The sequence below is a fragment of the Muntiacus reevesi genome, chromosome 18 (genome assembly GCF_963930625.1).
Source record: "Muntiacus reevesi chromosome 18, mMunRee1.1, whole genome shotgun sequence".
NCBI lineage: Eukaryota > Metazoa > Chordata > Mammalia > Artiodactyla > Cervidae > Muntiacus > Muntiacus reevesi.
Window position 1 is genome coordinate 42317277 of NC_089266.1, and position 70025 is coordinate 42387301.

At 51.0% G+C, this 70025-nt stretch overlaps 2 protein-coding genes across 5 annotated transcripts in view; one reads left to right on the forward strand and one right to left on the reverse strand.

Annotated features, from left to right (window-relative positions):
- The first annotated feature begins 17583 nt into the window (after window positions 1-17583).
- NOS2 (nitric oxide synthase 2) lies at window positions 17584-58314 on the forward strand. The gene is made up of 27 exons (XM_065909382.1): window positions 17584-17711; window positions 19230-19402; window positions 28133-28217; window positions 28987-29109; window positions 30588-30736; window positions 34345-34507; window positions 35475-35566; window positions 36516-36657; window positions 36748-36887; window positions 37446-37620; window positions 37714-37815; window positions 42199-42393; window positions 43438-43520; window positions 44285-44429; window positions 45265-45369; window positions 46532-46581; window positions 46935-47109; window positions 47891-48023; window positions 49163-49241; window positions 50262-50443; window positions 52031-52194; window positions 53364-53571; window positions 54419-54506; window positions 54962-55083; window positions 55406-55554; window positions 56713-56907; window positions 57725-58314. Exons 2-27 carry the CDS (start codon window positions 19293-19295, stop codon window positions 57842-57844), a joined length of 3474 nt encoding a protein of 1157 aa, XP_065765454.1. The 5' UTR covers window positions 17584-17711; window positions 19230-19292; the 3' UTR covers window positions 57845-58314.
- A 1448-nt stretch (window positions 58315-59762) lies between these two features.
- Window positions 59763-70025, reverse strand: part of LGALS9 (galectin 9) — a 17473-nt gene continuing 7210 nt past the window's right edge. The window contains exons 3-11 of one of the 4 annotated variants that reach the window (XM_065909983.1): window positions 69022-69223; window positions 68052-68162; window positions 66720-66815; window positions 64849-64884; window positions 64137-64187; window positions 63426-63467; window positions 62872-62960; window positions 62611-62773; window positions 59763-60443 (exon numbers count right to left, since the gene is read on the reverse strand). In XM_065909983.1, the coding sequence (XP_065766055.1) occupies window positions 60297-60443; window positions 62611-62773; window positions 62872-62960; window positions 63426-63467; window positions 64137-64187; window positions 64849-64884; window positions 66720-66815; window positions 68052-68162; window positions 69022-69223 (937 nt within the window). In that variant the 3' untranslated portion in view covers window positions 59763-60296. The remainder of the gene's footprint in view (window positions 60444-62610; window positions 62774-62871; window positions 62961-63425; window positions 63468-64136; window positions 64188-64848; window positions 64885-66719; window positions 66816-68051; window positions 68163-69021; window positions 69224-70025) is intronic. The other 3 variants (XM_065909981.1, XM_065909982.1, XM_065909984.1) reach the window with 3 other exon arrangements.

The window sequence follows — 70025 nt, forward strand, 5'->3', positions numbered from 1 at the left end:
TTGACCTCCATCCCCAGAGATTAATTTTGCCTGCTTCTGAACATTATCTAAATAGAATCATATGGGGTGCAGTTGTGTTTGTCTTCTTTCACTGAACATTTTGTCTGTGAGAATCACTCAGGCTTTTGCATGTAGCAGGGAGTTGGTCTTTGTGAAAAAGACATGCTGTGTACCAGTGGTCAGCAAACTGTTTCTGTGAAGGGTAAGATAATAAACATTTTCAACTACACAGACCATATAAGTCTCTGCTACATGTATTCAACTCCACCATTTGGGTTGGTATGTTGTGTTATTGCCTTGTGGATTCTGTGTTTCCTTGGTGACTAGTGATGTTGAGCACCTTTTAAAATGCTGTTTTTGACCATGTAATATTCTCTTTTATGAAGTAAACATTTTCTGCTATTCCTAATAATTGAATCATTTGTCTTTTTCCTGTTGATTTTTAGAAGCTTGTTATATATTTAGGATGTGCATGCGTGTGTGCTAAGTTGCTTCAGTCATGTCTGACTCTGCGATCTTATCAACGATGGCCCGCCAGGCTCCTCTGTCCATGGGATGCTCCAGGCAAGAATACTGGAGTGGGTTGCCATGCCCTCCTCTAGGGGATCTTCCCAACCCAGGGACTGAACCTGCATCTCTTATGTCTCCTGCATTGGTAGATGAATTCTTTATCACTAGTGCCACCTGGGAAGCCCATATTCGGGACACAAAAATATATAAAATATGTTGTTACTTGTAAGTATGGCAAATATCTTTTAGTTTATGGCTAACTTTTTGCCTTCTTAATCATATCTTTTTTATGAACAGAAGTTTTTAATTTCAATGAGGTCTAATTTATTAACTTTCCTTTTACAGTTAGAACTTTTTGCGTTCTGCTTAAGAAATCTTTGCCTACCCCTTGGTCAAGAAGATTTCATCTTATGTTTTCTTCTAGAAGCTTTATTGTTTTACTTTTTCATGTCTAGGCCTGCAATTCATTTTGAATTAAATTTTGTGTTTAATGTGATGTAGGGCTCAAAATTCTCTATATTCATTCCCTATGGAAACCCAACTCTTCCAGTTCAAGTTAGTGAGAAGTCTATACTTTCCACCCAGGGTAGGAGGGGTGCACTTAATCTTAGCTCTAGTCTTTAAAAGGGATCTGGACCCATAGAATGTTCAAATCTGAGAGAGTCTCTGAACTAGTAAGAGGGTCTCTGAACCATGCCTCAGAAGAAAGAGATGAAGGGGCAGAGAGTCTAGATCCTCTGGGCGAGAATAACATGGAGCCATCAACTCTAAGATGGACAGGACACATAAGGGGAAAAGTTTGGTTCTTTCCATTTCTAAAATTCTGTCTCCATAATGCTTAGAAGGATGTTGCACCAGGCCAGGTTTTTTAGGTGTTGCTGGCAAAACAAGATTTCCAAGAAATTACCCTTGGAGGAAAGAGCCCAGCTTTGCCTTTTAAAATGTTTTCATTACTCTTCACATTGCCCAGACTAAATGTTTACTTCCAGAGAAGGACAGGCTTTAAATAGTGAAAGACTAAACCAGCACTGGCAGTAGCAGTAACCAAGGAAAGTCCTGAGTATTCTGAGGCCCCAAACTGTTTATTTCTGTAAGTGAAAGAGAAAGAGTGTCCGGGCTCAAGTTCTGCACACATCAGACTGAGGACTAATGTTTTCCAGACAGATGACTACTGTCCAGAGTGTTCCTGGCTTGCGCCCCAGGGCCTTCCCCCGGCTACGTGAGTGCCAGCAGCCACCCTGCCATCTACGAGGGACAAGAAAGCTGCTATTGTGGGCTTCACTCTGACACTCCGAGGAAGGAGCTGACGGGCACTTGTTATTTCTCACCATTTCCAAAGTGTATGGGGTTTGGACTTGGCCGGTGGGCACAGAGCCAGGGAGCAGACCCGGGAGTGAGGGCTATGATCCTTGAGTTGATGCTGGAAGAGTAGGTCTTCCCTGACTCGTTGTTTATACCTGAGAGTCTGCAGGTGCAGGCGCAACAGGGGATAAGTCGCGTTTGGATCGGCGGGCTCCGCTAACTCGGAAATGTTCTTCTTCTTTTTTTTTAAACTTAAAATTTTCTTCTTTATTGGCAAAAGCCCTTGCCTGGCCCAAAGTTTCTTTAGTTTGGAGAAAGGGCTTATACTTTTCACCTCCTGGTTGGTATAGACTATGTACACTTTAAGATCTGAGCAGTGTTTATGAAACATTCCTATTGCTCTAAGTCAGAGCTACACAAAAGGCATATGACTGGCAGGCCATCCTGGATTGGTTTCAGGAGAGACTGCAGGCTGGACCAGGAAGAACCAACATGAGATGGTCAGAGACTTACTGAGACACTGGGAAGTGTCAGGATCATTCTTGAGACTCACTTTCCTTGGAAGGAGACAGTTAATAAATTGTTAACAAATAATTTATTCTCTGCCAGATGAATCAATGCATTCATCCAAAATGTTTATCGAGGCAGGCATGATGTAGGCACTGGGTATACATATATACATCAATGAACAGAAGAGACAAAAATTCTTGCTCTCACGGGGACTTCATTCTAGTGGGGAGAAACAGACAACGAACAAACAAATTAGTAAATTATATAGGATGTGAAGTTAAGTCCTGGGGAGATGGATAGAGCAGGGAAGAGGGGATCAGGAAGGTCAGGGTTGGGGAAGGGATGTACTTTTAAACAGGTAGCAAAGTTGGCTTCAATGAAAAGGGACATATGAACAAAGAATTGAAGGTGGGGAGGAAGGGAGTCATGGGGTTATCTGGAGGAAAATCTGTTCATGCAAGGCTTTGACTCACCCTCAGATGAGATAAATTCTAAATCCAAAGCTCTCCCCACCCCCACCCCCTTCCTTTCTCCTTCCCTCCCTTTCACATGCACTAATTGAGTGCCTCCTGTATTCTAGATTCTCGCACCCTCTACAGCTCTCCTCTCACTGAGAAACAAAGGACAGATGAGCTCAGTTGCTAAGAGTTCCCCAGGCCTCTTCAAACAGAACTTGGACATCTTCAGAAATGCCCCCAGTATGGCAGGATGGGGCTTCCCTGGTAGCTCAGATGGTACCTGAGTCTGAGTCTGCCTGCAATGCCGGGGATCTGGGTTCAATCCCTGGGTTGGGAAGATCCCCTGGAGAAGGGAATGGCAACCCACTCCAGTATTCTGGCCTGGAGAATTCCGTGAACAGACCATGGGGTCACAAAGAGTTGGACATGACTGAGCGACTTTCACCCACCCACTCACTCACTCATGGCAGGACAGATGGGAATTTAGTGATGGATTCTCTCTTTAATATTGGAACCTCATAGATGCCCCCAGAATGAAATTAAATTGGTAATATGTTCACTCCAGCAATTTTTATTTCATTCCAACTAGCCCTTATCTTCTGAGGCCTTTGATGGGCATTTTAATTAAATCATGAAGAGCCCTTTGTCTTCTGAGAAGAAGGATGGAAGCATCCCCCATCCCACCACCTCCCTCCTGCCCTGACCTCTGAGGAATGTGCCTTGTTCCCAGATGGGTGTTGGGATGGCAGGACCCAGCGGTGGATATGGTCTCCACCCGATCCCCACTCCCAGGTTCAGAGCAGAGATAGTAATTTGTGGATGGAGCAGTTGCCAGACCCTGGGTACTTGATAAACACTGGTGAAACAACCTGCTCCCAAATCCTGTTGTAAACAGCTGTGACCCTCTTCAACTAGACCCTGCAGCTTTACGGCTTCCCTGATCTGACTGATAAGAGGTTTTCGCTGCTATGCTGTGAATGTCCTTGCCTGGGGTGGGTCATTTCTTCATTCATGCATGCATTTCTTGTTTCCATTTTGCAATCATTCATTCATTTCTACCTTCCTGCTCCACAGGCATTTCAACATCGAGTTCCTGAGCTTCCCCTACCCCTAGATCAGCTCCTCCTCCATCTTCCTGGCTCAGTAAGTGGCATCTCTGCTCCTCAGTTCCAACAGCTTTCTGGGAGTCACCCTGAGCCCTGCGCCCCCTCATCCTCCATGGCCACCCCCTGTTGTTTCCATACCCAAAGCTTTCAGTCCTGTCTCTGCCACTTACTATCTGTGTGGCCTTGGGGAAGCTGGCTTAACCTCTCTGTGCCTTTCCCCACCATCACATGGAGATAATGTCACTACCTCAGGGGGCTGTTTGGAGAGGACAGGAGTTCATATATATAAAGAACAGCATCTGGCACATAGGAAGCACTAGATACATGTTCACCACAGAGATGATGCTATTGTTTGTGTTTTTATCCTTTAACCAGAGGGTAGTTCGTAATATTGTCATGTTTGTCATGTTGGGCATTTTATTTGAATGCATGAAATCTTACATTAAAATATAACAAAAGAAAAAGGTTTATCTTCTAAAAATTTATTTTATTTCTTTCTTTATGAGTGCTTTGGGTCTTCGCTGCTGCCCGGGCTTTCTCTAGTTTCAATGAGTGGGGGCCACCCTTCTTTGAGGTGTGCTGGCTTCTCATTGCAGTGGTTTCTCTTGTCATGGAGCCTGGGCTCCAGGGCACGCATCGTGATGTAGGCTCAGTAGTTATGGCTTATGGGCTCTAATGCAGGGGTTAGTAGCTGTGGCCCACAGGCTTAGCTGCCCCATGGCATGTGGGATCTTCCCAGATCGGAGTTCAGATTGGTGTCCTGCACTGATACGCAGATTCTTAACCGCTGAATCACCAAACTTTAGGGAAGCCCGAAAAAAAAAGTAATCTTAACTGAAGAAATGAGGAAGTAAAAGAATAATGATATGGAAAAGTGTTCACAGATATTATTGTTGAGCAAAAGCAAAAGACATGTTATAAAATAGTATGATGACATAGCCTCATTTTTGTAAAAAAAAATGTATGTGTACGTGTGTGTATGAAAAGAAGAACCAGCCCAAATGTTAATGAGTGTAACTCCCCTCTCAGTGGTAGGATCATGCAAGGTTTGACTGTGTTTTTGTTGCTCTTTGTTTTCCTATGAGAAACTCATTTTTAAAAGTTAGTCAAAATAAAAGCAAGCAATTGCCATGTCCTTTGGTAGTTCCCTCACCGACAGGACAAGTTGTCCACCCTCCTTGGTGTAGCATCCTGGAGACATGGGATCTGATCCTTCTACGATTCAGTCACTCCCTCCACCCTTTACCCCACATGCTCCTCTCCAGGGTCGGGAAGATCCCCTAGAGAAGGGAATGGCTACCCTCTCCAATATCCTTGCCTGGAGAATCCCATGGACAGAGCAGCCTGGTGGGCTACAGTCCACGGGGTCACAAAGAGTCAAACATGACTAAGTGACTATTTCTTTTTCACAGACAAAACAATCCAAGCCAATCCAAGCTGCAGTCACAAGGCTGCTCCTCTCTCAGTGCAATTTCTCCATCTCTCTCCACCTAGTACAGGCTGCAGTTTTCTCTGTTGGTCAAACTGAGAGCATACATTTCCCCCACATGCACCTTTACTTTCTTGATCAGGGTCCATCAGATCACCTGGACCAGAAGCCACCATGAGGCTCGTGGCCCCATGTTACACGGAACCAGGGAACCGGCTAACCGGGAGCCATTCAGACGAGCCAAGAATTTCCCCCAACTGGGTCAGGTCTAAAGGCGCTCCATGGCCTTTCTGCGTGAGTGACACCCTCTGCCCGGCGTTTCCTGTAAACCTCTGCCCAGGTTTCCCGTAGAACAGACACAGCGTTCTGACACGTGCTAGAGCCTCTGGAAGGTGGCTAGAGTGGGAAGCCATGGCCGCCACCACCCTCAGTCACTCCAGCAAATTCTCTGAATCTCTCTTGACCTTTAAACTGCCCCAACAAACAAATTACTTAGGCGGCATAGAAACTACCCAACAGAGAACTCACCTTATATTGGTCCAGAACAGTAAATATGGGTCATTGCTGTGACCACGCCCCACTCCTGAGCTGGGACAGGTACAGCTACTTTTTCCCGCTGAGCCTCAAATTACAGAACCTTGAACTCATTCCTGCTGAGAGATGCCAAATTGTTACTATTTATCTGATAAGTTGGGCACAACAGATAAAAGCCATATGCCGATCTTGGCATCTGATTGCCCTTCCATGAGGTTGGCCTGTAGACTCCCAGTTGAGTTTGAATCAGCACCGCTCAGGTGCTCCCCACCCCAACCCCCATCCCCCCAGCACCCCCAACCAATGCCCTTCAAGGGCCTACATGGAAGACTCAGGGATCTGAAAATCCAGAGAGCTTGAGGACACAAATGACTGGGAGGAAGTGCCCTTTGGAGGCCTGTGATAATCCTCCCAGGATTGTCTGCATTGCTCACCTATTCCACAACTGCCGGCCGCCCCCACCGCTGTTTCCTGCTGTCTGTAAACCTCTGGTCTTACCCCCACCCTTTCTATTGCCCTCCTCTTCTCAAACTCTTGTCCAGTGAAGTGACATTTATGCATGAATGGGGCAGACTTCTGAGAAAACAGTCTGGAAAAAGGCACCACCCACTCTGTGCTGTGCCCTTTGTGGACAATTTATGTGTATCACTTCATCCTACAGTTATTCCACACGCTGAGCTTTATTTTCATTTCCCAGAAGAGGAAACCAAGGCCCAGGGGGATTACAGAGCTAGCCCCACCCAGAAACAGGTCCCGTTCAGAGCCTGCCGATGGGTCTAGGGTAGTCCAGGCCACCAGCATGCTGTAAGCCACCCAGGACTGAGGCAGCTTTGGGGTGTCTGGAGCCACAGGTGGGGGCAGGCTGCAGATTGCTGCATCTCCACCTAGTGCAGGCCCCCAGCGAGCGGGCGGAGCAGGTTCTCCCACCAAAATCAGATCGCGGAGCTCAGGGACTGACACCTACTTTTACATGTCCATCCATCCATCCATTGGCCAGCCACTCATTCATTCCTCGGAAGTCCATTGACTACTGCACACCCACTAGGAAGTGACTGTATAATGAAAAAAACAGACAATAATTGACAGGCAAGGGTTGAATAGAGAAATAGGAACCCTTATACACTACTGGTGGGAACGTAAAATGGAGCAGCCTCTTTGGAAAATATTAGGGCAGTTCCCCCAAAAGTTAAACAATAAGAAAAAGTTAAACGTGAAGTTATCTTGTGACCCAGCGATTCCAAGAGAACTGAAAATATTTTTTCATACGAAACTGTGCTCACATGTTCATAGCAGCATTATTCATAATATCTAAACAGTGAAGTCAAGTTAAATGCCCATCAACTGATGAATGGATAAGCAAAATATGCTATGTCCATACAATGGAATATTATTCGGTCATAAAAAAGAATCAAGTACGGATACATGCTACAATGTGAAAAAACCCTGAAAACATTATGCTAAGTGAAAGTAATGTTCAAAATTCTCCAAGCTAGTCTTCAACAGTATGTGAAACAAGAATTTCCAGATGTTCAAGTGGATTTAGAAAAGGCAGAGGGACCAGAGATCAAATTGCCAACATCCATTGGATCATAGAAAAAGCAAGAAAATTCCAGGGAAACATCTATTTCTCTTTCACTGACTATGCAAAAGCCTTTGACTGTGTGGATCACAACAAACTGTGGAAAATTCTTCAAGAGATGGGAATACCAGACCACCTTACTTGCCTCCTGAGAAATCTGTTTGCAGGTCAAGATGCAACACTTAGAACCAGACATGGAACAACAGACTGGTTCCAAATTGGGAAAGGAGTATGTCAAGGCTGTATATTATCACCTTGCTTATTTAACTTATATGCAGGGTACATTATTCGAAATGCTGAATTGGATGAAGCACAAGCAGGAATCAAGATTGCAGAGAGAAATATCAATAACTTCAGATATGCAGATGACACCATCCTTATAGCAGAAAGCAAAGAGGAGCTAAAGAGCTTCTTGATGAAAGTGAAAGAAGAAAGTGAAAAAACTGGCTTAAAACTCAACATTCAAAAAATTAAAATCATGGCATCTGGTCCCATCACTTCATGGCAAATAGATGGGGAAACAATGGAAACAGTGACAGATTTTGTTTTCCTGGGCTCCAAAATCACTGCAGATGGTGACTGCAGCCATGAAATTAAAAGACACTTGCTCCTTGGAAGAAAAACTAGGACAGACATAGACAGCATATTAAAAAGCAGAGACATTACTTTATCAACAAAGGTCTGTATAGTCAAAGCTATGGTTTTTCCAGTAGTCATGTATGGATATGAGAGTTAGACCATAAACAAAGCCGAGTGCCGAAGAATTGATGCTTTTGAACTGTGGTGCTGGAGAAGACTCTTGAGAGTCCCTTGGACTGCAAGAAGATCCAGCCAGTCAATGGAAATCAGTCCTAGATATTGATTGGAAGGACTAATGTTGAAACTGAAGCTCAAATACTTTGGCCACCTGATGCGAAGAACTGACTCATTGGAAAAGACCCTGATACTGGGAAAGATTGAAGGCAGGAGGAGAAGGGGACAACAGAGGATGAGATGGTTGGATGGCATCACTGACTCGATGTACATGAGTTTGAGCAAGCTCCAGGAGTTGGTGATGGACAGGGAAGTCTGGTGTGCTGCAGTCCATGGGGTCGCAAAGAGTTGGACATGACTGAGTGAATGAACTGAAGTGAAAGAAGCCAGACACAAAGGTCACATATTCCATATATAAAAAATATCCAGAATAGGCAAGTCCATAGAGACAAAGGGCAGACTAGCAATTGCCTCGGGCTGGGAGGGAGGAGGAAAGGGGGAGTGATGCAAATGGGTATGGAGTTTCTTTTGGGGGTGATGGAAATGTTCTGGAATTAGGTTCTGCTGATGGTTACACAGCCTTGTGAATATAAGGCCCACTGAACTGTACACTTTTAAAGGGTGGGTTTTATGATGTGTGAATTATGTCTCAATTAGAAATTTTCTTGACACATCTACTATGTGTCAGGCACAGTGCTGGTGCCGCAGAGATGTGTGAGATGTTGTCTTGGCCTTCAGGAGCTTGCAGCTCATAGAGGAGACAAATGAGTGAGTTCACAACTGAAAGAGTGGGATTAGTGTTGAGGTGGAGGGGAACCCAGGGAAGCCTGGGGATGAAAGGTCAGGGGAGCTCTTTAGAGATGACAGCATTATGAAGTGGAGCAGAGTCTGCGAAGGGTGGTGATGGGGAGCTGCCGGGAAGGATATTCCAAGCAGAGAGAATAACTTATGGAAAGGTGTGGCTGGCTGGGGAGCTCCCAGGAGAAGGGGAGAACCTTGAAATAGGGACCAGGACAAATCCAAGTGTCAGATGCCAAAGGCCAAAGTTCCCTCCTACAGTAACATGAGAGGAACATTCTCTGGGCAGGAGGAAATAAAGCATCAACTCTGGGATTCCCCAGTCGTCTAGTGGCTAAGAATCCATGCTCCCAATGCAGGGGACCCAGGTTTGACCCTTGGTCCGGGAACTAGTTCCTATGTGCTGCAATTAGAGATACTGAATGCCACAATGAAGACCCACCTAGTGAAGCCCAATAAAAAATAAATCAATATTTTAAAAAACCAAAGGCTCAGCCTCCTCTGAGAGAACCTCTCCAGGTTCTGATTTACATATACAGCGAGCAAACTGCCCGTGCCCCCTGCCCCACCCTTGTTCCTGTAGGGAAAATACAAAGAAGGGTAAACAAGAAAGCAACTAGCACCCTTATTTCTACCACTTTTAATATTTTTGCTCATGTCTTTTTATGCCTTTATTTTACTTGGTGGGAGTGATTCTGCACTATGATCTGATGATTTTACTGATACCATAAACATTATTCCTTGTCATAAAATATTCTTAAAATACTTCATTTCTTCATGTAACGGTCCACCGTAACCCTGACCCCTAAAGCTGGACCAGGGTGCCTTTCTTGAATGATGACCATTTAGGTTGTTTCTGAGCCTTATGTTCAGTGATGCCCTGAACATCTCTGTGGCCTGTGTCTGGAGTCACTGGCGCTGGTTATTACTGTGCTCTGTTTTCTTGGAGGGCACTCCAGTCAGCACGGGCACTCTCCCAAGAGCACCAGAGACGAGATGTGCTTGAGTTGGGGAGACTCAGAAAAACCCAGATATCAGAGCTGGGAAGGCTCTAGAGAACCTTAACAGAGACCCAGCAGGCTCATGGGGCCCAACAAAAGATGCACAGCTGTTTAGGGAAGGATCCAAGATGATTCGTTCACCCAAGCTGGTGAGAAGGTGTTTAGAACTTCTCTTTGAATCAGCATCCAACATCCTCAGAGGCTGAAGTGGGGGAGAAAGTGTCTTCCGTTGACCTCACCCTAACCCATTTGTAGCAGTGCAGCTGCTGCTCTGCCCGCATCATTCATAGCAGTGCATCCTGGCCACTCCAGCTGCCAGCCTTGGCATCTCTGTGCCTGCGGGCTTTTCCAAGGCCAAGGAAGGCTACCCTGCCCATAGCAGGCCTTGGGGAGTTAATGCCCCTACCCTGCTCCTGGAAGCGATTCTCTAGAATTGTCGGGCAGTCAGCAGTCTCGTACCTTGGGTGAGGTCTGAGTTTTACCTTGGTTTCTCTGTGGGGTTGAACTCCAGCTGCTTGTTCCGGTAACTAGCTTAGCATTGCACACTTGATGGCTACCTGCCCTTCCTTGTTCCCCTACTGATGTCCTCTGCACAGAACCAAGGTACTAATTGCACCTTAATCCTTGACCTTTGAAGTACCACACCTCAGGACTTGCCCTGATGCCACGCCAAGTATTAATCTTCAACCCGAGAAGCAGCGAGGAAGGGCAGAAAAGGGACGATGTTCTGGGAAGCATCAACAAGAAATTGAGCCCTTAAAGAAAATTCCTGGCTGGTCCGCCCCCAAGAGTTGGTCAGGTCATCGCCCACTGTGCCCAGCCTACCAGTGAAGTGCCAGCTTGCGCCAGCCAGCATGAATCATACTCCAGGGACTCAGAGATCAAAGCCGTCCACATCGTGGTCCATCCTAGGTTTGTCTACCTTGGGTAACAACCGGGGCATTTCCAGCAAAAAGCCCCGTTTCTGTCAACTCCAAGTTATTCAAGGTGGTATACACTCAGGAGACATTGTGACTCACGCCCTCCAGTGGTTAGTCAACAAATGACAAGGAAGGGGCCGGGGGTCTTGCATGAGACCTAGGGTATCAGAACTGGAGGATCCTTAGAGAGCTTCTTCCCAATGCCATCCTCTGTCAGGTGAGGGGCATGAAGCCTAAATAGGACAAGCGACATCACAGGTCACACACAGGCACACGTGTAGAGAAAGAACAAAAGTCACGCATCTTCTCATGGATGCTCCTTGCAGTTTTCTTGCATCCCACCTTCATAATTTTTGTCACACCTGCTACCACCTACATTATTATTTGCTCCGATATTTCTTCCTTAGACCGACTCCTCTTTTAACTTAAATAAATGTAATTCTCAAATCCATTTTTATCATTTCCCACACATGAAACATCAGTAAATGGTCACAGACAGTAAACACATTGATAAATTCTTCAACTATTAAAATTTAAAAAGGTTACTCCAGGTATGTGCTAAGTTCACTTCAGCCGTGTCTGACTCTTTGCGACCTCATGGACTGTAGTCCACCAGGCTCCTCTGTCCATGGGATTCTCCAGGCAAGAATATTGAAGTGGGTTGCCATGCCCTCCTCCAGGGGATCTTCCAGATCCAGGAATCGAACCTGCATCTCTTAAGTCTCCTGCATTGGCAGGCGGGTTCTTTACCACTAGCACCACCTGCCACCCCAAATCTCCTCTGGATTGGTCATGTTTTGGGAAACTTGTCATTTGACCGAAAAAGAGATCTCAGGTCATGCAGATATGGAACTTTAGCATCACCAGTAAGGGCACCTACTGAGCATCTGAGAGTGCAGAGTGCTGAGGTTATACATGGGCAGAGGGCATCCATGTCACCATCTCGAAGGGTAGGGGAGGTGGTACCAGAGAGCCTGGGGAAGGAGGAAGAGAAGGGCCTGATGTAGCTACCAGGAAGGTCAGGGGCCTGCTGGCCTAGAAGAGGAAGTTGTCCAGTACGAACTGCTATGAGACCCGGGAATGAGCTACTCTTGGCCTCAGCTTCCCCATCTGCCAGGATGGGAACCCCTAGGATTTATTGAGTGTCTGACACTTTGAAGACAGCACCTCATATTTCCCTGGTGGTACAGTGGATAAGAGTCTTACTGCCAATGAAGGTTACATGGGTTTGATCACTGATCCGGGAAGATTCCACATGCCGTGGAGCAACTAAGCCCATGCGCCAGAACTACTAAGCCCACGTGCTGCAATTACTGAAGCCCAAGTGCCCTGCAGCCCGTGCCCTGGAACAAGAGAAGCCTCCACAAAGAGAAGCCTCTGGGCTCTGCAGCTACAAGCAGCCCCTGCTTGCAGCAACTAGAGAGAGCCCATTGTAGCAATGAAGACACAGTGCAACCAAAAATAAGAAATAAATTTAAAATAAATAAAACCTCTTTAAAAAAAAAAGAGAGGATCTCATTTTATCCTCAGGAAAATCCTACAGAGAAGCACTTCCTGGTCTCTTTTGACAGCTAAAGAAAGTGAGGTTAGGGGTGGGATGAAGGGATCTGGCCGAGGTCACCTGGCTGAGCTGGGCCTGGGACACCATTCACGACCCCAGGATGACCTCACAGTCCCATGTGTACCGAGGGTGAAGGTAAGCCCGACTGTCTCAAGCCTTGCCAAAATGACATCACTTGACAAATCAGCCATTGCAGTGCTTGCCTGAGGCTGCCTGGCTGCCGGGCCTGGCTGAAGCTGGGAGGCTGCTCCTAAGTCCTCCAGACCACCCTGAGAGCAGCCAGCACCGTGACAACCACACACTGTTGCTTTCTCTACTCCTACTGGGACACCAGGTGGCAAGGATACTGAGCCGGAGCCTCCTGGATGAGAATGGGGGTTCCCTGGATCCAGAGAGATACAACTCTCCCTGTGGAGAGCAAGCACTTAGCATCAGGGGAGATTTAGGCTTTTCTCCTGGCCTGAGATGCCCTCCTCTGGCTCTTCCCCACACCTAAGTCCTTCTGTCCTCCAAGTCCTCCCCCCCTGGCCTGAAGCCCTCGAGCCCCCATCCCTGAAGCCCCAGTGCCCTCAGGATCTAGGCAGCACAGCTCAGCACTTGGCAGAGTGCTAGAGTCAGGCATGGAGACCCTCAGGGCAGAGCCCCCCTGGCTTCAGAGCTGGGCGCACGCGGAACTGCAGTTGTGGCTGTTCATGTTGATCCCTGGGCTCTCGAGCCAGTGTGGGCTGCCTCTCTGAGCTTCGGTGCCACAAAATGAGAACAGTGACACTTTCATTGCAGGGTTGTCTAGAGGTTACTAGAGGTTACTATGCATGTAGTAAGTGCAGAGATCCTTCATGTAATCACTGCTTGAGCACCTGCTGTGTACCAAGGTAATATCACTATAAATGTGATAGCGCCTTCCTGTCCTCTTAGAACTTGGGATATGCTGAAGGGTCACCCTCTTTCCCTTAATCTGGAGTGAGGAGGACAAAGGCCATGTCTTGAGGATCACCCCTCTGCTCACTAGCATGCTGAATCCTGCCTAACAGCCCCCCCACCCCACCCCCGGCATAAACACATGGAGAACCTATCTCTGGGGTCTGACAGTTCTGGGTTCAAATCCCAGCTCTGCCCTGTCCTCCCTAGGTGACAAAGTGTCACCTTCCCTCCCGGAACTGCAGATTCCTCTTCTGCAAATTACTGATTAGAGCGTGTGTGTGTGTGCTGAATCATTTTAGTCATGTCCAACTCTTTGTGACCCTGTGGACTGTAGCCTGCCAGGTTCATCTGTGCATGGGATTCTCCAAGCAAGACTACTGGAGTGGGTTGGCATGCCCTCCTCCAGGGAATCTTCCCAACCCAGGGGTTGAACCTTTGTCTCTTATGCCTCCTGCATTGGCAAGTGGAACCTGGGAAGCCCCAACTCTATCTGATGGCAAGTCAGTCCCAGGATGATGAAGTCAAGAAATTCCAGCATCAGTTGTTATCGGCATGGTGCCCTGATGCACTGGTTAGGGCAGAGGCTATTTCTTCACAGCAGCCTTGGAACCTGCAACCCCACCCTCCTGGCGGCCCACATGTCCTCTGCCTGCTCTTCAAACTGGGTTTTGATTTCTCCTCAGCAGCGTTCACCTGCCACATCTATCAACAACAGACGCCCAGGAATGCGGCCTGTTGGGTAAGCAGGGCCAAGGGTGAAGCGGGCCCAGAACACACAGAACAGCAAATGTAGAAATCCATGGCAACCTCCAGCACGGGAACCAGCCCTGGACCCTGCAAACTAGAGCTCTGAGGTGAGCATCCCTGTTTGTCCCAGCCCAGAGACTGTCTGTTGTGTGACTGTGGGTGGTCTCTTAGCTTCTCTGTGTCACCATCCTTAGTGCTGTTTTTACTCCCTTCTTTGCCATTTGCTAATTAAGAGAGTATTGGGAGAGTGGTGATGGTTGTACACCACCTCGTGTAACACTTAAAAATAGTTAAAATGGCGAATTGTATGTTCTATGAATTTTATCCTAATAAGAAGATGAATACATAAACGTAATGTTATACAGAGAAAGAGAATTGGGGATTTAACAGCTAATGGTGGAACTTCCCCAGTGGTCCAGTGGCTAAGACTCTGTGCTCCTGGTGCAGAGTGACAGGGGTCGATCCCTGGTTGGGGAAATAGATTCCGCATACCACAAAGAAAATCAAAGAGCCTGCGTGTCTCAGCTAAGACCCAGTGCAGCCAAACTAATTCATTAATTAAAAAACACAAATTTTTTCAGTGGAGTGCTGACCCTTGTGAAGAAGGGAACTTTGGAAGGCAGGTCATGTCACGTATGTGTGTGTGTGTGTGTGTGTGTGTGTGTGTGTGCTCAGTCATGTCTGACTCTTTGCAGCCCCCACCCTCCATGGAATTCTCCAGGAAAGAATATTGGACGGGGTTGCCATTTCCTACTCCAGGGGATCTTCACCTGCTTGCTGTTTATCAAAAAGTAAATTGTTCTTCTCTGACCCACAGTGGGAACCAGAAATTTTTGCGTGATTACCTTTTTGCTCCATAGTTCAAAGCATTTTCTTGTATCTCATTTACTCACTTTATCTTGGTCACCCTTTCTAACGTGAAAAATCAGACCCAGAGACTAGAGGGCCTGAGGTCAGTCCTAAGGCCTGATCTTTTCTGACGACACATAACAGCCCCGTATCAGAACTGTCATGAAAACCCAGAACTTCTCAGGCTAATTGCAGCTGCATCAGGCGCTGAGCCTGGTGCTCAGGTCAGACAGTCCCTGCTGACCCAAATGCTGCAGGGGCCAAGAACATCACGGTTGGCAGATGCTGAGTTAGAGCAAGACCCAAGGTGAGATAGCAGCCTCGGAGCTCAGGCTGGTAGCCTGAACAGCATGCAAAGGAACAGGAAAGGAAACAAATAGTTATAGAGCCTTGACTCTGGGCCAGGCACTCCAGCGCCCCTAGAGGGACATCACTCATCATCTATCTACCATTCATTCCTCTAGTGCTTCCCCAGTGCCCACTCCATGCTGGTCAGTAGGTGCTAGGGATGTTGGTTGATGGTGACAGCATGGTCCCTTACTCCCCAGGGCTCACAATTTAGTGGGGAGACAGTCATCAGATCTGGGTTCTCACCTGACTCTGCCACAGATTCACTTGAGACTCCAGGTGCTTCAGGGAGGGGAATCAAAGAACACCGTGGACGCACAGGCAGCTGGTCGATTATAGGCATCATGTATTTCAGGGGGTCATGGAAAGGGAGGCCCCTTGTGGAGGTACACTGAGAAGATAATGAGGACACAGAGACACTCTCTGGGGACTGCGTTTGGGAGTGGTCTTCTTCATCAGGGTGGGAGCATCTAAGAGAGTGAGCCAGGGCGCCAGCCTCAAGTGAAAGGTAACATACACACATGCTGGGATCTTACTGCCCATGCATCCAAAGCCCAGCTATCATATGTCTGATTGATTAAATAACTGAATAACTGCATCTTCTGAAGCAAAAACAGCCAGGGATTTTGAGGTCAAGTAGATAATTCTAGAGGAGTTCACGAATGGCTAGGAGTAGTACCATTTCAGGGTTGTTGGAGGAGTTAAAGGATTAATACATATATCTGCTGCAGATATAGCCAGAATATGTGGGAGCAATTATAGGGGACATGGTTAGAGTAAGACAAACTCCTAATTATCCCTCAAAACCCTGTCCTGGTGCCCGCTCCCCTGTCCACCTTTCCTGAGCAATGCAGTTTCAGCTTCTTCAGCTGTATCACCCTTGCATCACTGCATGGATCACTCCATATAATTATCCATAATTATCCATTCTTTAAGTTTTGTACTCCCTGAACCCGGGGACTCTGTTAACTCTCCTCAAGCAGCATTAGTTTCCCTGAAATGAACTGGCTAAAGCCTAAAACAAGAATGGTCTGGATACATTGAAACTCACTGAAGGCTACTCCTATTTTTCATTCATTCACTCATTCAACCACTCACTCTACAAAGATCTTTTGAGCTCCTATTCATGTCTTTATTCAGTAGTTGCTCAGTCATGTCTGACTCTGCAATCCCATGGACTGTATCTTGCCTGGCTCCTCTGCCCATGGAATTCTCCAGGCAAGAATACAGGAGTGCGTAGCCATTCCCCTCTCCAGTTTTTTCCTATCTTAGGCATATCCAATTGATTAGAATCCTGCATTTAATTTGGAAAATGCAGGAAGGAAATGAATGGATTGTGACAGCAATGCATTAGGATGGTGAAAACAAGGGTGGTTTTTTTTTCCCCCTCCATTTTCGACTTTTTCCTAACATAGTTATTATTTTTCTTTTATAATGGAACAATTCATACATATAAGAACACTGTGTTTGAGGCACTATAATAAAATGGAATTTTAAGAAAGTATAATGAAGTTAAGATATACTTTCTGTTATAAGAAAGGATTTTTTTCCCCTGTAGAAAATCACTCTACCTGCCACTCTACCCTCCCTTACTCAGAGCTGAAGTGAGAGACGTTAGCAACACCAGCATCTGACAGGTCTCTCTTTGCCAAGGGCTTTCCTTCCCTTCCAGAAACCTCAAGCTGAATGATTCAGAGATCTGTTGGGAACACTGGTGGGACCCAGCATCACCGGCCTTCTGTAACCTGGGCATTTTCCAGTGTGTTCCATATTGTCGATATTGCTTGGCTTCCTGGATTTCTGCCATGAACTGGAAAACCAAGAGGCTGGACAGAGATGAACTGGAGTGCTCCCTGCTGAGGTGTAAAAAAAAAAAAAATCCCCAGAGTATGAAAGTGAGGCAACGTGGTTTAGCTAAGTAAAACTTGGCTCCGTGATGACTCCTTTATTGAACCCAGTACCCTGCTGATGAACCGCCGCCTTGGACCTAGGACCAGGAAGAGGTGGGTTTACTGAGGATGTCCCACACAGAGTGATGTAACAGCAACATCAAGTCACTCAAAGGCCAGTCATAAATTAGCTAACTGTACACAGCCTGGGACACTCCCTAGGGGAAGGAAAAAAAAACTCTTATGCAAAAACAGCTCCCTGGATGCCACAGGTTGGGTATAAATTCCTCTTAGCTGCCGATGTAATCACAACTTTGCAGTGAGTTGAAGACTGAGGCTCTCTGGCCCTAGAGAACTCAGTGTCACTGGTCTGAAACCTCTCAGCCACCCTTGGTGAGGGAATTGGGCAGCTATAGACGGTTCCAAAGCTCTCAGCGTGAAGATCTTCCGAGTTCTCTTGTCCAAATCCTGCATAGGCAGTGTGGCCGGCCACAAGGTGAGTTGTCTTCATTTCTGGGGAAGCTACTGTTTTGAGAGGATTCTGTTTCTTCCTGTTTGGGAAGACTCAGAAAACTGTGGGACTTTTCTGCCTATAGAGATAAACTGGTGGGGAAAAAAATCTAAGAAATGCTAACATGAGGTTTGGCATCTTGTTCATATTTTGTTTTCTGCCAAATTTGCTGTCGTTGCTACATTTCAAGGGAAAACTTTTTGGAAAGTGGGGAGTAATCTACTGAGAATTCTTTTTTACATTGGTGATACTGTCCAGTCCTTGTAACATGCAGCTTAGGGGAAAGGTAAGCTAAATATTATTAAGCCTATTTTATGGAAGAAAAAAAAAATGAGTCTTTTAAATAACTTGAGCCAGGTCACATAACTAGTAAGGCTAGGATTTGAACCCAGATTAGGGGAGCCCCAAGAGTCTTTTTTTTTTTAACTTATTTGACTGCAGTGAGTCTTAGTTGCAGGATACAGGATCTAGGGACTCTCTAGTTGTGGTGCATGGCCTTAGTTGCTCCATGACATGTGGGATCTTAGTTCCCTGACCAGGGATCGAACCCACATCCCCTGCATTATAAGGTGCATTATTAACCACTGGACCACCAGGGAAGTCCCAGGCTCTAAGATCCTAAGTCCCAGGTCCCAAGGGCCACATCTCACCACACTGGCTCCCAGTGATTTTTCCGTGGAGGAGATATGCAGGGGTGGGTGTGGGGGGTAGGGAGGTGTGGGGGGTGGGGCAAGCCCAGACTAGAACTGGGCCTCCACTTAGGTCTTCTTCTTTGATCCTTTTTTAAAAGAAGATGATCTCAAATGTTGAGAATTGAGTGCATTTTCCCCCACAAATAATTCCTGCCCCCCACCCATAATAATAAAGGAGAAGGGATGTCCCTGGTGGTCCAGTGACTGGGACTCCATGCTCCCAACTCAGGGGATCTAAGTTCGATCCCTGGTTAGGGAACTAGATACCACATGCCAGAACTAAGAGTTCACATGCCACAAAATAAAATGTCCCATGTTCCAAAACTAAGGCCTGGTGCAGCCAAATAAATAAATAAAATTAAAAAAAGGAACAGATGGCAGCATTGATAACAACTGCAAAATCAGAAAAGATTTAGCACAGCTTGAATGCTTTCCCCAGTGATAGGTGCTCTGCCTGCAGGACCAGGCAGATAGTATTCCAATGAGCAGCAGCTTCCTTGCCTCAGGTCAACCATGAAGCTCGCCAGGTCCCATTCAAGAGGCTCACAGGGTTTGTGCTTTGTCCTTATTGAGTTATGTGTTCTTCCTTTAGATAGTTATGTTGCTTTGTAGAATTAAATCCATAGGATCCCAACATGCAACTCCAGAAGAGGAACAGAGGTCGCAAAACCCTGATGAAGTGGCAGTTCATGATTTACGTATGTTATCCTCTGCACGGATGCCTCAGTGTGGTAAACTAACCACGCTGAGGAGGCCCAGGTCTGTCAACTCTTTCCCAACCTCCCGTCACGCTCTCCCTTTCCTTCCTCAGCCTGCAGAGAAGAACCTCCAAGTTTAAATCCAGACAAACGACGTGCTTTTCAAAACTGCAGAGATGGCCTGTCCCTGGCAGTTTCTGTTCAAAATCAAATCCCAAAAGGTGGACTTGACTACGGAACTGGACATCAACAACAACGTGGAAAAAGGCTACCAGCCTCTGTACAGGTAAGCTCTCCCCTGCTGCCTGCCACCTCCTGCTGGTCTCCTCTGGGTTTCCATTCCCCACTCTGCCCACTTGGAATTTCTCTCTGCTCCTGGCTTCTCATTGGAGGTCTGCTCTCACCAGAGGCTTCTTTGATGTCCCTGTTGGGGTTTGATTTAGCCACTGTTGCACCTGACACTATGTGAAGAAGGAAGGGCCATGGCATGGTCCTGGAGGGAGCATCTGAGAAGGTTATATGCAATAACTGACTCGAGAAGGCGGGGGATGAGGGGGGCAGTAGAGGCCAGCGGTTAGAGCCAGGCAGCATCGTGGCTGATATCCCTTCTGAATTGCCAGCGTGCATGCCTCACTGGTGATTAGATATTTTGACTATCAACCTGGGGCAGGATGTTCCCAGGTGGCGCTTGTGGTAAAGAACCAGCCTGCCAATGCAGGAGACATAAGAGACGTGGGTTTGGTCCCTGGGTCAAGACGATCCCCTGGAGGAGGGCACGGCAACCCACTCCAGTATTCTTGCCTGGAGAATCCCACGGACAGAGGTGCCTGGTGGGCTACAGTCCATGGGGTCACAAACAGCTGAACATGGACATGTTAGATAAACTATACCCAAGCCCTGTGCTGGGCCGTGCTCACTGACTCTGAGATGTCTCTCACCAGCTGTGTGACTTAGGGCAGATGAACCTCTCTGAGCCTCAGATGTTCTCTTCTGCAGTCCAGGGAACCAATGCGACCCATTTTGTAGCATTTTGAGGATGAAATGGGAGTGGGAAAGTGAGAGTGTAAGTCGCTCAGTCGTGTCTGACTCTTTGCGACCCCATGGACAGTATAGCCTATTAGGGAAGCCCCATGAGAGTGGGCGTGTAGATCTATCACAGTGTGCCCATAAAGAGTAGGCGCTCAATAAACACAAGCATTTATTATAACTTACCGAGCACTCGCTTTGGGCCAGGGCCATCTAGGGCCCATCACGGGGATGCCACTCAACTGCCCTCCTCGGGGGCTCTGTGAAGTACAACTTATTGTCTCATTTTACAGTTAAGGCAACAGAAACTTTTCGTATGCGTGGTGTGACGTCCCCCAAAGTCACATGACTGGTAATTACAGAGTTGGAATTTCTTCCACCCCTTTGCACCTTGTAGGAGAAGCAAGCCCGAGATAGAATCAGAGAGAATTAGTGTGCCAGCCTGCCAATCAGTGGACAGGCTTCCAATGCTAGGAGAACTCATGGCCTCGCACCCCAGGTTGAGGCTTACTCCCTGGGAAACACAATTCCAACTGTGATGACACCACCGCCCGAATCAAGCCAAAGCCGCAGGCTTCACAGGGCTCCTGGGGAGCCTTCCCCCTGGACTACAGTGGGCAGGGCGCCCCCTGCAGGCAGGCAGCAGGGCAACCCAGAAAAGCAGCACCAGTTAGAGCCTGGGCTTGCAGATAAGCAGGTGTGTGTGTTACTTGCTCAGTTGTGTCTGACTCTTTGCAACTCCATGGACTGTAGCCCGCCAGGCTCCTCTGTCCATGGAGTTCTCCAGGCAAGAATACTGGAGTGAGTTGCCATTTCCTTCTCCAGATAAGCAGGTGGCTTTACTACTTAATGGCAACCTTAAGCCTGTGACCTTTGGCTAGTCCCCTGGCCTTAAGCCTCAACTGCCTCATCTGTAAGAAGGAGGTAGGAATGCCTGTGTCCTGCCTGGGGTTGTGGTAGGAGATTACGTGAGTTTTCACATGAGCCGCACGCCTGGCAGAGTCTGTGCTTCATAAAGAGCATCTCTCTCAGCTGACAGCGTTGTCATTGCTGTAGTCAGTAGGACAAAATTGAGCAACATAACAAAGTCCCCTCTAGCCACTGCTAGAGGAGTGGGAGGCTCGGTGTGGACGTAGAAGGGTGGGTAGAATGCAGGGAGGGGAAGAGATAAAGTGAAGACATTCCAGGAAGGGGGCAGGGTGGCCAAAGACTCAGAGACTCAAGCCAGCCTGACTGTGTTGGGGCCTGGGGTGGGGGTGGGGGTGGGCTGGGATAGGAGAGGCCAGGCCGGAGCTCGGAAGCTTGCATGTAGAGCAGGGGGTTGGATTTTCCTCTGCTTGCGAACGGAAGCCATTGTGGATTCTTGGGCAAGACCGTTCAGGTAGAGAGTGTGGGTTTAACTGGAGGAGAGGATGCTGGAGACCAGGTGGTCTAGGCTGTGGTGGTCAACGTGGCCCGGAGACCCAGTATGAGAATGCAGGGTTGGGTTGCCTCTAGATGTCCTCCTGGCCCTCCAGACTCAGATGCTGCAGTCTGACAGCAGTTCCATCCTTCTGGGGTCTCTGAACCCCAGGGGTCTGCCTTGACTCTTCTTGGTCATTCCGGCCTTTCTTCACATCATGATTGCAGCCCTGGCCTCCTGACCTCCCCTAACTGCCCCCACATTGGCTCTGACCTCTCTCATTCCAGCTTGCCTTCTAGCAAGCCATGCTCTGCCTCTGGAGTCTTCAGTAGCTCCCCATTGCCTATCACCACATGGAGGCTTGACTGCTGGGTTCTGTCTGATCACCCTTCCTAGACCAAGGGTCCATCCCACCTGCTCAGCCGGGCCTTCCTCACTTTCCTGTACATGGCACATTCCTCCCTTGATTCATCCAGACCCAATCCATCCCCTAATCTTTGAGATCATCTTGAATCCCCCTCCTCCTCTAATCCTTACAGTGTGGCCTACAGGCTGTGGCCTTGAATTTCAGACCCTCTAACAGGACTGACTTGCGTTTTGGGACCATTCAGGAGACCTGAGCTGTAGGTTGATCTGAGGCAAACCAGCTGACTTATCGCATCTTTTTAAGCTGGGCTGGGCTGGAAAGAAGTACTCAAATCAGATATTAGAGATGATTGGGAGAAATCGCCACACATTAATTCATTTAACTCTCCCAACAATCGATGAGGAAGGAACTTGTGTTGTCCTCACGTTGCAGCAGTGAGGACACTGAAGGCTAGAAAGTTAAAGTGCTTGTTGAGATCTCACAGTCAGCAAATGACAGAGGCAGGAGTTGAACCCAGGCAGGTTGGCTGACGACCACTGCACTGGCTGCCCTGCTTTTGGTTCTGGGCATGTTTCATCCATTAATGCTGATTTGCTGAGGGCTACTCCGCTCACATCTTGCTGGGGAGTCACAGGGCTGCTGGTGAAGCTCTTCTGTTTATCGACTAAGTTCATAATATATTGATATATATTAAGTAAATAATATTTTGCATAGCATGTCCATGTCTGACTCTTTGCGACCCCGTGACTGTAGCCCACCAGATTCCTCTGTCCATGGAATTTTCCTGGCAAGAATACTGGAGTGGGTTGTCATTTTCTTCTCCAGGGGATCTTCCTGACCCAGGGATCCAACCCACATCTGTTGCGTCTCCTGCATTGGCAGGCAGATTCTTTGCCACTAGCGCCACCCAGGAAGCCCATCAATTGCACACACAGCAGCTAAATAGAACAGATACTGTTTAGAAAGTCCTTATTACTGTGTTGTCTTCTCTGATGGCTCAGACAGTAAATAATCTGCCCACAATGAGGGAGACCTGAGTTCGATCCTTGGGTCAGGAAGATCCCTTGGAGAATGGAATGGCAACCCACTCCAGTATTCTTGCCTGGAGAATCCCACGGACAGAGGAACCTGGTGGGCTACAGCCCGTGGGGTCACAAAGAGTCGGACACGACTGAGTGATTAACACTATTACTGTGACAGTAATGAGGTAGGAATTATTAATAGCCTTATATTACATGGTTGAGTGACTTACTTGAAGTCAACATCTGGAAAGGGGAAGAGTTGAGGTTTGAACCAAGTCCAAACTCATAACTTTGACACTGTGTGGGCTCTCCCCGAGGGCCCGCTGGGTGCTAGGCTGAGAAAGGCACAGAGGAAAGAGACCCAGTTCCCACTGGGGGGAGGGTGGGGTAAAAGGATGTTTTTCTCGCTGGTTTGGGGAAGAATACACAAAAACTGGAAGGTTAAGGAGCTTTATAAATTAGGGTGGGGTGGACAGGGAGGTAGACAGAGGGTTACAGGAGAATTGGGGGATGCTGGGATCTATTCTGGAAATATTGTAGGGGGCCTGGCTTGGCTGTAGTGTGGGGGGGTGGTGGGGGATGGGAATGGGGAGAAGGCTTTAGAGAGGAGGCAGGCCCAGCTGGACTTCACCTACCAGTGGGGTGGGGGTTGGGAGGATGTTACTGGAAGAGGAAGCTGCAGTACAAAGGGGATTTTATCCTGAAAGCAGTGGGAGCCAATTAATATGCTTTGATTTGGAAAAGAAATTTTAAAATCCATTCAGGTGTAATAAGACCCAGAACTTTGTATGTGAGTAATGGTTCTGTATTTTTATGAAAACAAATGATTAGGAAGTGAACATGGGGCGTTCGTGGGCCTGTGTTTTAGAGACAAAGGCAAATGTTGAGAACATCTAGGTGAAGTTGAATGGGATTTGGGACAAAATCAAGGCAGGTTGCAGCTGGCTCAGAATAAATATGTAACCTCTTTCCATGTTAATTTGGGTTTCGGACTAAACTCGCTGGAGGATGTGTAGGAAGGCTCCCCATACTCTGGGGTCAAAGGCTGCTGCCCTGTCTCTGGACCCTAGGAGTTATCCTGTTCCCGGTATAAGGAGCAACATACAGAGGGAGCAAGGTCAGTGGCCCCGTCGTGCCTTCCAGGTAATAAGGACCAGGAGCTTGGAAGGGACCTGAGGAAGTCCCTGGCCAACCACGCTGACTCCCACTAAAGGTCACCCCCAGGTCTGCACTTCTTTAGGGCTTCTTTCCTGGAATCGAAATGAACATGCAGGAAAGAAATAGTACTTCCTGGGCCAGCCCTGGAAGTTGGGAGAACTTCAGCTGTGGCCCTGGGGCTGCTGTGAGGCCTTGGGCGAGATCCTTCACTTCTCTGGGCCCTGCGCTTCCTATCAAGTGAGGATAACAATATAGAATTGCCTTCTTGAGTGGAGTTAGTAAGGGGTAGATGAAATAATGGACAGGAAAGTTTGCTTTGTAAACTATGACGCACCGTACAATGGGAGTTATTATTATGGTCATTACTGTTCCTTCATGGGGAATAACAAACCCAAGGCCGGAGTCTCAGCCCAGAGACCGTCCGGTGGCATCCACAAGGCACACCTTCCCGCGGACGCCCGCTGCAGCGGAGGCGCAGGGCGAGGGGCGCCCGGCCCGGACCAGGCGGCCGCCGGCCGAGCGGACACTCTGGCCGAGATCCAGGCTCGGGATGAAACCGAGTCGAAGTTGCTTCTCCGGGTCGCTCCGCCCCGGGGCGGGGGCTGCTGGATCCGGCGGCGATAAAGGGGCCAGCGCGGCGGGGCGCGGGGCGCCCTCGGAGCTGCGCCCACCGCCGGGCCATGCGCGAGGGGCTGGGCGTCGCGTGCGAGGCCGCCCGGCCCCGGCTCTGCCGGCTCCTCCGCAGGATCCTCCGGCCGCAGCCCGCCTGCCGCCCGCGCCGAGCCAGGTACTGCGCGCGCCGGATCCACCCTGGGAGGGAGGCGAACCCCGGTGCGCATCGAGCTTCTCTGAGCCTCGGCTTTCCGGGGAAAATAGGAGGGTTGGGATATTCGCTCTGTAGGATTCCTATGGGGATTTACTTGAAAGTTTTTCCTGGTGTAGAACGCATAAGGGATTGCAACTGAGCAGCCACAAAGACCCAGAGAAACCCGACATGCACCCCTGAGAGGTGTCTGTGCGGGCTGTGTGCACTTGGGAGCTTTCTAGGTTTTTCAGCACCGGGGCTGCAAGACCTGTTAGGATAGATAGGTTTAGAGAGCGAGGAGGTTCTTGTTTTACAAGTAAGATCCATTTCCCAGAACGCCTCCTGGCCCCCCAGCGCCCGTTTATAGAGATGGGCGCCTGTCGCAGGTGGGACCGCAAGGGAATCAGCACGGGAAGAAGCCGCCGACTGCGGCTCTGACCTCAGCGTCCTGTCACCCGAGCACTTGTGGACTGTGCTGGGTCTGAACATGAGCCGCGCTTCAACTTTCTTTCTGATGCCAGATCCTTAGGGTCCTCTGTTCCCGTGAAGGATCAAGCAGGACCCAGCACAGCTGTGGGTTTAGCCAAATTGCAGTGTCTGGATGGGCACCGCAATGATTTGGCGATAAGTATCCAGAACCAAAGAGTCAGACACGACCTAGCGGCTGAGAACGCCCGCATTCCAGAACCTTGATATGTTCACCCAGCTTCTGGGTGAACCCTTATCTTCCAGCAACTAACCCAAAGAAATCCGCTTACTAGGGGAGAAAGGAGACTGTGCATAGCTTCATATATTCATGTTTCAAGTTAAAAAGAAATTTCCCAATTACGGAAGGAATTTACGGTCACTGAAGAAAGTTGGAAAAAAACAGACGAGGATAAAGAAAAATTCAAATCATCTGTGATCTTATCAGTGCTAATCACTGTTAATATTTACTAGCATTCCCCTCTCCAGGTGTTTTTCTATGCCTTTGTACACACACACACTCACACACACACAGAGCCAGCATCAGGTCATGTATAGCGTTTGAGGCATTATTTATAATGGTGAAGAAATTGGATGCTTTCTAAAATCCAGCCATAGATGCTGGTGTCAGACTCACTATAGTCCATTGGTAGAGTGGATTTTTAGGTAATGTGTGTGTGAGTGTGTGTTAGTTGCTCAGTCATGTCCGACTCTTTGCAGCCCCACGGACTGTATAGGCTGCCAGGCTCCTCTGTCCATGGGATTCTCTAGGCAAGAATACTAGAGTGGGTAGCCGTGCCCTTCTCCAGAGGATCTTCCCGACCCAGGAATTGAACCTGGGTGTCCTGCATTGTTGGTGGATTCTTTACCATCTGAGTCACCAGGGAAGCCCCATCATTTTAAATGGGGGGCAATGGTTTTGCTAAGTGAACAGGGACATAGTTTCTCAATCTAAAAGTTACTGTAGCCCAGTAAGCATCACAGATTCTCCAGTTCTATCAGTTCAGTTCAGCCACTCAGTCGTGTCTGATTCTTTACAACCCCATGGACTGCAGCACGCCAGGCTTCCCTGTCCACCACCAACTCCCAGAGCTTGCTCAAACTCATGTCCATTGAGTCAGTGATGCCATCCCACCAGGCAGAAGTGACGGAGAGGAAACAAGAGTGAAACGGTGGAATGGGGTGAGGGGTGATGGTAAAAGCATGAGAAGAGCAGTAAGGCATTGCCTCGCTGAGGACCCCAGCCTCAAAACATCTTCCCGTGCAAGCAGCCCCATGATGATGATTCAGTCATGGCTTACCTGTCCTGAGTGTCCAGATTACCCTGTATTGGCTTTTTTTCTGGCGGGGCACACCAGATCAGATCAGTGGGGTAACGATAGCCAGTCACAAGGAAGGCGTGGTATAGGCCCCCTGAATCACTTGAATCAGAATGAAGATGCTTTCTGATACATACTCATTTTCTCTTAAAGGGACACTATCTCTTTATAGTTATAAATCATACAATGCAATCATATAATATATGTAGTTAATTACATAATGCTAATGTAAACAGTTGTCCCTGGTGGCTCAGACGGTTAAGAATCTGCCGGCAACGTGGGAGACCTGGGTTTGATCCCTGGGTTGGGAAGATCCCCTGGAGGAGGGCATGGCAGTCCACTCTAGTATTCTTGCCTGGAGAATCCCCATGGACAGAGGAGCCTGGTGGGCTACAGTCCATGGGGTTGCAAAGAGTCCAACACAACTGATTAACTGAGCACAGCTCGATGCAAACGTCATTATTTTTTCTAATAACAAAGCAGCCTACACTCATTTGTCATTTTCAAACATCACAAATGTGTATAAGGTGGAAAATGAGTTACCTTTTTCTTCTTCAAATGATAGACTAAATTCTTCTTCTTTTTTAAAATATTTATTTGGATGCACTGGGTCTTAGTTGCGGCATGTGGGATCTAATTCCCTGACCAGATGATCAAACCTGGGCCCCTTGCATTGGAAGCTCAGAGTCCCAGCCACTGGATCACCAGGGAAGTCCCAAGTTAAATGCTTTTAAATCTGTTGTTTTTAAACAAATATAAGCAATATATTTTAAAGTGTCCTTATCTTCCAGAAATACTGAGATATTTATGGGTGGCATGATGTCTCAGACTTGCTTTAAAATGAGAGTGGGGTCTGGGGGAGTAATGTTGAAACAGAATTGGCTGTGGGTTGATAATTGTTTAATTGGGCTGAATCTGGGTGACAGTCTTACAGGGGTTTATTACACTCTTCTCTCTAATTGTGTCTGTTTAACATTTTCCATAAAAAATTTTTAGAATAAATAAATAAACCAGGATGAACCAAGTGCTTTAAAGAAAAAAACTTAAGTCCCAAAGAGGGAGTGGGTTGGGTGGCGGGCAATACTGCTGGCCTGGGAGGGCAGGGTTGAAGGAGCTGTTCTCTGCCAGCTTTGTACCTTGTTTGTGCTTGGCTTCTGAGGGAGTCATCTTCACAGAGCTTCTGTGGGTCACCCTTTGGCCTGTTAGCTTTGGCTCAGCTCCCCTCTTGACTCTTTGGCTTTGTTGCGGGGCTAGGTGAGGGGGAGAAAAGGAAGCTGGGTGGTGATGGTGCAGAGGCTGCCTCCTCTACCATGTTGGCTGGAAACCATGACGTTCACTCCCACCCTCTAGACCTCACTCCCCGCTTCGTCAAATGAGGGCCAGCCGAGGCGACCCTGAGTTCCCTCTCTGCCCTCGGACACTCCATCTCATGAGAGCTGTTTCCTCTTGCAGTCCAGTGACACAGGATGACCCCAAACGTCACAGCCCAGGCAAGCACCGGAATGAGTCTCCCCAGCCCCTCGCGGGGACGGTAAAGGTCAGTGAGTCACTCGGGTGCGGGAAGCCCCTTCCTCCCTCGCCCAGACAGGTGCGGGCTGGGCAGCCTGGTGGACGCAGGGGTCTGGGCAGTGAGTAGAGACCCGGGAACACAGGTGGGGGCAAGGAAGAGCTTTGGGAGAGAGGGGGTGAACTATGGTGATCAGGAGTGGTGGCCCCCAGGGGGGTGGGCATCTGGATGACTTGCCTGTGTGGGCTGGCAGACCTGGGAGGGAGCAGACCACTTGTGGAGTCAGTGAGACCCTCAGAAGTGATCCCAGACTTGGCAAGTGAGCCTCCAACCCTGGCCCCAGCCTCTGGTCCACTGGTTCCGTCTTCCCTACATGCTTTGGCCCTTAGTGTTCCACAGAGGTGGACAGAGGACTGGTTTGCATATTCTTCAGTGCCTGCCTGAAGGCCATGATCCCTTCTTCCTTGTCCCATTTTTTTATTCTCAAGATTAGCGGCTGTGATGGTAATCTGTGCCGTGTAGACCCCTTAATCCTTCCTGTTGCAGTTCCCCTGAGAGAGCATTTGGCAGGCTCTGACAGGAGCCTGGCCAGTGGCCCAGGCACCTGGAGCTCCCAGCAGACTCTGGCCCAGGTGGCCTGGCTACCGGAAAGGGAGGAGCTGCTGACAGCTCGACCCGTGTCCCGCCCGCAGCTCCCCACCCACCCGAAGCCCGAGCAGGGCCTCGGGGCGGGAGAGACCCCTGCCGTCCTGGGGTCGGAGGCACTTGGAAACCCCTGTTGTTTTTCCCTCCCTCTTAGCCGTCTCCAGAGTCCCTGGGCAAGCTGGACACACCCCCGTCAGCCTGTCCACGGCATGTGAGGGTCAAAAACTGGGGCAGCGGAGTGACTTTCCAAGACACGCTTCACCAGAAGGCCAAAGGGGTGAGCAGTCGGAGGAACTACTTTTCTTTTTCTTTTCTTTTGGCTTCCTTGGGTCTTAGTTGAGGTATGTGAGACCTTCGTTATGTCATGCGGTCTCCAGTGTGGGCTCAGTAGTTGCGGCACGCAGGCTTAGTTGCCCTGTGACATGTGGGATCTTAGTTCCCTGAACAGGGATTGAACTGCATCCCCTGCATTGGAAGGCAGATTCTTAACCACTGGACCACCAGAGAAGTCCCTCAAGAACCCCTTTTGTCCCAAACTGGCAAAGCCATCAAGGCTGTTAATGAATCAAACAGATGTCCCCCTCAGCAAACCAGACAGCCATCTGCTTCAGCAAAAGGTACTGGGAACAGAGACTCTTGTTTCTCATGAATCACAGTAGGACTAAGTGATGCTAATTCTGTTAGCTTCATGCCACCCTCCCACCCACCCTCCCTCCCCCACCCCAGGGATGATGGATAATCCAGAAGGTGAGATAAAGAATTATAGGAACAAATGAATTCTTTCTCAGAGAGACAGATTTCATCATTATATCAGGGAGAATTTTCTAAGAGAATTGCCCAAAGCTGGACTGAACTACATCATAAGGTAGTGAGCTCCCTGTCACAAAAAGGATTCAAGTGCTATTTGATAGGGAGATTGGAGAGGGGTTCCAAGAATCCAGTGAGTAGTTGGACTAAGTGCCCTTTAAGGCTTCTTACCTTCTAGGTTTCTTATTCTAAGTTTATATGCATTCTGTGATTGTAAAGTAGGAAAGGATTGAAAATTTCAAGGCCACGAAAGCAAAATCATTTCCCACACCTTCCAGAAATGACCACTGTTCACCTATGGGCGTACTTTCTTTCAATATTTTTTCTGTGCCATCCCCTACTTTGGGATTTGCACCTTTTCAATTCATTTTGGCTGAACAGCAGTAGTTTGTCCCCAGGAGTCGTATCAGCTTCTTTAAATGAGAAGATAGTCAAGATGTTCCCAGCATTCGAACTGTTGACTTTGCTCTGGGTCTGGGGCTGGCTGAGGCTCAGTTGTAAAGAATCTGCCTGCCAATGCAGGAGACTCAGGAGACTCGGGTTCGATCCCTGGCTCAGAAGACCCTCCTGGAGAAGGAGATGGCAACCCACTCCAGTATTCTTGCCTGGAAAATCCCATGGACAGAGGGTCCTGGAGGGTTCCAGTCTCTGGGGTTGCAAAAGAGTCAGACAATTGAGTGATTAAAGAACAACTGGGACTGGCTGGGAGGCGGCCCCAGTCCACAGTCCGTGGTGTTCAGCCAGTCAAAGGAGAGGAGATATGAATGGGGGGAAAGCCTGGTCGACCCCAAGGAGGAGGTGCCACAGAGGTAGAGAGGGGTGGCAGGGAGCTGGAACAGCCAGAGTGGAAGGAGGTGGCCAGGAGAGTTGGCCCTGGAAGAGGATGGCCATCAATGCCTGTGCCGAGGAACAAAGCGGTCAGCCTCACTGCCTCTTCTTTCTTTCCAGGATCTCTCTTGCAAGTCCAAGTCTTGCCTGGCATCCATCATGAACCCCAAAAGTTTGACCATAGGACCCCGGGACAAGCCAACCCCCCCAGATGAGCTTCTACCTCAAGCTATCGAATTTGTCAACCAGTATTACGGCTCCTTCAAAGAGTAAGACTCGCTTCCTTCAGCATCACTCTCTCTCCCTCCCCTGAACTCTCTAGTCTCCTGCCATCTCCCTCTGACCCCAAACCTCTTTCCTTCCCAGATTTGCAGTGAATCCAAGGCTAAGACACAGCTTTTCAGGGAAAAGACCTTGGATAGGTTCTCAAAACCACAAGAGAAAGGAGCATGGCGGTAGTGGTTGAACATGTGGGTCGGGTGTCTAAACGTTTGAGTTTGGATTCTGCTCAACCAGTAGCTGGTTCTGTATTTTTGGGAAATCTATTTCCCAAATAGATTCTCTCTGCATCTCCACTTCCTCATAAGTCCAAAGCAGGGTCATGATAAAACTGTTCCTAAGATTGTTTCGAGGATTAAATAAGTTTGAAACAGCATCCTGGTGCAAAGCAATGAGTTGATATGCAAAACCTTTTATTATGAAATGTTTGAGATAGAAGGGACCTTGGAGACCACTGAGCCAAGCCTTCTACCTCCAGGTGTGAGTCAGGAAGCCCAGTAGCAGCTAGAGTTCAGTCCCAGCTGGAATTCAGGCCACTTGACTTGGAGAGAGCTCTTTGCACTGTTCTCTGTGGGGATCTGTATCTCTGAGTTGCATAAAATATATGGCTCTTAATTTAAGTCCATTTATATCTTTAAAATAAAAATGCGCAAAGGGATTGTAAGATAGAAAGGCGGAGGGAATGGCTTTGCTGTTTTATGGGCTGGGAGGGGAGTGTGGCTTTTATGATGCATTCCCCACAACACATTTTACTGCAGGAAGCGAGCCACGGAAGTACCCTGGGACTCACTGCGGCAGAAAGATTGGCTCCTGGTGATGCCACACCCCTTGGCTCTGGCCTGCAGTGTGTGAGCTGGAAGGGACCTTGAGTCTCTGAAGGAGGTCCTTATCTTCTGGGGCCAGTGATCCTGCAGCCTGCTTGCACAGTAGTTGCTGCTAAGGACCTTGTAAAATACTGATGCCAGGGTCCCCTGGGCAAGGGCATCAGCTTCGCAGGAAGTGGGGAGGGGGCGGACATCCTTGTTCTCTAAAAGCTCCGGAGGCAATTCTAAGTAGACTGAAAACTCCGTCAGGGGTTTGCTACCGCCTGTGTTGTGTAAATAGAACCTCTGCAGAAATGTTCTGTCACCGGGAGGTCCAAGGTCCTTAGGTTTTCCGCTTGGTTGTTGACTAAGAAGACTTTCAGGGTCCAGGAATTTTCTTTTATTTAAGATTTATTTATTTTAATTTTGGCTGTGCTGGATCTTTGGCTGCGCATGCGCTTTTTCTAGTTGAGGTGAATGGGGGCTACTCTTCATTGGGATGCGTGGGCTTCTCACTTTTGCGGTGCACAGGCTCTAGGCGCTCAGACTGCAGTAGTTGTGGCGTGTGGGCTCAGTAGTGGCACACGAGCTTTGTTGCCCTGCAGCATGTGGGATCTTTCCAGACCAGGGTGCAAACCCGTGTCCCCCACATTGGCAGGTGGATTCTTAACCACTAGATCACCAGGGAAGCCCCCAGGAATCTTCTCAATGGGCTTCACTGGGCCACTGTTTTGATGTGCCAGGTATATTCTGGACTCTGCCTTGTACGTAAGGCTCACCACATCTCTATGGGACTGGTACCGTTATTACCCTACCTGCTCTACAGACAAGGAAGCCAGAGCCCATGGAGGAGATGTAACTTGTTCAAAGTCACATGCTTTGAAGTCCCAGAGCTGGGATTTGAACTTAGGCATTTTAAGCCAGAGCCCTTGCTTTAAAACTCAGTGATCTAGCATCCAGTTCTTTGATTTTGAAGGCTCTGAGTTCATGCTGGACCTAAGGGGTTCCTGCTCGTGTTTGGAAGGCAGTTGGGGGGTGGTTAGCTGGGGAAGCTACAGGGCTGCTATTCAAACCCATTTGCTTTTCACAGTGGGAAGAAGTTTTCACAGTCACAAGTCCGTGTCTTGGTTTCCCCCAAGAGGTCTCGGGGGTGTGAGTGACAGATGGCAGCCCCTTCTCACACCTGGGCCAGTTCATCCTTTCGTAGGTGAAGCATTGTATAGTCAGAAATGATAACTTTCTGAATATTCTGTCCAAAGCCAGTTTACCAATGCCAAAAGCCACTCCCTTTTTTTCAGAACTAATAGGCATCATAGCATTTTAGTGCCTCAGAAATGTGACTGTTTGAAAACAACGGTATAATGTAAAACTCCAAAGGAATTGAGTGAAAACGTAATCTTTTCTTAAAAAGTCACATATTAACACTACTAAGTATGTTGGCAACATCATTGTTGTGGTAGTCGCTACTATTTTCCTGCTTGGATGCAGAATGAAAAATATTGCTAGAAGCTTTGCGGGTTGTGGGGGGAGGGCTGCCATTGGTGGGGCAGCCTCAACCTCACCCAGCAGTTCCTTATGCGAGGAGTGTCCTTGAAGATAAATATCACCAAATGTTTTGTCTTTGAGTTTTTTTCTTTAATCAAGGAAGAGTTGTCGAGACACTCTTCATCCACTGAAAGGCCATTTTGTCCTGAGTTGTCCACTCTCCTTAATCAAGAGTTCATTCCTTAAATAGTTTTGTTTGTTGCACTTTCAGATGTCTTTGGTGCTGATTGGAAATCTCAAGGTTGCTCTGTGTGCGTGTGTTTCAAAACCTTCCTGGCTGTGGGATGTTTTTACAAGCTGGGAAGGGAGGGCAGGAGCCAGTTTGGCAATCTCACATGGGAGAGCTGGCCGAGTGACACCGGGTTTGAGAAAGCTTGCTGTGGAGACCCTGCGGTGTTGGACTACACTGCAGAGGACACCTCCCTGAACCGCCCTGGGACCCTGAAGGCTGAGTCCTGAGAGCCAGTCCCTGTCTGGACCTGACCAGGAAAGTGTGGGCAGGCCCTCCACATCTCTGGGCTTGCAATCCACCCCCAGGGTGGAATGTAGAAGGTTAAGAGCCTGGGCTTGGCATTGGGGCAACCCGAGTCTGAATCTTGGGCTTGCTTTTTATCACACTTCTATTTCCAGGCCAGTACTTAACCTTCCAGATACACCGACTACAAGGACACAAAAACGCCTCCGTCACAGGCTCAGTGGGACCCTGACTATGTGTGGTGTTGCCCAGGACCTGGCTCATTAGTGACTGTGCAGAGGAGCACTGGGGGAGGACCTGACTCATCTCTTAATCAAGAGAAGGTGGATGGGTGCTCCCCTGGCCAAGAGGCAGGATGTGGCTGCAGCCTGATGGATGCTGGTCTGGGTCTTGCAAGACCGTTGAAAAGCATTGCACTCCTCGCTGAGATGTGTGTGACTAGAAAAAAGGCGCCTTGAAACAAGAAGGGTGCCGGTGGGATCAGGACCAGCTATGTAACTTGCAAGACCTAGTGTGAAAATAAAAAGGTGGCTTCCTGTTCATGAATGACTGAGAATTCAAGACAGTCAGAGCAGAGCATTAAGCCCCGTGTGGGGCCCTGCCGAGCTTGGTGCCCTGGACACATGCCCATGAAGCTGCCCTGGAGGGTTCGGTCTCCCTGAGCGATATCTTGCCCTCCTGGTGTCCTCGTTCAGTTCCTGCTTCTGTGGATTCAATCAGTCTCCATTTAAAGCCATCTCATTGTTGATCTTACTGATGTCTTCCTGTCCCGCAGGGCAAAAATAGAGGAACATCTGGCCAGGGTGGAAGCGGTAACAAAGGAGATAGAAACAACAGGAACCTACCAGCTGACGGGAGATGAGCTCATCTTCGCCACCAAGCAGGCCTGGCGCAATGCCCCCCGCTGCATCGGGAGGATCCAGTGGTCGAACCTGCAGGTCGATGCCTTTAGACGGAGGAGGGAGGAGCGGGAGAGGAAGCTGGGGGGTGGGCAGGCGGGCCCTGAGCTGTGTGCAGGGTCCTCACCTTGTCTCTCTCCATCCCTGCACTTGAGATGGAGGCTCACAGACACCCATCCCCACCCCCCAGAGTCTAGACTCCAATCTCTGCACCAGGATTTCTAGCCCATCTTTCTCCCTTGTGTTAAATCTGAGAGACTAAATGCCAGCATGAAACCAATGACCTTGCTATTATTGCTGTGGACCCGGTTGTTTACCTTGATTGAATTCTTGCTTTTAGAAAACATTTTCTTTATCCTAGCCTCCTAGGTCATCTTTACATTTATTGCTGGGTAACTGTGGGCTTCCCAGGTGGCTCAGTGGTAAAGAATCTGCCTGCCAATGCAGGAGACGCAGGTTCGATCCCTGGGTCGGGAAGATCCCTGGAAGAGGAAATGGCAACTCACTCTAGTATTCTTGCCTGGGAAATCCCATGGACAGAGGAGCCTGGTGGGCTACAGTCCATGGGGTCACAAAAGAGTCAGGCTCGACTTAGCAACTAAACAACAGCAACAATAGTGAAAGTACTTGGACAGATAAATAGATGAGACATGCCAATGGAATGGGCTGTGGCTATAATGAAATGTGCTGGAGGCCATGTGTGAAATGTGTAAAGCAACTAAGCTGTGGGAATCCTGGTTCATGGTGCTTGAGAATCTGGTTTTCTTGAGGGTTAGGTTTAGATAGGGTCTTCCAAGTGGGAGGGTCTGGGGGGCGCCTGGGCTCCCCTAGGAAAGCAGAAGAAGGAAGAAGGGGCGGGGGGTGGGTGCATGCCTCTGCAGGATGTTCAGGTGGTGGGGATTTGGGCCACTTTTTCAGTCCCTCATGAGTTAGCTTCTGATCAGCCCTGCTGAGGCCTCTGTCCTCCTGGTGCTTGACGGGCATGGTCTGGGTGGGCTATGCGCAGGTCTTCGACGCCCGGAGCTGTTCCACGGCCCAGGAAATGTTCGAACACCTCTGCAGACACGTGCGTTATGCCACCAACAACGGCAACATCAGGTGCGTGTGCCTTTCCCGAGGCTACGGCTGGGGCCCCGCACAGCCCCCTGAGGCTTAGCCGAGAGATACAGGCAGGTTTAAGCTCCTGGAGAGGCCAGAGAGAAAGAAAGTAGGAAGACCTCGGCTTCTTCAGGGAGTCTTCACAGTGAGCCCACCTCTGTGAGCTTAGTGCATCGTCAGTGGCCCATTTCCTTGGTTTCTTTCTGACTTGGAGCCATTTGGAGGAGACAGGGGGGATCTTTAAGAGGGTAACTTCAATCTTCAAGGTTAGGGTCCCCACCTTGTAGAGGGGATGATAAGTTGGTATTGCAGCCGATGGGTCCAGTGTGGTGTGGGGTGTGGGGGTGGGGGACTCGCTGCTCATCCATACCCACCCCCGCCTTACTGTCCCCACCTCTCCCCCACCCCCGCCCAAACAAGGAGGTCAAGGCCAACTCATTCGGTTATTCATTCATTTTTCTATTTGGCAAACACTCAGTGTCTGCCTGATGGGGACCCAACCCAGGACTAGGCTTGGGGGTGGGAAGTGAGTAGGACCCTAAGACGAGGCTCCAGCCCACTATGAACCTACACCTCGCACTAGACAAGCACCCAGCTAACTCAGTGCCTAAAAGAGAGATACGGTCCATCTGCAGAAAGGGCTGGGACAGCCTGAAGGGTGGGAAGGGCTCCCTGGAGGGGTGGTGGTGGTTCCTGCGCTGATCTGGAAGGAAGGGTAGGAGCTGGAGGGACAAGGAAGGAGAAGATACGTCAGGAAGTGGACAGGCTACACAGAGGCTGGCGAGAGCTTGGCATGTCTCAGGGCTGCAGGGGTTTGGTTCAGTTAGCTTGGGTGTAGAGCGCTGGGGAGTGGCAAGATGAGAGGGGAGGGGGACCTGTTAGGGGGGTGGTGGCTGGAGGCCCCCACCGAAGCCGCGTGGCAAACAGTACCATCCTCATCTTGGGAAAGGTCGGCCATCACCGTGTTCCCCCAGCGGAGCGATGGGAAGCACGACTTCCGGGTCTGGAACGCCCAGCTCATCCGCTATGCCGGCTACCAGATGCCGGATGGCAGCATCAGAGGGGACCCCGCCAACGTGGAGTTCACACAGGTATCGGACCCAGCTTTGGCGGGTGAGAGCGGAGCCCTGAGCGCCCCGGGACCTGGATCTCCAGGCTCACTGGGCGTGTCTTGCCCCCAGCTGTGCATCGACCTGGGTTGGAAGCCCAAGTACAGCCGCTTCGACGTGTTGCCTCTAGTTCTGCAGGCTGACGGCCGCGACCCAGAGCTCTTCGAAATCCCCCCTGATCTTATACTCGAGGTGCCCATGGAACATCCCAGGTAAGCAGGCTGTGGGTGCTGGCAGTGTGCGTTCACACGCATGCCCCCTCCTTTCTGAAGAGAGATCCAGTCCTCAGGACCCTCCCTGCTCCTCCCCCAAAGCCCAGCCAGCAGCAGCTTGATGCCCTGAAGGGCTGGCTTTCCAAGTCCACCACTTCATCCTGTTCAGCAGCTTTGTTGGGCCTCAGACCTATGAGAAGATGCTGCTGGGGACAGGAAAGCAATGGCTTAGGTAGACTGGGCCCTGGGAGCTTGGGAAGTGGTGACCCCGGGAGGGGAAGCCTTGAAAGGCTATGTTCTGTTGAGTCCTCAGCATTTAGCCCAGAGCCTGCCACTTATTTGATGCTTAATACGAGTGCTTGAAAAATCTCACGAATGAATGCGTAATTAGCCAATGACACATGTTATGTCCAATTCACCTCTCCAGGTGGGATGAACGTAGAGATCAGCACTTGAAAAGGCGTTTTCTTGGTTGACTGTTTTTCTGAGGCTTTTATTAGGGGGTGAGCGGGGGCCGCAGTGAAGGCGCCATTGCCACCAGCCCTGCCTCCCTGCCAGGTACGAATGGTTCCGGGAGCTGGAGCTCAAGTGGTACGCCCTGCCAGCCGTGGCCAACATGCTGCTCGAGGTGGGCGGCCTCGAGTTCCCAGGCTGCCCCTTCAACGGGTGGTACATGGGCACGGAGATTGGAGTCCGGGACTTCTGCGACGTCCAACGATACAACATCCTGGAGGTAATGAGGGCCGTCCAGCTGGGCCGGCTGGAGGTGCGGGCCTGCGGGTGGGGCCCCAGGGACCGCCTTACCCCCATTTCTCTGCCTCTACAGGAAGTGGGCAGAAGGATGGGCCTGGAAACGCACAAGCTGGCCTCACTCTGGAAGGACCGGGCTGTCGTTGAGATCAACGTTGCTGTGCTCCACAGTTTCCAGGCATGTCCACTGTCTGTGGGTCTGAAGGCACTCTGGTTAGAAGGTTATCTGGTCCAGCCGCTCATGTCATTCTTGATTCTCGCCTTACAGCTTTGCTCATTTATTTGTGCACCGAACAGTGTTGAATACCCAGTTTATGTCAGGTGCTGGGGGATACAGAGACAAGCCCTCTCAGGTCTTCTAGTGTAAACTTGAATGCTTCTAGCAACAGGCAACTCCTTACTTCGCAAGACTGATCAATCCTGGTGTTTGAGCACTGAATCCTGTCCTCTCCCAGTTTTCAAGGACTTTTATTCTTGAAAATCCTCCTCCTCTCATAGCAGCTGTCTCCTTATCCATTGGATCATTTCCACTGATGACCAATAAGCTGTAATGATTCCCATCTCAAAGAGATAAATGACTAGCTAGCCAAATACTCCCCCTAACCAGCTATTACCTTGTTTTTCTACTTTCATTTACAGCAAAACCATTGATGTGCTAAGTTGCTTTAGTTGTGTCCGACTCTTTGTGACCCATGGATTGTAGCCTGCCAGGCTCCTCTGTCCATGGATATCCCAGGCAAGAATACTGGAGTGGGTTGCCATACACTCCTCCAGGGCATCTTCCCAACCCAGGGATGGAACCCCAGGTCTCCCACATTGCAAGTGGATTCTTTACCATCTGAGCCACCAGGGAAGCCCCCAAACCATTGAAAGACCTCATAGTACATTCTCACCTCTCACCTCCTCCAGTCAGGCTTTTATCCTCCACAGCTGTGCCAGTCACACTGGAATTCTGACTTTTATTCAAACTTACCAAGATGGTCCCCACCCTAGGGCCTTTGCACTTGCTTTTCCCTCTGCCTAAAACTCTTGCCACAAATCATCCTATGACCAGCTCCTTCCCTTCAGCCAGGTCTCAATTATCACCTCTTCAGAGCAGCCCTCTCTGACACCATAAAAATAGCATGCTCACCCCACCTTCATCCTGTCTCTTATTCCTTTAACCCTTTCTTTTCCTTTGTAATCATTATTAGATCCTGACATAGTCCGTCTTTCTCCTTCTGTTTTTATTTTTGTATTTATCTTTGGCTGCACTGGGTCTTCATGCTGTGTACAGGCTTCCCCTAGTTGCTGCGAGTGGAGGTTGCTCTCTAGCTGTGGTGCATGAGTTTCTCATCGCAGTGGCACGTGGGCTCAATAGTTGTGGTGTGCAGGCTTAGGTGCCCCGTCACATGAGGGATCTTCCTGGATCAGGGATCGAACCCATGTCTCCTGCATTGGCAGGTGGATTCTTAACCACTGGACCACCAGGGAAGTCCATCTTCTTCTTCTTTCTTTGTTTGCCCCATTAGAATGTAGGCTCCATGGGGCAGGGCCCTTGTCTCTCTAACCCTAACCCTGGAGCCTAGAAGAGTGTCTGGCACGTGGAGATGCTAAAAATGTATTCCCTCGATGAAAGACCCAGAGCTCACGTCCACACGAGCAGTGGTTATCTTGCTTCCCTATCTGGGGGGCAGCGTCCACCACACATAGCAGGCTGGTTTCTGTGTGGGACTGAGCCCTCTGGCCCATCTGCTGCTCTCTCTCATATAAACACTCCCCTTGTGGGAAGGAGCCATGGGACGTGTGAAGCTATTATTGCTTTAGAAGCTGGGATCATCTCCACAAAGCTGGCAGATGTCCTGGAAACCCGGCCACTGGGCTGAGAGTCATTCATTCATTCAGCGAAGTTTTATTGTACATTTTTCATGTGTCAGGCACTAGGCCAGGCCAAGAATATGAGCAGTGAACAAAACAGAAACCCTGACCTTGTGGAAAGTAGTGGGAGCTGACTTTAAACACCCAGTAAATGCAGATTATCACATGCTGTTCCCTAGGGCTGGTCACCCTATAGACAGGTCAAGCTCATGCCTGACTGTGGGGAGTAGGGGGCATGGGGAAGCTCTGAGATAAGACAGGAAGAGCCCCCTGTGGCTGGCCCAGCTTGAGAAGGCCCCAAGGGTGAGGACCACACACCCTGACCCCGGGATCAGCTCTGACATTGGCAGGATGTGGATATGTCCCAGAAAATCTGCTGACCCTCAGCAGTCTCCTGACCACTGCTGACCACGTCCCTCCACTGCTTGAGAGTCTCCAGGCAGGACTTCCCCATGACCCTCCTTCGGGGTCAGCTTCAAAAGACTTGGGCTCATTTCCTCATCTGTAAAACAGAGATAATAATGGTACCTCCCTCACTAGGTTACAGTAAGAATGAAATGAAAACCAATGCAAAATGTTTAGTTGCACTCCCTGACCCACAGTGAACACTCAAAAAATATTCGGGTTTTTTTTTTTCTGTTTTATTTATGTATTCGGCTACACCCGGTCTTAATTGCCACGCAAGGGATCTTCAGTCTTCATCGCAGCATGTAGGATCCTCTTCATTGCGGCTTGAGGAAGCTTTTAGTTACAGCATGTAGACTCTATTAGATATTAATAGTTCCTCGACCAGGGATCGAACCTAGTCCCCTCTGCCTCCCACATTGAGAGCTCAGAGTCTTAGTCACTGGACCACCATGGAAGTCTAGCATCAGTTTTGTTGTTAGTATTATTTGTTACTGTTACAACCATCTCACCACTATCACCATCGGCTCCTGAGCCTAAAGCTGGTCTGACATCCAGGAGCTGCCGTGTGAAAAGTGAAGTATTAGTCACTCAGTCGTGTCTGACTCTTTACCCCTCCCCCCCCAACCGTGGACTGTATGTAGTCCATCAGGCTCCTCTGTCCATGGAATTCTCCAGGCAAGAACACTGGAGTGGGTTGCCATGCCCTTCTCCAGGGGATCTTCCTGACTCAGGGATCAAACCTGGGTCTTCTGAACTGCAGGAAGATCCTTTACTGTCTGAGCCCCCAGGGAAGCCCCCAGTTGCTGGGTATGTAAAAGTTTACGAGGCGTGGCTGGTCCTACTAGTCCCTCCACCAGCGGGCTCCTCTCCTGCCTCCTGACCTGGTCTCAAGCAACGCCCGTCCGCTGCCTAACTTGTACCCGTCTCTCAAAACTCACCTCCTCTAAGGAGCTGTCTCTAAAGAACTCGCCTCCTCTTAGAAGCTGTCTCTAAAGAACTCACCTCCTCTTAGAAGCTGTCTCTTAAGTCCCCCATCTCTCCTCCAGACCCCTGTCAGCCCTTCGTCAGCACCTGCTCTGACCTCCGTCGTAGCTTCTGTCAGCCTTTGTGAAACGGCTGAGGTCCTTCTGCCTCCCCTAGTTAGAACATGATCTAAGGCAGAAACGGGGCTGCGTCTTTCTCCTCTATATGCAGTGCCTGGTAAATAGAAATAATAATAGCAGCTAACATTTACTGAGCATGTTTTATGCTTTACTTGTTAACTATTTTAAGATTTTTAATAATTATTTTTGGCTGTGGTGGGTCTTCGTTGTTGTGCACAAGCTTTCATCTGGTTGCAGGGAGCAGATGCTGCTGTCTGCTTGCAGTGCGCGGGCTTCTCATTACGGCAGCGTCTCTTGTTCTGGAGCGCGGGCTCTAGGGCACACGGGCTCAGTAGCTGCGGCCCATGGGCTTAGCTGCCCCACGGCAGGTGGGATATTACTTCCCAGACAAGGGACTGAACCCGTGTTCCCTCTGGCAGGCAGATACTTAGCGATTGGACCCCCAGACACATCCCTTATTTATTGCATCCTTTCAACAACATGATGATATACCAACCGTTACGATCCCCATTTTACAGACGAGGAAACTGAGGTTAAGGAACTAATAGCTCAAGGTCACAGAGTTAATGAGAGTCCAAGGTTTGAACTACTCCATGAAACAAATGTCTCTTGACTGCATGACTTGCTCCAGACGATGTGGCTGCTCTTGCTGGGTCATTCCAGGAAGGCTCAGGCCCCTTGGATTCTAATTTTAAGACATGGGACATGGTGGTTATTTGTCTTCCATAAGCTATAGTTCCCCCAGGGCTTCAGCCCTCTTCAGAGATGTCTAGTTCCTTCTTGGCTGAGATAGCCACTCCTTTGGGAGGTGATTCCTGGAACTCTCTGCCAACAAGTGACAAAAAAAGGCACTGTGGTTTGATTCAACAGCATCCAGAGAGCCATTTGCTGTGTGTTTGGGGAGAGTGTGAGCATGGACCAAGAAGCTGGACACCGCCCCCAGAGGGCCAAGGGCGGCAGCCTGTGATCTGAGGGCTTACCATGGCTATTGTGTCTGCTTGGGCACCTCAGAGGCTCTGGGTGTACCTTGCATTTGGGTATTTATTTACATCAGTGAGAATGGGTCCAGGGGATTGCGCTCCCTTTTTATAGATTGCCAGGCCCTCCCACGGTTCATCCAGGAGCCCTGCAGCTCACCGGCCACTCTCCTCACTCCTCTCACCAACTCACCTTCTTGCCACATTCCTATTTAGAAGCAGAATGTGACCATCATGGACCACCACTCCGCTGCAGAGTCCTTCATGAAGTACATGCAGAATGAGTACCGCTCCCGAGGGGGCTGCCCATCCGACTGGATTTGGCTGGTCCCCCCAATTTCTGGAAGCATCACTCCCGTGTTCCACCAGGAGATGTTAAATTACGTCCTGTCCCCTTTCTACTACTACCAGGTAAAAGGGGGGCTTCCTCTACTCTCTTGGGAACTCAGGGGTGGAAAGAGCGTGTGTGCATCTGCACGTGCATGTGTGTGTGTGTGTGTGTGTGTTTGCGTGTGCTTGTGTGTGCTCACTAGCGCAGAACATCCAGGGAAGAATCAGGGACACAGAGGCATATATTTAATGCTTTCTGGGCTTCACTCAAGGATGCTTTTGTCCATTTCCACAGAGGTGAGGCTGAAGGAAACACCTTTCATTGTACCTTTAGTAGCCTGAAGCTCTGAGAGAGCTGAAGCTCATGGGGGTGACCCCCATTGTGCCTGCCCGCCCAGGGGGGCTGTAGACAGTCACAGAGCACCGTGGTGAGGAGCCTGGCTCCCAGCCACATACATCTGGGGTGATTCTCGCACTTCCTAGCTGTGTGGTCTCGGTGGGGTCATTGCACCCATCTAAGCCCTGATTTTCTCATCTCTGAAAAGATGGATGTCAGCTCCATGATGGCAGAGGTGGTCAGGAATCCTGTGAGCTGGTGTCCAGAACAGCTCAGCCCAGTGCCCTACCCAGAGTACACTCAGGAACTGCCACCCAGTGAAACGGGCTCTTTTTTTCTTTTTGTCCAAAAGGAGCTTGGTTAGATTTAGGGAGGAGCTTCCTTGTTCTAAAGGTAAGAAGGAGGGTGACTGACTGCCTGGGACACTGTGGGCTTGTTGTCATAGCACCTCCTACTCTCAACGGCATTCCAGGTCAGACTATACATTATATACAGTCTATATAGGCTTCCAATGATAAGACATCAAAAGGAAAGAGAAGTGAGGCCCCCCCTTCCAGGGGGACAGCTGAATGAAAATCAGCTGATCTGTGCCAGACAGGAGCCTCAAGTCTGAGGGAGACAGACAGATGCAGCCCTTCCCTGTGTGGCTTTCAGTAAGGGGGTGGGGACAGGGTCTGCTTGCCTCCCCACCCTGCCAACTTACGAGGGGCATGAAGGGCCCTCTGTCTCTCCAAGCCGGAGCCAAGCCAGTGCCTGTCTTGCCTACATAACTGTCCTCTTTTCTGAAGGTGGAGGCCTGGAAAACCCATGTCTGGCAGGATGAGAGGCGGAGGCCCCAGAGAAGAGAGATTCGATTCAAAGTCTTGGTCAAGTAAGTAGGAGCAGTCAATGTTAACATCTGAATGGCAGCCCTCCCTTCTAGGCCTTGAAGGACAGGGAACAAAGAGAAAGGATTCAGAGGGCCTTCTCTGACAGTCCAGTGTTTAGGACTCAGTGCTTCCACTGCGGGGTGCGCCGGTTTGATCCCTGCTGGGGGCGCTAAGATCCCACGTGCCTCATGGCCAAAACACTAAAGTATAAAACGGAAGCACCATTGTAATGAATCCAATAAAGACTTTAAAAAATCTTTTTTAAAAAGCATATTAAAACTATTTAAAAAAAGAGAGAGAGAAAGGGTTTTGTTCCCAGATACATGTGCTTGCTAAGTCACTTCAGCCGCGTCTGACTCTGCGACCCTATGGACTGTAGCCCGCTAGGCTCCTCTGTCCATGGAATTCTCCAGGCAGAAATACTGAAGTGGGTTGTCATGCCCTGCTCCAGGGGATCTTTCTGATCCAAGGATCAAACTTGTGTCTCATTATGTCTCCTGCATTGGCAGACAGATTCTTTACCACAGACACCCCAATTCCAAACCCCAATTCCATGGGTCACCTGCCACCTCTGCCCCAGAGTTCTCTCATCTCTATTTTCCCAAAGGACCTGAGTGGTGGGTTGAGCAGGGGAGGGGAATGAGACAAAGTCCATAGCTGGTAAGAAACCTGGATTCTTTTCCCTCAACCTGCCCCACTGTAAGCACAGGGCCCCCGTCTTCCTTTTTGGAAGGCTGACTTGGCACCTACTCTGTTGTCCCCACAGAGCCGTGTTCTTCGCCTCGGTGCTGATGCATAAGGCCATGGCATCCCGGGTCAGAGCCACGATCCTCTTTGCAACGGAGACAGGGAGGTCAGAAACGCTGGCCCAGGACCTCGGGGCTTTGTTCAGCTGTGCCTTCAACCCCAAGGTAGCCACCTCAGCCTGTGTGTGGGGAAGTCTGGGACAAGTTACAGTGATTGCTCTGCTCCTAGATATCTCTGAGCCTCGGGACATACTTTGCAACTCTGTGATAGAAGGAGAGATATGTGTCCCGGGATTCCCAACTTACCCAGTAGATAAGCTTTTCATAGTGTTCCAGGAAACATGATTTGAGAAACATGTTCCTAATGATGCCAAGTCTCCGAGCTGTTCCAGAGGAATTTTATTCACATTTGCGGAGCACCTCCTATATGGGGTGCGGGGCTAAAGGCGAAGGACACAGAGAATGGATAACATGCAGAGAAATAAAACGAAACCCCTAAGGGTGACTCATTCCTTCTAGCAATGTTGGATTTGAGTCTCCGTCACTGAAGTCACTGAAGGCATCCCGGGTTAGGCTGGCCTGGGTGGAAACCTGAGGCCCTGACATATTTCACCTGAGATTAGCTTCAGGCAAAGCATTTGTGTTCCCAAGATACCAAAGGAGTTGAGCAATTTTGTAACCCGCTCATGCTGTTTTTGTGAAAAATATGTCCACATTCTTGGAATCCGAAAAAGCGGTGGAAGTGGTGAGACGTGATGTGGGACATGGAGTGTTTTGGAGGCAGAGCCCCCAGGGCTGGCTGATGTGCTAGCCGAAGAACCCAGGACGCTGTGTGTAAATAGGTTCGATTGGCAGGGACTTGTTAAGTACTTACCTCCTCTGTCCCAGGCACCAGGGGACGGAGCTGATGATGGGGACCCAAGCACTGGATGCCTGGGGAGGGCGTGGAGGGAGTCAGCCTGGGGAGCGAGGGCTGACGTCCACCCCGGGTGCCCTGCAGGTTCTCTGCATGGATCAGTACCAGCTGAGCCACCTGGAGGAGGAGCAGCTGCTTCTGGTGGTGAGCAGCACTTTTGGCAACGGAGACTCCCCCGGCAATGGAGAGGTGGGTGGCCCAGGGCTCAGGGCCCAGGGGTCTGGGGACTGGTAAGGGCCCGCCCGAGATGACCGAGGGAAGGACCTGGGGACTCAGCATGTCCTAAGGAGGGCATTTGGGAGTGAGAGCTCCGATCACTCTGGGTTGCCCTAACGTTAGGCATCAGCCTTCCTTCTTCCTTTGTAATTACCAGTGTATACTCGAGCTGCCAAGCCTATGACGTGCTTCATATATTTCAGTAAATTGACCTGCCTTTTTAAATTCAAAAAGTCATTTTTAGAGGAAAATTTATATCAGTCTTACAAATGGAAAGCCAGCAAAGAGTGGTCCCACGTACATCCAATGAAAGTCAAACAATTATTGAATTTTAGCCAGATACTGTTGCCTAACCATGGCTTACTTTGTTCTCAAAAATAATAATAAGTAAGTATTAGAGAAGTGTTAAGTCTCCATTGGCAGTGATCTGAGATTTTTCCCTAGAGTTCAGGACAAGAAAATAAAATATTTGAAACAGGAGTAACTATTTAAAAATTATAGAAAAAAAATATTTTCCTACCATGTGATTTGACACTATTTTCCATCTCAAGTTATCTTGGAAAAAAAACAAAGGAAAGTGAAACTGTTAGTTGTTCAGTCATGTTTGAGTGTTTGCAACCACAATGGACTATAGCCTGCCAGGCTCCTTGTCCATGGGGTTCTCCAGGCAAGAATACTGGAGTGGGTCACCATTCCCCTCCTGGCCCAGGGGTCAAACCCAGGTCTCCTGTATTGCAGGCAGATTCTTTACCACTGCGCCACCTGGGAAGTTATCTTGGGTTTCGGGAAAATCAAGGTTATTTTGGAGAATATGGGACCAATTGTCAATCTGACAAGAAGAAAGGCTCAGGCCCCATCAGGAGATCCTCTGGAGATACCCGGCTATTAGACACCCCCCCACCCCCCAGGGCTGGGCTCTCCTGGGTCCCCCATCAAAGGTCAGACCCCCCTGAGTTGCTGAGGCTGAAACTGTCCCTGAGTCCCAGTCAGGTGATCCACATATACCAACTTCCACGTGAGGATCTTGGACTTTGTCCTGCCAGATCTGGCCAGTCTGCAAATGAGCCACTGGATGACTAGGAGACGCAGGGCTCTCATTAATCGTGTCCTGAGACATCTGTGATTCTCTTTCTAGAAACTGAAGAAGTCCCTCTTCATGCTGAAAGAACTCACCAACAAGTTCCGGTAATGCCCTTCCCCGCTCCCAGAGTCTGGGTTCCATCTGAGCGTGGAGCTGGGGATGTACGAGAGGGGGATTTCTCTGGGACGTCCAGGCACAAAGAGAGCCTGTCTTCAAGGGTGCATTGGTTAAAGCACGAAAACCAAGTACCTCTCTTGGGTCTGCAGGCCAAGGTGGGGTTGGTCTTGGGAGTTGATGACAAGGTTCGGCAGTCAGGGAAGACAGGAAGGGGACGTGTGCCCTGGTGATCCTTGCCCAGCTGGCATGGACATGTCCGGGGGCCGGCCTATGGCTTGTTGGCCCTGGGGCAGGTGGCGGGTTGGCTCACCCAGGCTCCATGCATGTCCTCCTCCGGCAGGTACGCTGTGTTTGGCCTTGGCTCCAGCATGTACCCTCAGTTCTGCGCCTTTGCTCATGACATCGACCAGAAGTTGTCCCAGCTGGGGGCTTCTCAGCTGGCCCCAACTGGGGAAGGGGACGAACTCAGCGGGCAGGAGGAGGCCTTCCGCAGCTGGGCCGTGCAAACCTTCAAGGTCAGTTCACAGCTGGGAGCTGCCCCATCACGTGGGCAGGGAGGCTGTGGTGTGCGTGTGCCCCAGACACCTGTGCCAGGCATCCTGGGGGTCACCACCCCTATTGGGCCCTGTAGGCATGATCCCAATGTGGGCAGGTTGGAGGACTCAGGTCGCTACTGCACCCCAACAGCCCCCAGAAGAGCTCCACTGAGACATGTGTCCCCCAGGTGGGAGAAGGTAGATAAGATGCTTCCCTGCCCTTGGGGAGCTATGGTTTAAGATCTTTCCCCCCTCTGATTATCCAGGTCACCTCCTGACATCCTTGTCTCATTTTAGTGTCCCAGCTACAGAGAACTTGAGACAGGGCTATCTCAGTAGGTCTTCAGGGCCTGCAGCTTGACCCCACTGACTGAGAAAACTCACTGAAGCAAAGTCTTTCACCCTGTAGCGGGGCTTATGAGCACCAGCTTGAGAGGGGCCGGCATGGTTCCCAAGCCCAGGTCTCCTCCACACAATTCCACATCAGGAAAATGGGAGCAATCAAACCCATCACATGGTGTGGGCATGCAGATAAAAGGAGATGCTATCGTTATTATTAATATTCATAATAGCAGCAACAGCTACTTCGTGCTAGGCCCAGCCACTTTATACAGTCTTCATAATAGCCCTACCAGATAAGTGTCCTTAGTAATTAAAGCACTTAGCTCAGTTGTAAGGAACATGGTAGCCCCAGGGGTGGTGATGCTGCTGCTGATGACAGGAATGGTTGTTAACCCTGGTCTGTTCCATCTTCACCCAGGCAGCCTGTGAGACATTTGATGTCAGTGGCAAGCACCACATTGAGATCCCCAAGCTCTACACATCCAATGTGACCTGGGACCCACACCACTACAGGCTCAGGCAGGACTCAGAGCCTCTGGACCTCAACAAAGGTGCGGCTTCCCTGCACCCCGCAGAGCGTGTTTGCCCTTCCTGCCGGGGTGGGCATGTCTGAGTCCTGAGCCCGTGGTCAAGGAGAACACTGTGTGTGTTTGTTGTTGTGTGTACGTGCATGTGTGTGTTAGCTGCTCAGTCATGTCTGATTCTTTGCGACCCCCTGGACTATAGCCAGCCAGGCCCTTCTGTCCATGGGCTGCTCCAGGCAAGAATACTGGAGTGGATTACCATGCCCTCCTCCGGGGGATCTTCCCGACCCAGGGATCAAACCCAGGTCTCTTGTGTCTCCTGCATTGGTGGATGGATTCTTTACCACTGTGCCACCTGGGAAGCCCAAGGAGACCACTAGGACCCTCTGAATGGAGGCAGCTAGTCTAGGGCTACCAGGCATCTCTCTCTCACTGGGTCCAGGAGTCTGTAGGGATATAAGACCCAGGGCTTGTCTGGCCTCTGAGGAAGGGAATTCAGAAGGAAACCCTGGGAGGGTGGTGGAAAGAGAAGGGTGCTCCCATGTGCAGGACACTGTGCTGGGCTCTTTGTCCACCTGCTCTAAGTGATCTCTGACACTCAGCTCAAGTGGAAAGCACAGACAGAAAAACTGAGGTTCAGGGAGGTGTGATAAGTTGCTGGCACGAGGCCAAGTTGGGATTTGGGCCCCGGCCTTCCAACTCCAGTGGCATCGGGGTGTTAATGAAGGGCATTTTGCAGAGGCAATTCCAGGCTGCGGTCCGGGAACTCTGGATGGCCCCTATCGATGCTGGATCCCATGATGCCTCTTGTCTTGTACCATAACTGCAGTGGTCCTGCAGGTTTCTGCTTGTTTAGGATATCCTCAGCTTCAACTATGCTCTCCTGTGGATCCCAAGCCATGGGATGCTCTAGAAATCCCCATACCACGGGCATCAAAATTGCATTCCCCAGCACCTAGCAGCAGCACAAGCACCTTCTGTCAGACCAGGGGTCTTTATTTGTGATTGGGAAACATAGTGGGAAAAAAAGGCAGGGAAGGAAAACCCCAGCACCATCACCGTGAGACACCCAGGGGAATGTCGGGTGTAATCGACTCAGCATGTGGAGGCTGCCCCGCCAACACTCACGAGCCACGTCGCCACTTCACCGTCTCTCTGTTCCACAGCCCTGAGTGGTATGCACGCCAAGCATGTGATCACCATGAGGCTCAAATCGCAGCAGAATCTGCAGAGTCCAAAATCCAGGTAGAGCAGAAGACAGGACTTCTGGGGTGAAATTCCACAGATTTTACTTATTTATTTATTTCTGGCTGCGCTAGCTTTCTCTAATTGCTGTCTGCAGGGGCTACTCTCTAGTTTTGGAGCATAGGTGGAGCATAGGCTCTAGGGTGCATGGGCTTTGATAGTTGCAGCACATGGGCTTAGATGCTCCAAGGCATATAGGATCTTCCTGGACTAGGGATCGAATCCATGCCCTCTGCTTTGGCAGGTGTATTCTTTACCACTGGACCACCAGGGAGGTCCCCACAGATTTTATTTTAATCAAGGGAAGACCAGAGTAAGTCAGTCTTTGAAAGAAGAAAACAAACATATCTGCTGGCCTTAGCTACGGTGCTGTTGGTAGGACCAGCTAAACTTCTCATCCCTGTGGCCACCAGCACCTTCACATCAGGTCTCCATTAACCACAGGCCAGTTTTCCAGCTTGGGAATCAGGCACCTGCTTCAATTCCTATCCTTTGTGATTTAACTATTTCACCAAATAAAGGAGGGCAAGAGAAACTCAAACCCTTTGACTCTTCCTTAAGAACTTTCAGGAGAAGTTTTGACAGGGCAGGATGTTTTCCCGCCGGGCAGCCAGTGTTGTGGATTCTCTGTAATTTATCTGTGCTGTCCTTACATTCATTAGCAAAATTGGGCTGTGTTCTAATAAGAACCAGATTTGTGCTGACACTAGGAAAGGTTTGTCTCAATGCCGACGTATCTCCCAGTGACATGCTTTCTTTAGGCAGAGTCTGTGGCCAAGCTCTTGTGGAGGGTGGCACGGGAGGGATACTGCCCACCCTCTCCCCATGGAGAAGCCACAGTCCCTACCAGCCCCCAGCCCTCTTGAGCACTCCAACCCTGGGATGCCGGCAACCTGTGTTCATGGAACCAGGCAGGAACATGAAAGGAGGGCATGTTTCCTGGGGAAGCTGGCCCACCCATCGGGGAGCATGGGAGGAAATCCTGGTGGCATCATCAGAGGCTTCTTTTTCCTTCTCCAGCCGCACCACCCTCCTGGTGGAACTCTCCTGTGAAGGCAGTCAAGCTCCAAGCTACCTGCCAGGGGAGCACCTCGGAGTTTTCCCATGCAACCAGCCAGCCCTGGTCCAAGGCATCCTTGAGCGAGTGGTGGATGGCCCTGCCCCGCACCAGCCTGTGTGCCTGGAGACCCTCTGTGAGAATGGTGAGCCTTCTACAGGGAAGCTTGGCTGAGGCGACCTCAGCATCCTCCCACCTCCCCCCTTCCAGCCCCACTGATGGATTGGGCTGCAAACACTCATCTAGTCTTGTCCTTCTGGCTGAGTAGGGGGCTCCTGAAGCCTGCCCCAAAGCAACCTTGCAAATAGTTCTGAACTATTTATTCTGGGCTATATATTCTGGACTATAATCATTCCAGCAAGAAGGGATTCTTCCTTGGTACTGTCTGCCCAACACCAGAGGCTGGGCTGTCTTTCCCCTTCATTCATTTCCTTAACTGGCCACTTCGGTTGACTGATTCATTTTTCCATCGAAATTTTAACCACTTGTATCTATATACCAGGGGCTCAGCAGTAAAGAATCTCCCTGCAATGTAGGAGATGTAGGTTCAGTCCCTGGGTCAGAAAGATCCCCTGGAGAAGGAAGTGGCAATCCACTCCAGTATTCTTGCCTGGGAAATCCCATGGACAGAGGAACCTGGTGGGCTACAGTTGCAAGAGTTGGACACAACTTAGCGATTAAACTATCACCACCGCCATCTGTATAAAAAGAAAGAAAGTGAAGTCACTCAGTTGTGTCCAACTCTTTGTGACACCGTGAACTGTAGCCTACCAGGCTCCTCCGTCCACTGGATTCTCCAGGCAAGAATACTGGAGGGGGTTGCCATTCCCTTCTCTAGGGGGTCTTCCCGACCCAGGGATCAAACCTAGGTCTCCCGCATTGCAGGCAGATGCTTTACCCTCTGAGCTACCAGGGAAGCCCAATACCATCTGTATACCAGGCTATAAAGCATCTATATCCTGGGCTATGTGTGCATGTGTGCTAAATCATTTCAGTTGTGTCTGACTCTTTGTGACCCTATGGACTGTAGCCCACCAGGCTCCTTTGTCCATGGGATTTTCTAGGCAAGAATACTGGAGTGGGTTGCCATATCCTCCTCCAGAGATTTTCCTGACCCAGGGATTGAGCCCATATCTCCTGCATTGAAGGTGGATTCTTTATCATTTGAGCCACCAGGAAAGCTCCTACCTGTGCTAAATTGAATGAGACTTCATGTCTGTCCTCAGAAAACCTATTACTTAGTACAGGAGGCAGATATGCAAGAATAGTCATAATAATTAATATTATAATAATAACAGTAGCAGCCACCACAGGATAGAAAAGGGTTTTTCTCTAAATGAACAACTCACCTACCTCTAGAGTGTACATCAGTCTTTAGTGAATTTAGTCACTCTGAGTCTGTAGTTCACCTGTGTGTGTACTGCTGAAGTTCAAGTCCGTGCCAGAGAGGACTGGACTCTGGTGCATAGTTAGTTTTGCAGGATTGTGTCCACTTGGGTGCCCTTTGGGGGGCTATTGATCAGCCTTTCCTAGCAGTCCTATCTCTGACCACCACCCTCCTGCACTTGAGTTGGGCATGTGAGCCCTTTTACTGTCCCTGGAACCAGAATTTCAGTGTCTTCTCTCCCCCGTAGCTGGAGGGTGGAGGGTGTCTGTCCCAGATGCCTAATCACTCTTTGGGAAACCTAAATGGGGCCTCTTTCCTATCCTGTCTCCTTTCTTCCCTCTTCAGGCAGCTACTGGGTCAAGGACAAGCGACTGCCACCTTGCTCACTCAGCCAGGCTCTCACCTATTTCCTGGACATCACCACCCCACCAACCCAGCTGCTGCTCCGAAAGCTGGCCCAGCTGGCCACGGAAGAGGCTGAGAAGAAGAGGTTGGAGACACTATGCCAGGTGAAGGTCGGGGCTGGTGGGCGAGGCTGGGACAGGGTCCCAGAGTCGGGGGAGCCTGAGCCTAGAGCTGGTTTTTAAACTTCAAGAGGATCCACCCCAACTTCCCAAAGTGTCACTTGTCAAAGCCTGGTGGGAATTCAGACATCCTCTTCCATCCCATTTCTAGGACATAGTTGCATTAAGTAAACTGAGTTTTTTGAATGCCTACAGGATGCAACCTAAGTGCCCTTCCTCAGAAATTAGCTAGAAAAGGAGAACCATTCTCTTTTGTATTCCCCACACCTGGAAGAAGCCTGGAACTCAGGAAGTGTTGGAGGACAGATGATGTGGATGAATGGACATAGTAACGGATGTGTAGCAGTTGAATTAATAAATGAATGAAAGAATGCATTAACTCACTGGAAACTTTCTAGGCCCAAGTCTTTGCAAAGGCACTTCCAACCCAGGGATCGAACCCAGGTCTCCTGCATTGCAGGTGGATTCTTTACCAGCTGAGCTGCCAGGGAAGCCCTTTGCAAAGGCACTGGATATCATTGTCTCTAATTATCTTGATTACTGCCATTAACCTGTGGCTGCACTACACTAACTTGGCACACATTTTATCACTTAATTCTCACAATATCCCCACGAGGTAGGCAGTGCTGCCCTCACTCCACAAAGGTTAAGTAATGGGGACAAGATCCCACAAATAGTAAGAGCCTTCAGGCAAGGTTTGAACCCAGGTCTGTTCAGTTGTTTCTGACTCTTTGTGACCCAATGGACTGTAGCCTGCCAGGCTCCTCTGTCCATGGAGTTCTCCAGGCAAGAATACTGGAGTGGGTTGCCATTTCCTTTTCCAGGATATGATTCCAAAGCTCTCCCCTAAATTAGGTTATGATGAAAATTTGACTGCTGCCCATGTATGATTCCAAAACACTCCCCCAAATTAGGTTGTGATAAATATTTGACTGCTGCCCACCAGTAGTTGACAGTAAGGTTCAAAGCACACAAGTTAGAGAAATGCTACCCCTCTCCACCTTAGCGTTTTCAGCACCACGGACAGCACCTAGTTCTTTGAAATATTTGCTGTGGGAATGAATGAGTGAATGAATGAATACTGAATTGTGACAGCTTCTTCCCTCCATGTGGAGCAAACTCCCGGAGACACTCATGTTGCCCTTGACTTTCAGCCCTCGGATTACAACAAGTGGAAGTTCACCAACAGCCCCACATTCCTGGAGGTGCTGGAGGAGTTCCCGTCCCTGCGGGTGTCTGCCAGCTTCCTGCTCTCCCAGCTCCCTATTCTGAAGCCCCGGTACTACTCTATCAGCTCCTCCAGGGACCTCACACCCACGGAGATCCACCTCACTGTGGCCGTGCTCACGTACCGCACCCGAGGTGAGGCTGGGGCAGTGGCTGGGGAGCGGCCCAAGGTTGCAACTTACTGGGCAATTGTCAACACCTCCGAGCTTTGATCTCCTCATCATTAAACATCCATCTTCCAGACCTGTTAACAGCAGTGGGAGGAGTATGGGAGAGACCACTATGAATCAGGCACTGGGCTAACCTCTTTGTAGATGTGATCTGAGAAGCACATTCACATGGTTTCTGAAAACCAGGCAGAGACCCACTTTGCTCTGCTAAAGAACATTTGCAGGAGACCTGGGTTCCGTCCCTGGGTTGGGAAGATCCTTTGGAGAAGGGAACGGCTACCCACTCCAGTATTCTTGCCTGGAGAATTCCATGGACAAAGGAGCCTGGCAGGTTACAATCCATGGGGTCGCAAAGCGTCAGACATGACTGAGCGACCTTCACTCAAAGAGCACCTGCAGAGGCCAGGTCTCAGTCCTCGGACCAGGGGAGGGGAGGCAGGTGCACATCCTATGGAAGCAGGATTCCACCCCGAGGGAAACCAACAGGACTTCTCGGTTAGGGGCACTGGAGTAGGAGTTAGGGCAGCTGAGTTGTGACCTGATTCTACTGTTACCTGAGGGACCTTGTGCAAGTCACCGTCCCTCTCTGAGGCTCAGCTTCTGCAGTGAGAGAGCCTTGCCGGCTCTCTGAGTCCCTTTCAGATTTTGCCGACTCTGGGCACATAGAGAGTAGAGCTCAGGACCAGGAGGAAGAGCAGCCCTCTGACTAAAGCCTGTCAAGTGTCTGAGCGGGCCTTTCAGGGAGGAGCCACTGAAAGCGTTCATGCACGGGTGGCAGGGACCACGTAGGTCAGTGTGTGCTGTCCTTGCAGATGGCCAAGGTCCCCTGCACCATGGTGTCTGCAGCACGTGGCTCAGCAGCTTGAAGCCCCAAGACCCGGTGCCCTGCTTTGTGCGAAGGTAGGCACTCCCTCCACTGTGTCTGCTGCCGGAGCACTGGCCCCGGGGAGTACTGGGTTGAAAGGGAGGCTTCTGGGGCTTAGACACCACTCTGGGACTGTTGGCCCATAACGAAGGCACTGGGGTCCCACGGGGCCTCTCCATTCTAATCCTTAGTGATAGACCACAGCCAGGTCTCTAGCAGGGACAGAGGCTGACAGCGGTGGTGGGCTCAGAACAACGAAGCTCAGCCTTTTTCCCAAAGGGCCCCAGGGTGAGGTGATGGTGCGCCTGGATGGGGGACGTGAAATAGCCTGCAGGACTTGGGAAATCAAACTTGAGCTCGTTGTCTCCACCGCAACCCCCCGCCCCTCAACACTGCTGCCTCAACCACCGCAGCTCCCATGCCTGTCCTGTGTGTGTGCATTAGACCCAGACTGTCTGAGGACAGGACCTCTTTCCCTCTGTCCCCTCAGTGCCAGCGGCTTCCAGCTTCCCGAGGACCGCTCCCGTCCTTGCATCCTCATCGGACCCGGCACGGGCATCGCCCCCTTCCGCAGTTTCTGGCAGCAGCGGCTTCATGAGGCTGAGCACAAAGGTATAACTGGGGGGCTCCTGGCGGTGGGAGGGGGCACCGGGTGACGCCCAGCACCTGCCTGGGAGTAGAACTGTAACTGTAACCATCTCACAGACATTTCCTGGCCCCTCTCCCAAGTTAACCTCAGCCTGTGTGGAAAAATGATATGAATGCCCTAGGCCTCAGTTTCCTCATCTGTAAAATAGGGACAGTACTGTTTTCGATAGGATGTGGCAAAGAAATGGGATTCCAGTTGGGCGCCCAGCTCAGCCAGCCTTGCAGCATGATCTGCCCGCCCTCTGCTGGCCACGCGGGTAACTGCAACCTGCCCTGGGTCTTGCAGGGCTCCAGGGTGGCCGCATGACCCTCGTTTTCGGGTGCCGCCGCCCGGAAGAGGACCACCTCTACTGGGAGGAGACGCTGGAGATGGCCCGCAAGGGGGTACTGCACGAGGTGCACACAGCCTATTCCCGCCTGCCTGACCAGCCCAAGGTAAATGCCACAACTGTGCGTGTAGAAAGGGTGGAGCATTAAAAGAACAGACTGTGGTGGGTGTCTGGCTCCCCACAAGCTCCTTACCTCTGTGAGCCTTCACCTCCTCAGCTCCAAAATAGAGGCAAGGGACTTGCCTGGTGGTCTAGGGACTGAGACTCTGTGCTCCCAATGCAGGGGACCCGAGTTCGATCCCTGGTCAGGGAACTAGATCCAGCATCATGCAACTAAAGATTCTGCATGCTGAAACAAAGACCCAGTGCAGCCAAACAAATACATATTTAAAAATAAAATGGAAACAATTATACAGTCACCGCAGCGGTGCTGTGAAGCTACTGATAGTATGTTCACTCTTCCAGGAGAAGAGACAGGTCCTGAGACGGTCAGGGCTAAGTCAGGGTCATGTATGGGTTCATCCCCAGTGCCCAGCCTGCTGAAGGCTCCCGCCTCTGGATGTACAACTGTTGGGTGGGTGGTGGTCCAGGCACTGCAAGGCTGGAGGATGGCTGCTGTTCCCTGAATGGCCTGCTGACCCACTCTGCTGTCCCAGTGGGCACTTTGCCCCAAGAGCCTGCGCAGTCAGAACAGTCTCTTGGCTCAGCCTTTGTGAACTTGTCCCATTGGGCCCCTCCTACGCTGGTACTCCGTGCCTGGTGGCGTCTCCATGCCTGGGGGCATCACTTGTGTGAAGCAAGGGCAGAGAGCCCTGGTTGACTCCAGGACTTCTGAATTTCTGGGGAACCCTGCTCTGAATTAAAAGGAGGGTCCCCTGGACAGTCTGCACTGAGAGACTCCCTTTTCTGGGGTGTAAGCAGATGGGCCTCAGAGCCTTGGGCAGGGCAAGTGGCTTGATTGATGCCTCTTTGAAGTGTGCTAAATTCAGAGCAAGTGTGCTAAATCTGGGAGCTCCCCTGGAGGCCAGTTCCTCAAGGGCAGGGCTGCGGCCGGTACTCACCTCTCCAGCCCCAGCCCAGGCCTGGGCCAGGCAGGGCGCCAGTGCACCTCCTCCTCCCAACCTTGATCATCCTTCCTGGCCAGGAAGGTGCTCACTCCACAGCCCCCTGTGCCCCCTCCCCGCCTCCCCGTGGCCAGGAGGCCTGACCACAGCCTTTGCCCTCAACGGCGGGGGCCTGGACCCACCATCTCCTCTGGTTTCAGGTCTATGTTCAAGACATCCTGCGGCAGCGGCTAGCAGGCGAGGTGCTTCGTGTGCTCCATGAGGAGCAAGGCCACCTCTATGTCTGCGGGGACGTGCGTATGGCCCGGGACGTGGCCTGCACCCTGAAGCAGCTGGTGGCTACCGCGCTGAGCCTGAACGAGGAGCAGGTGGAGGACTATTTCTTCCAGCTCAAGGTAGGGCCGCTGGTGGTGTGTGGGCTTGGGATGCAGGTCACGGGCACGGGCCTGGGAGCCAGGACCAGGGAACTCAGGCTCAGACTGAACTCAAAGGAATCCTAGACAGGGTGGGAGGTCAGAGCTGGGGTGGGCTGTTAGAAGGCCTGACTGTCCATCCTGATCTGGTTGCTCAGTTGGACAAAGGCAAACATGTTGATTTTCTGCAAGACACTCAGAGCCTCTAAAACGCTGCTGTGCATCAAAGAGCTTGAAGACTCGGAGACAGTGCACAGCATTTCCCAACCATATTTATCTCAGAGCCCACAGTTCCTGGAGCCCCGTGGGACAAGCACAGGGCAGGCTTTGTTGGTGTTCAGTCGCTCAGTCATGTCCGACTCTTTGCGACCCCATGGACTGCAGCACGCCAGGCCTTTCTGTCCTTCACCATCTCCTGGAGCTTGCTCAAACTCATGTTCATTGAGTCAATGATGCCATGCAATCATCTCGCCCTCTGTCATCCTCTTCTCCTCCTGCCTTCTATCTTTCCCGGCATGAGGGTCTTTTCCAATGAATAGGCTTTAATGACTGTCATAAAGCTTGGGGAGATGTTTTGGGGTCCACACCAGAGTGGGTGCTCATGGGAGTTAAAGAGTCTTAAAAGAGATTCAAATCTAATCTAAGCATGGCAATTGGGAAGGCAAATAGTTCATGAGTGCCTGTGTGATGGGGAAACCAGGGAACCCTGGGGGCTGGTCCCAACCTGGACCTGCTGAGTGAGAGGGCGCTGCACCAACAGAGCTGATATTAATACCTTGGTCTCTGTTTTCCCTTAAAGAGCCAGAAGCGCTATCATGAAGACATCTTTGGTGCTGTATTTCCCTATGAGGTGAAAAAGGATGAGGCAGCAGGGCTGCCCAGTGATCCCAGAGCTCCAGGCACCCACATGAGAAGTTAAAGCTGCTGGCATGGAACTTAATGATGACCCCCACTCTCGATTATCTGAGGTCACAGGACTGGGGCGATTGGAGGGAGATTATATCCCCAAGCTTCACATCTTATTTCCCCATCTCCTTCCCTCTCAAACCCTTTACTTGACCTGCTACCAAGTAGCAGCCTTGGAGACAGACTGTAACCTTTTGTCTCTCTTGAGCCCCTGCTCCGGGGTGATGGAGAGACAGGCCTCCCTGGTCCCTTGGAGACGAAGTCTGCAGTGCCATGTCTGGCCAGGGGGTGAGAAAGAGGGAACTTCCTGGAGTGCACCACTTGGAGTGACCACTAGGAGGAGCTGTCATGCCACTCTGTATTTAGCTGCCCATGTACAGTTTTTTATGCCTCTGTATTTAAAACAAGCAAACCCCAATCTGCCTCTTAGGCCTTCCTTGTATGATTACATGATGGAGATATTTATACGAAATACATTTTATTTTAACCACACTGTATATGTATGTGTGTGTTTTGTAAGGAAAGCAGCCTTAAGTTGTACAGAGTTAGGGTTGGGGTGGTGGTGGGGTTGCCACAGCTTGGACAAAAGTCCCCCACAAAGGGACATACCAGCTTGGCTACGTTGCTTCTCTGAAATGCCCACTGGGCCTGGGGGCAGCACATGAAGTTTTGTGCACATCTGAAAACCTGTGATGGAGGTGAGGAAGCACAGGATGGCCTGAGGGCGCCAGCTAGCTGAGCCCTGCACGGGAAGCACCGCACATGGGGTGTCGCGGAGACGCGAGCTGCCAGTCCTTTAGTGAAGGCCTGCCCCGCAGCCTGTCTCGGGAGTCACCACCTTCTGCTCTGGGGCTGCCTGTTTCATGACAGTTTGGCCAATAATGATTTGGCCCCTGAGTGACAAAGCAGGTGAGGCTGGGCTACGTGTCAAGGACTTGATGGCGAGTGAAGGACACACTTCTTCCACAGGGAAGGCTTCTTCAGGGACTGAGCCCGGGGGGAATAAGGAAGGAACTCAGCCAGGGGCTAAGTGGAGGGTTGGCTAAATCTGGCTCCCAGCCCGGGTTTGGACTCTTGTTAACTTGGCTCCTTGGCCCCCTTCTTCTCTCCCCCACTCCTGCTCAGATGGGGTGGCCGGGCGGTGGGGAGGAGGGGAAGGGGCACGCCACCAGTGTCCCAGCGATGCATCTGTACAACGTGGCCAAGGACAGTCCCCTGGACTAGCGCCTCTCCCACTCCAGCGAGCAGGGGACCACCGGGGCTCTTGTTATATCACAGACTAAGGAGGTCTGCAGCAGACCCAGGTCTGTGTTTCTAAGGAGCCCCCAGGTGCTGCTGGTCCAAGCCCACCCCGGTTCCTGAAGACTGGATTTTTGGAGTTAGCAGGACGTGCTGGCGTCATGGGGACACACGGTTGGGTCCCCCGGCACTGGCTCTGTGACCAGCGGAACCCCTACACTGAATCTTTTCCCACTCCCCACACACACTGACCTCCGATGCCGGGGCACCCACAGCAGAACCACACACACACAGGCCTCTCTTCTGAGCCAGCTTCTGCGGAGCTCAACGGCCCCCTCCTCCCAGCGGGACCCAGGGTTCTGCTGAACTGACCCTGCTGTGTGGCTGCCTGGCTAAGCCCTTGGCCCATTTCAGAAGCATGGAGCCATTGGTTTTCTGGGCTTCACCTCTGTCACCAAGCTCCCAGCAAAGATTCCCATCCAGAGCAGGGCCTGAGCTTTCTCCCACACCCTTGTGGGGTGGGTGGGGGACCCGCTGGGAGCAGGCTCCAATGTCAGGAAGCCCCCTGGTCAAAGTGAGCCAGTGATCTCTCCTCTTCCTTCCCTCAGCCAGGATCTTCCCAATTCCGGAGACAACAAAATGTCTCCAGATTAATTTAATAAACCACAACTATTCCATGCACATGTACCAACAAGTCTTTTTCTTTCTTTCTTTATTCGAAGGACACTGGGAAAAGGGACAGCCCCCTGCTGAGAAGGTTCCGGTCCATTAGTGGGGGCCAGAGGGGTGTCGGCAGGGTAGATTTAACAGAGCGGGGACGGGGTCAAGGTTGGAGAAAGGGGAGGGGTCGAGGATACTGCTTCCCACGCGGAGTGACAGCTGGTACTCGGACTAGGTGAACTTGAACGGGGGATGGGAATGTGGTTTCGAGGCAGGTGGGGCTGCAGGCCCGGAGCCTGGGAAGGCCAGGACCCTCCCTTTCTGCCACGGGAACTGAACAGGCCCTTCTGCCTGTGGACCACCCGTCTTCTGCAGGATCTGGGTGCTGCCCAGTCCTGGCCAGCGGCCCTCTCCGCTCAGCGCTGGCTGCAGCCAGGAACAGAGCCAGTCAAGGTGGTGGTCTCTCCAGCAAAGCCCCCAGATCCTGGGCGGGCTGGGGCTGGAGCCGGGGCAGGGACGATGTGGGTGGTGAGCAGATCCAGACAGCAACACAGGGCGGGGCTGGTCTATGTCTGCACGTGGGTCAGCTGGATGTCGCCCCCCACCTCCAGGTTGTTGATGGCGGGCAGGTTCTTCAGGCGGTGGTGGTATTCAAACAGGTGCTGACCATCCACGGCCACCTTGAGGCAGTGGCTTTCACACATGATCCACACCTGCACAGACAGGCCCCCCGGCATTTGCACCCCACCTGGGCAGTCCTCAAGCGGAAGGCAGGCTAGTCTCCCTCCCTCCTTCCCACCTTCCCCAAACTTCAGTCAAGCAAGACCCACACCTGCATTGGAGCCACACCGAAGGATTCACTCGTGCCCAAACATGCCTCGCTCTCTCCTTCCCAGCACCTTTTACACATTCTGTTCCCCGCCTTGCACCCCCACCCAGAATGTCGTTGCTCCCCGCTCTGCACACCTTGTCCACATTGATCAATGCTAATCCCTCTTCAGGATTCACCCTCCTCCCTCCAACCAGCCTTCCCAGCCTTCCCACACCTCCTGTGCGTTCATAGTCGCTCAGTCGTGTCTGATTCTTTGCGACCCTTTGGACTTGAGCCCGCCAGGCTCCTCAGTCCATGGGATTCACCAGGCAAGACTTCTGGAGTGGGTCACCATTTCCTTCTCCAGGGGAATCTTCCCAACCCAGGGATCGAACCCACGTCTCCTATGTCTCCTGCATTGGCAGGCAGATTCTTTACCTGCAGAGCTATTGGGGAAGCTCCCCACCTCCTGACCCCCATCGAGTCAAGTCAGATACCCCCTTAGACCTGGCCTCTGTCATCCATACCCCTAGGACCCAGCACACAGGCATGGTCAGTGCTTGGGTTCCTGCTGCGGCAGCCCCTTAATCTGTCTTTTCCTTTCCAACATCCTCCAAGAGGCAGCGGCGGCACTTCTGTGAAACTATCACCGTGCCCACTGCACACTAACACCAGCAGAGGGGTCCCTGCCCAGCAGGCACTGTGCTAAGCGTGTCACAAACACGATCTCACTGCCTTCTTGCTTCTCCAGGAGATCGGTGTTACTTGTAGTCCCATATTTTAGATAAGGAAATTGAGGCACAGAGCAGTTAGGTCACTTGCCTAAGGTCACACAGCTATCAAAGTGTACTGCTTTCTGGCTTGCAATACACCAACACCTGGTACTAAAATCCAACCTCCTTTGCTATGGCCCAGAAGGCCCTCTATTGGTCATTTTCAACTCTGGGAGGAGTATTAGGGCATATTTAAAAGCCCAGATGGGGCTTCCCTGGTGAGCCAGTGGTTAAGAATCCGCCTGCCAATGCAGGGGACCCCAATCTGGTCCCTGGTCTGAAAAGATTCCACGTGTCACAGAGCAACTAAGCCCAGGTGCCACAACTACTGAGCCCACAGCTGCAACAAGAGAAGCCAGTGCAACGAGCAGCCCGTGCATTGCGGCTAGAGCGAAGACCCGACTTGCCGCAACTAGAGAAAGCCCACGCACGGCAATGAAGACCCAGTGCACCCAAAAGTAAATTAAAAAAAAAAATACAGGTGCCCAGGCTCACCCCCTCATGGGCCTGCAGTGGGGCCAGGCATTGATTTTTCTTTTTCAAGCTCTCAGGTGATCTGAGTGTGTAGTCAGGGTTGAGAATCTAGCTCTGTGTCATCCCAGCCTCCAGAATTCCGCGCCCCCCCACCTCCCTGTCCTCCCTGCTTCCTATGGGCCGTGCCCATGACCCTTCCCTCTGCTGCCCCTAATCTTTCCAAGCTGAGCTCCCCCCACCGCTGAGGTCCCACATGCACTGTGGCCTCCTCTGAGGCCTCCCCCACCTAAGGCCACATGACGCTGGGGCTCACTTGTTCCCTATCCTACTTTGCTCTCCGTGTGGAACCCACTGCTATTCCACAGTGATCTGTCCTTCTTTCACCTCCCACCTCGACTGTAAACTCCGTGGGGTCAGGACCTAGACCGCTGGCATCACAGCTCCTCCCAGCACCTAGCGTACTTCCTGCTCAAAGTGGGCCTGGATGAAACAGCTGATAAATGACTGTTGAATGAGTGAATGAATGAATGACACCTCCCATCCCGCACTGATTGACTGTGTGACCTTAGCAGGTAACCTACACTTGTGAATTAGTTTCCTTATCTGTAACAGCTGATAGTACCTGCCCCCTGCCTTATGCAGGGCAGTAACAGTAAAATGATAACAGCAGTCATTTGGTGAACACTTTCTCTTCTTCTGAGGCCAGGCCTCAGGCTAGAGGCATCAGCTCTTGTCTGGATCAATGTGCCCCCAGATGCCCTCCACCCGCTCCTCCATTTGCCCCTTGAGAGCCCGTTCGAGCTCCAGGTGGCGACATCTCACCGAGAAGCTCTGGCCTCGGAAGAAGGGCATCCCTCGCGGCAGGCTTCGCTCCTCAGGCCCCCAGGAGCCGTTGATCTGCGTGTTGCGGACCACCGCGTTCTCGTTGAAGCGGGGGTTCAGGTGGAAGGCGATGTCACTCCCCGAGCGCAGGTTGATGTAGAACCTGGGGGGCGGGCCACTCCCATGGACTCTCTGCCCCGAGGCAGAGGGGTGGCCAGAATGCCCTTGGGGTGTCTCTTCTCCCCGGGAGCCCTGGCTTACCTCTGAGCACTGGGCAGGATGGCGCCTGACACCAGGATGCTCTTGGAGGGGTACAGCCCACCCAGGATGGAGGTGAAGAATGGTAGTTGCTGTGGGAAGGGGGTGGGGCAGGTCAGCCAGCAGCAGCCAGAGCAGCTGCCCCCCTAGGGGGACCTTTGTGCCAATTTCTATGCATCTGGACTGTCAGCCCACCGTTTGCTGTGTCTGTGAGTGTCTTCAAGAAAGAACTCCATGGTATCTTTACTTGGTTCAGTAAATGGCAAAGAAAACCTTTCCAGCATTCCGCAAATTAATGGACATTTACCTTCAGGAAAAGAGCTTTGGTTGGATGCAAAGGATGCTTAGGCTGAGAAGGGGAGGCTGTATGATATGCTCAGGGTGAAGGGACGATTTTAAAGGTGAAAGTTCCTTTTGTAAGTCTAAGTTACTCGGAAGTTTCCAGAACTTCGGTTTACTAAGGCACTGCTTTTAATTTTGTAAGCTGCGCCCTCCCCCTCCCCCCAACCCTGCACAGCACAAACCAGACCTCCCCTCCTCCCCGAGAAAGCACTTACGTAAACCGGGTTGGGGTACACCACGGGTGGGATCACGGGATTCTGTGCAAACGAGATTGAGAGCGTCAGGGCGGGAGTGCGCACGCTCGCGTACGCGCACATTCTCGTGAGACCGCATGTTCTAGAGCGGATGCTCCAGCAGGAGATGGAAGCAGTAAAGGTTTCAGCCCTTGGGTTTTCCCAGCCACTTTCCTCCCCATGTCAGCCTTGGTGGGACTTCCTGTCGTGTTCCTGGATCCCATCATGGTCACCTGCCCCTCAGCCCCTCCAAGGACAGTCCCGCTGACTCCGGGTCCCTGTGTGCGTGTCCCGGCAGGAGGCGGTGGCGGAGAAGCATCCTACGTCCGTGATCAGCAGTGACAGGCATCCCAGGGACTCGTCCTCTGGATGCAGGGTCTTGTATCCCGCTACTGGGAGCACTGCGCGCCACCTCCACCCTCCACCCTCCACCCCAGTGACAGAAGGACCGGTTTTCCTGCCGGCCCCTAGGGGATCCATTTCTTGCTAGCTGGATAAATCCAGCCTGATCCAGAATCTGCCATCTCTAAGGAGAGTTTTATGTGCATGTCCCCTGAGCGAAGGGCCTCAGCCCCAAATGTCCCCACCCTCCTTGCTAAACTGCTTTCTTCCTGACCCTGGACCTAGAGAATTCAGCCTTTGGTAAATGGGCATGGAGTGGGGCTGTGAGCTGACCAGAGTGTTCAGACTTACAGGGAACATCTGTCCAGGGGTGCTGTGTATGGTGTGGACGACGGTCTGAGTCTGAAAGGAAGAAACCACGTTTTTAACCAGCTCTCACCTGTGCGAAGACCACCACCTGCCCCCAGAGGTGGCCCTTAACACTTAATTCCCTCCTCTTAGGAGAGTTTCATCTTGAGCTTGTAACCAGCCAGAAGGTACCTCCAAATTGATGGGTAGAGATATTTCTTCTCTTAAGGGGATGAGACAGGGGCAAAGGTTTCTTCTGAGAAGAAATATGGCTGCATTTGTGGCGTGTGGCCTCTCTTTCTTAGGGGAATCACTCCAGCATAGCCTCACTTTGCAGAAGGAAGAAGTGGAAGCGGGGCTTTGGTGTCCTGCGGCTACCCACAGACTGCAGGGGCCTGAGCGAACTAGCGGCCCTCGGGGCTGCTTCCCAATTCATCAGGGCCAGCCACCTTCCCCCGCACCCCAGACCCTCCCACTGTTACCACCACAGCCGGGCAGACGGTCCTGGGCTCTGACCTTGGGGGCTCCACGTTCCAGTGGGAGAAGCCTGGTGTTTGGCTCTGCTTCCTCCTTTTAAACTACCACCCAGGGACTGAACCCGGGTCTCCTGCATTGGAGGATGATTCTTTACCTTCTGGGCCACCTGGGAAGCTCTCTTTTAACCCACAGGAAGAAACAAAGTGAAGAGCATCTAAAGAGAGAGCAGGGGACTTACAATGGGAGCCGAGTTGGCTGGCCAGCTCCCTGGAGGCTGAAGGGGATGAGAAACGAAAATGGTGGTTAACATTGGTGCCGCGTGAGGATAAGATGACGGCGAGAGCTGTGGTAAGAAATGCTGCCTTCCTGCTGCCAAGCAAGCCTCTCTGAGCCTTCTGGGCACCCAGATTCTCACCCTCCCCCACCAGGATACACTGTGGTTATGCAACAGTGTCAGGGAGGGCTTGGACGTGGAGGAGGGGAAACTTTCCCATTGGCTCCTTCAGAAGGGGAAAGTGAAAATGTTAGTCACTCAGATGTTTCTGATTCTTTGTGACCCCATGGACAGTAGCCCGCCAGGTTCTTCTTTCCATGGGATTCTCCAGGCAAGAATACTGGAGTGGGTTGCCATGCCCTTCTCCAGGAGATCCTCCCGACTCAGGGATTGAGCCCGAGTCTCCTGCATTGCAGGCAGATTCTTTATCCTCTGAGCCACCAGGGAAGCCCTCAGAAGGAGAGGAGGCCATATCTGATACAGACCATTTCGCTTCCTTTAGCTCCCTGAGACAAAAGCATCATTCCCGGTGCCCTAATTCACCCATATGGTGAACACGCACATTGGCTAGAGATTTCTTGTGTGCCAGGCTCTGGCTTCAAGGCTTTACAAATGAGAGAGGCATCCTTACTTCCTGTTTTGCTGATGAGGCAACCAGTTCTCAAAAAAATTAGGCAACTTGCCCAAGCTCACCCAGATAACAAGAGATCAAATCCAAAATGGTACCCAGTTCTTCTGAAAGTATCCATCACGCCCCATCCTCCCCAGGCCAGGGCCAGAGTCGGGCTGCCCTGCAAAGGCTCCCTGGATCTCTACCAGTCCTGGGTCCACACGGCAGCAAGCAGGTATCCTGGCTGCTCCGTGATGGGCGTGGGAAGGGCTGTGTAGAGAGACCCCTCTCCCCTCAAGTGGCCGAGGAAAGGGCAGGCCCTGCTCCCCTTCCTGTCTGAGACCCTGCCTTCACCCAGCAGACTGTTCCTCTTGCAAACCTATTCCACATTCATTAACTGAGTCCCTACTGCATGCCAGGTGCTAGGGAAAATGCTGGGATACACGACTGAACCAGCTATAGCCCGAGCCCACAGAGGGCCCAGTGGGTGTAGGGAAGCAGGGGAGGGGAGTGATGGAGAGACATACATAAGCACAATTATAGCAGGACGTGATGTCTGACGTGGCACAGAGTTATCGAGAGTCTGTAGGGATGCAGGGGCATCCAGTGATCCACCAATCAGGGACGGTGCTCCACAAGAGCCACACTTAAGGAGAGCTTCGAAGAGCCATTCAGGGTTGGCTGGGGGTGAATGCTTTCAGCACAGGGGTGGCACGTGCCGAAAGTATGGTGGCCCGAGACTGCCCCTTGTGAGTAGTGGAGGCCGCGTGAGCTTCATGGGTGAGGCTGGCAGGGAGGCTGGGGCAAGCCTGGGGAGGATTCTGCAGATTCCGCTGGGGAATCTGGGCTTTCTCTAGAAGGACTTGGGGCCTTTAGGGCTTTAAAGCAAGGAGAAGATGCAATCGGATTTGTGCGTGGGAACAAACAGTGGTGGTGGGTGGGTGTGTGGGGGTGGAGAAGCAGGCCATGGTCTGGTGGTGAGGGGGCAGATGGTCTGGACGGAGCCAGTGGCTTTGGGAGGAGAGGCGCTGGTGCCCTGGAGAGATAATGACAGAAGGAAGAGCTGAGGACAACTCCCAGGTCCCCAGCTCTGGGCTGGGGGTTATGGATGGAGCTTTGGGCATACCGGGGCCTGGAGACCCTGGCTGGCCTGCTGACTGGACCAGCCTCAGACACTCTGTCCTTCGTGCTGACGGCTCAGCCTCCCCAGGCCTGTTAAACTCACTTTTGATTTGCGCCCCCTGGGCCTGGGTGGGAAACAGGCAGCCGGGGAGAACTGCACCATGGAGCAGGCGGGCTGCTTGGGAGCTGCGCGGATGTTCTGTTAAAACAAAAGGCGCCATGGGGTGAAGAGAAGCGTTAGTGGAGCCAAGGAAGAGTGGAAAAGCAGGGGCCAGGCAGGGAGGAGAGAACCAGGCAGGTGGGGGAGTGAGGGATGCGCAGGACAGGCAGAGGGAAGGTTGGGCTGCAGTGAGTGACAGCAGGCTGGTCAGTGCTCTCTCCACCTCCATCCCTCTCTCCATGTCTCTTTACCTCCATCTCTCTCTCTACCTCTGTCTCTCCCCACCTCCATCTCTCTCTCCATCTCTACTTTTCTCTCCTCTCTCCTCCACCCCTGTGGGAGAGAGTTAAGGAGGGAAGGAATATGGAAGATGAAGACCAAAGAAGAGGCCCCTGTACTTGTGGAGGGCCTGCTGCGTTCCTTCCCCGGCTCAAGGTGCATGCACAGACACCATAGTGGTGACAGCAGCTCCCAGTGAGGAGCCCAAGGCCCTTACAGACACGGGCCCATTGAACCCCAGTCTTCCCAGTTTTCACACAAAAACAGAAATCCAGATTTCCATGTGCTATTACCAGATCTCTTTTCTGCTACTGTGGCAGAATGCACATCCCATAGAACAGACCATCTTAACTACTCTTTAAGTGTGTGGATCAGCGGTGTTAGGGTGACTTCCGCAGTTGTGCAACCATCCCCACCATCCAACTCCAGAACTCTTTCATCTTGTAAAAAACTGCTCCTGACCTTTTAGATGTTGGTTACATGTTAAAAATTTCAAAATGCAGAGAAGATCAAATAGGCCTGGGAGTGGCCCAGCAGGCTGTCCTGTGCCCTCGATGGGTGTGACCTCATTGAGCTGACTGAGCGACCCATGGGGCAGCAGACCCTGCTCCTTCCACAGCTGAGGAAACTGAGGCTGGGAGAGGTGAAGTCACATGTCTAAGATCCCGCAACCGATGAGAAGGGCAGAGCTGGGGATTTGAGCTGGATTCAGTTTGATTCCCAAGCCTGGGTTCTTTCTACCACCACACAGCCTCCTAAGCAGAGTGGGGATAGAAAGTAACAGAGAAGAGTGGCATCTGAGTCCAGAAGACTGAGCGAGTGTCCAAGATAGAGACAGCGATACAAGAAGGAGGGGAAGGGAGCCAGGGGCGTGTCCCCAGAGTCGCCTGCAAAGGAAACCGGCCAGCACTTTCGGTCCACACAGCAGGACCCAGGCACAGTGAACTAGGCCCCACACCCAGCCCCTGGTGGCGAGTGCCGGGTGGACAGTCTGACCTGGAAGCTGATGGAGGACAGCTTCACGATGCCCGTGATGCAGATGGTGTCGACGCGGTGGAAGGGCACGCGGTGGGCATACTGCGTGAAGAGGTTCCCGTTCACAGTCACCTGCCGAGAGACGTGCAAGTGGCAGGAGGGGGACCCCAGCCAAGTGGGAGCACACCTGAGCCTCTGGGACCCCTGCTTCTAGAAGTTGAGACCTGCATCTAGTTTTCACATTTATTCCCTGTAGATCTGGGCATCAGCCTTCAGAGATGTGCCAGTCACAGGAACATGCTTGGGACCCAAAGGGCATCCAAACACTATCTCTGTCTGGCTCTAGTCATTGCTTTTTCATTCTTCTGGCTGATTTTTTTGCAGTAGGTTTGTCTTTCTAATCATAGCTCACCTGGGGCATTATTGAAACATGCATATTGAAATATACATACAAATGTTGGTGGGGAGCAGAGGAGAGGGGACATCAGGTTACATGACAAGGGGGTGGCGACATTTGTGTTCACACAGAGAAGCACAGACACAGATGGACGCACCCTCACCCCCGCCTGCTTCCCGAGCCCAGAGACACTGCTCTGCTTGCAAAAGCAATGTGCAGTGTCCTGCAAAACCAAGTCATTAATAACACCTGGATAAAGGCAGCAACAAGGTAACAGGAAAAGAAATGTTCCCAGGGGCCTGGAGTGGAAGAAGGGGTACAACAGAGAATTAGAAATAACTTGGGCTGTAAAGACACCAGGAGGCCAAAAAGCACCGTGGTGACTTCTCTAGTGCTTATTTCTGGAGTGAAAGAAGCAACAGGTACACTTGTAGATGCAGGTGAAGATGTGTAAGGGGACTGCAGCCTTACAAGGAAATGATCCTCTTCTCTGTGCAAAGGTGTTGCTCACGTGACTATTTTAAGACCATACATGGCGCCTGATTGAGCCAGGGGACAGGCAGCTGAAGGGACGAGAGGAGAGTTCTAACTCACCTTGAACTCCGAGCTGTGTACGTGGAAGCAGAGCTCAAACGAACTCCCCCTCTGGAAGGGAATCTGCATCTTCCTCTCCTCCGGCCCCCAGCTTCCTCTCTGCTTCGTGTTGCAGACCACATACCCACCCTCTTCAAACCGTGGATTGAAGTGGAAGGCGATGTCATTGTCATTATAGCCGGTCTGAAAGTTCACAGCAAACCTAGATGGAGGGAAATCAGGCAGCGCATGGTGTTCTGGTTTACTCTCAAGGGTGGGAACACACCTGGGCCCTGACCCCTGACAGTGCCCTGTTTGTCACTTGCGATGACCTAGACCACACTACTCAAGCTGCCCCACCCCAGAAAGCGGGTGACTGCCTTCCTTCGCGGATGATGACCAAGGCGGCCCGGGGATGCCAAGTAGGTGATTCTTTGCTCCCATCTCTCCTCACCTTCCCAACTTCTTCTGGGTACAGCCATGACTCTAAGGTGAGGGCTAAAATAAAAAAGGAGCTTCCACGGGGCCTGGCTCATGAAGGGAGTGCAGTCAGTGTTTCTTCTGACTTTTCCCAGATGGAATTCTTGCATGTCCCCAAACCAAGTTCCAGTCTGAGGTTCTTCCAGCAAGAAGTCTGTCCCACCACCGTGCCCGAACTCAGAACCAGTGAGGTTCACAGCCTGCTTCTCAGAGTCACTCTGGTCTCCCCAACTAACACACAGCAGTCAGAGAGCGCGCCTCGCTCCCACATCATCCCTGCAGAGCCTGGCGCTGCGGCGCACCCATGGGCGGCCCTCAGCGGACATTCTATCTGCAGGGCCCATTTTTGGTTTGTTCGTTGTTTGTTTGGGCTGTGCAGCGTGGCCTGCAGGATCTTAGTTCCTCAGCTAAGGAAGGAACCCTTGCCCCCTGCAGTGGAAGCGTGGAGTGGTGCCCACCTGCCGTCCAGGGAAACCCTGAGAACCCATGAGCTTATCAGTTATGGGGGTGAGTTCGGGATGTTGTCCTCAGCACTAAGGTGCTTG

Bases quoted from the DNA above. Each gene is read 5' to 3' on its own strand.
- NOS2 (XM_065909382.1), top strand. From the start codon at position 19,293: ATGGCCTGTCCCTGGCAGTTTCTGTTCAAAATCAAATCCCAAAAGGTG. The intron at 29,110-30,587 runs GTGAGCAGTCGG...CTTTCTTTCCAG, and splicing joins TTCACCAGAAGGCCAAAGGG to GATCTCTCTTGCAAGTCCAA. The intron at 30,737-34,344 runs GTAAGACTCGCT...CCTGTCCCGCAG, and splicing joins TATTACGGCTCCTTCAAAGA to GGCAAAAATAGAGGAACATC.